Source organism: Ochotona princeps, chromosome 16 (genome assembly GCF_030435755.1).
Source record: "Ochotona princeps isolate mOchPri1 chromosome 16, mOchPri1.hap1, whole genome shotgun sequence".
Taxonomy (NCBI): Eukaryota; Metazoa; Chordata; class Mammalia; order Lagomorpha; family Ochotonidae; genus Ochotona; species Ochotona princeps.
In genome coordinates, this window is record NC_080847.1 from 23,443,391 (window position 1) to 23,515,479 (window position 72,089).

General features: G+C 43.3%; 1 long non-coding RNA gene across 1 annotated transcript; it reads left to right on the plus strand.

Moving 5' to 3' along the window:
- Positions 1-3,929: 3,929 nt before the first annotated feature.
- Positions 3,930-38,062, plus strand: LOC131482279 (uncharacterized). Its single transcript, XR_009246847.1, has 3 exons — positions 3,930-4,079; positions 27,404-27,492; positions 37,886-38,062. It is a non-coding gene; the product is annotated as an uncharacterized LOC131482279 (long non-coding RNA).
- Positions 38,063-72,089: the final 34,027 nt, after the last annotated feature.

Genomic DNA, 72,089 nt, shown 5'->3' on the forward strand with positions numbered 1-72,089 from the left:
TCACAACTTTTCTCATGTGGTTGTTAATTCGACTTGCAGTCATCTGATTCACCCTTCCTGGGTGTGGATGGGGAAGCCCTTCTCCCTGACCTCATTGTCGCTCTCCACTCATGCTGCTCTACTCTCATCAACTTTATCAGCTTTATTGATCTTCTAATGTGAGCTTGTTGCAACCCCAGGCCCTTTGCACTGCTGTTCTGGCTGCCTGGAATGATTGTTCCCTGGGTCTTTGCATTGTTTTCTCGCTTACTGTATTCAGGTGACAGCTCCAACGTCCTCCCTCTGAAAAGTCTTATCCACTGGAAGTGCTCTCTATCTCCTCATCCGGATTTAAAATTTTTACTGGGGCTTTTATAAAGGTTTGTTGCATGTTTGTGTGGTGTCTGATGCTTCGCTGGAACACACATTCCGTAAGACGGAGCTGCCTGTCCCTGGCACAAAACCTGGGACCCAGGGACTTAGCACCAATTGCTGATCCAAAAGTTGGCTAGTTTTGTCCTGATAGAAATGCAAGATTGAGCTCGATTGATAGTTTAGTTGTACTGTGATAAATGTATCCCCTCATTTCCGTAAAAATGGGGGAATTGTCTTCCAAAATTCAATGTATTCTCCTTCCATCTTTTTCTTTCTGTCTCTACCAGAGACGATCAGACACTGGTATGTACACACAACCCTCACTCATGGCATCTTTATTAGATCATTAGCTGAGGTGATGGAAAGTTGACATTCTTTGATTCTGTCCTTCATGTGTTGCAGATTTCAAATAAATTAGGTAAGTCCCAAGAAAACAAAGTATGAATTTCACAATTTTCTGACAATTATTAAAACCAGGTCTTCAGCATGAGATATGAGTCTACAAATATTTTCAATGCTTAGTGCAATAATTACATTTTGGTGCTGATTCACACATGAATGTTTTCACATTTCCACCACATGCATGTTGAAGTGTAGGTATTTTTTCCTTTTTTTTTCAGCAAAGCACATAAAATACAAATCTTCCTACTTCAAAGTGGCAGCAGAGGAGTTAGAGTTCTAAATATTCTCTGATTTGGAATGGTGTTCCACTAGCATGAAACCAACATTGCATCAAAGTGCTTTGCTTCAATCAGGGTTGTACCAGTGAGATATAAATTATAAATCACATCTTCTGTTTTACATGGGAAATGGGAGCTCTGAGTGGATTGCTCTTGAACAGATGGACTCGAGGTAGCTTTATGTCTTCTGCTGTTTGTGTTTTGCTTCTAATGTCATTTTCAAAGATTCTTTCGTTAGCTTCAGAGGCACCTAGGCAAGGAAATTTCAACAACTAAATATGGATTTTGGCAGAGGTTACAGTAGTCAGACAAGGCAGGGTGATTTGAGGTGTTTGGGGAAGTGTGAGCAGACTAGAGTGATAGGCAGGAGAGAAGGGAGCTAGGAGGGGGACATAGGACAGGCAAAGGACATTCTCCACCTGCCTGTGTATTCTCTGCTTCTTTGAGAAAGGGCTTGAAGGGGAAAGAATGTAGAACTCAGTAGCAGGAACATTGGTATTGAGAAATGACTTTGTCTGGAACCCATAGGGCCTTCAGTTTCTCATCTGGAACCCACAAATTGGCACTGGGTGATGCTGAGATTTTGCTGTATGAGCTGTTCAATGGTACAGTCCTGGCTATTGTTGTATAGATTTTCTAGAGATGCCATAACAAATCACCATGGACAGAGTCACTGAATATCAACAGTGATGTCTTCTCCTCCTGATCTGGAGGCTAGAAGCCCCAAATCATGGCGTCAGCAGAGCCATGCCCTCTCCCAGTGCTGCAGGGGGACACAGCCTTCTGTATTTCTTCCAGCTTCTAGGGACTGGGAGGTGAGGAAACAGATGTCCTTGGGCTTGTAGCATCATCATTCCAGTCTCTGTCTCCATCTGTGCATGGCCTGAGTGTCTGTGTGCCTCTCCTTATCTTTTCCCTTTCCCCGAAGGATACCAGTCTCGGTCTAGGCTGATTTCATCTTAAGATTCTTCTTGATTTACATCTGCAAGACCCCATTGCCAAATCAGGCCCCTTTGTTGAGGTTGTGGATGGACATGAACCCATTAGTTCCCCTGAGTGTCTCTGTTGCCCTGGCTTTCTTAGCCCTTCTTTGGGACTCTTTGAACCACCTCTAGATTTAGTGATAAAATTGCTCTCGGCACAGCAGGCTGCATCAGGACCCCACACTAAGCCTCTAGAGAGATAGAAAAGCCATTTGCTCCCACATCAAAGAGCATTCATGGATTTTGAGGAACAAATAAATTATAGATCCCCAGCAGTGGTCAGACAGGGATTGAGGGCATGCTCCAGGAAGACTGTGGATTTGTGTGTATGCATAGCTGGGAGTGGATGTACTCACCAAGGTTAGGTGCTGCTTGGCCAAACTGGATGCCTTCATCATGTGACCAGGCTAGGCATGCTTTCTCTATATAAACCTTGGATCATGTTGTATCTTGGCCTGAGACGCCTTTCTTGCTCTTGGCTTTGGGCTATCCTTTCATCTTTTCAGGTTTCCTGGGACCTTTTTTTCATCTTGATTCTCTTGAAGACCTGTTTTCTGCCCTTCTGCTCCGATCTGCAGGAGAGGGAGGAAGCTGGAATGGTACAGTTCACATTTCCCAGGGTCTGGGTCAAATGACCTCTAGCTGGATTCAACCCCTGGTGGGAGGGAGGGAGAAACCAGATATCTTCCCTTTTTCTCTCTGCCCCAGAAGCAGCCACATTACCCCCATAGCTTCAGTTTCTATGGGTCAGCCTTGAGGTTTTTCTGGGTCACCCTGAACCCCCAGTTCCCATGCCCTGCCTCTTCCTTCCTCTTTCCAGTGAATGGGTGTTGCCTTCATCCTGCTATTGTTTATTCTCTAAGCTGCTTCAGCTTCTTATTGCCTCTATCAGTTGTTACCAGGTCCCTATATTAAATTATTACTGTTATAAATATGCAGGGTATTTGACTGAATTGCTTTTGCTGAAGCATTAATCTCACTGTGTCACTATTCATCTAGTTATGGCTCTGCTTTCCCAAAGAAACTGTGAGCTTGCAGAGGGCAGGACTGTTTCACTGGTTTTTATTTCCTCTGCTGAAACTTCTTCTTCCCCCCTCCCATCGTATCTGGAGCCTTGTGTGTGGAAATCCACCTGCATGAAGCATCTGTGCATCTCCCTCTTTGGCCTTCTACTCTTTCACCTCACAGTCATCCAATGCCCTTTAAGTTGCTTTATCATCTTTGATTCATTTCACCAGCACAACAGGTCTTTCAGAGAGTGGGGGGTATTTCCCCCATTAGCAAGATAAGAAACTGAGTCATTGGGAAGAAGACAGTAAGAGTCAGTGTCAAACTAGGATGGAAATGTTGTGATCAGAGAGCTTTACAAGCAGAGGAGCCCAACCTTCTTGTTTCTAGGCAAGGAATCTTGTCCGGAGGAGTCCAGTGTGATAATTGTTGGGAGAAGATCATGTAATAAATTAGTCTCCAAATCAAGACTAGAGCTATAACAGAAAAATCTAGAAAGTCACACCTGCTGGTGAGAATGTGAATGAATTGCATCCTTTGCTACTGCCAGTGGGAGTATGAAATGAAGAAGCCAATGTGTAAAATGGTATGGCATTTCCTGAAAAATTTAAACAGAGTTATCACATGAGCCAGCAATCTACGTCTAGGTATATACCAGCAAGAGATGAAAGCCGAGGCTTGCAGGGTTGTCTGTGCATCCAGGAGCGTGGGAGCATCATTCACACAGCTGAAAGGAACAAGCGAAATGTCTTCCAGTGGATGATTGAGGACCAACATGCAGTAAACATCTACTGTGGAATATTATACATCCTTTAAGAGGAAGGAAATTACAAAATGTGACAACATGGATGAATCTTGAGGAGACTGTGGTAAAGGAAAAAAAGCCAGATATGGAAGGACAAATATTGAATAGTTTCATGTATATGAGCTACACAGGGTCATTAACCTCATAAGACAAAGTGATGATTCCAGGGGCTGAGGACAAGGAATGCAAATTTTTGAGATTCAGAGTTTCAGATTGGGAAAAAGGAAGAAGTTGCAGAGACCGATGGTGGTGAAGGCTGTGCATCCTTATGAAAGGTTTTAATGCTGCTACGTTAGACATATAAAAGTGGGTGGTGTGGTCAGGATAATGTTATATACATTTTATTGTTAAGTTAAAAGGCTAGAATCTATAATTCTCTATGAAACCTTCTATGTATGTGTCCTTCGAGCCACATGAGCTTTTAAGAAAATCAGGTTCTGATTGATTTACTAAAAAAAATCTTCCTGTTGATTGGGTTTTTTGCTTCAAATCAAAATCAATCAAATTCAAGAGTCAAGAACACCAGGCAGACAAATGTCTCCTCAAGCACCCTGTAGACTCTCTCTGTTTTAACGCATGCAGATGAAACAGCCCTGGTTTCAGGCCCACACACCACGTGGACACAATCGATATTGTCAGTGCCTATGCAAGGAGGCAGGTGGATCACTTTGCAGTGCGGGGAGGAGGGAAGCAGGCCTACCAGGTATCTGTTACTCGGAGAGAGATGAAAGAGCAGTCAGCAGGCCCTTTCAAAGCTGGAATCAGCCAGCAAGGCTTGCTCACGCGGTTGGCCAGCCAGCTGGGCAACAGGAATGTCTTCCATTGCTGTTAATCAGACCAGGAAAACTTCTCTGGGCCGCTTGTGTTCACAAATAGGTTGTTAATGATTGATGGGGGGAGGAGGCCTTTTATGTCACCAAATGAAAGGCCAGACCATGGCCCTGACTTTGGCAGTGATGAATACACCAGCACTTGTTCCTTGGCAGAGTTAAAATTTTAAAACATTTATGTTAGCCGAGCTGGAGCTGGGCTTCACAGCAGCTCGTGGAGGAATGAAATGATCTTGTCTGGGGCTCACCTTCCTTTGTTCTTTCAGTCACACATTAAAAATACAGCAGGCTAAAAGGAGAAAATAAATTTCAAAGGTCCTTCTAGACGGTAGGTGCAAAGAGAGGGTGAGGCATGGGCTAAGCTTGCTAAACAGACAAAGCAACTGGGCAGAAGCTGCGCTGTGGAGTCTTTGGAGATGGGGACTTAGCTCTGTCTTGAATCCTGTGGCCTCCTTGGGATATTTCTCATCCATGCACGGGGTGCACCTGCTCCCAGCTTACCGGGTTGGAGGTTGCAGCAGAGCACTTCACAGAGATGCTGAGATGTTGTGAGGAAGCAGTTTTCATCTGTGTTTTTGGCCCGGCTAAGCTGTTGTATTCTGGAAGTGATGTGTCTTGACTGCTTGGAAACAATCAACAACACAGTTATTGATGTATAATACAAATACAGAAAAGTAAGCACGTGATGAAGCTGTACTTTTCTGAATGTGCACTGCCTGACTGGGTACGCCTCCAACTTTTGTATCAATGAAGGGAACAGTCCTTCGATTCTGTCTGTCCTAAGGACCACAACTCTTTCTCTAGAAATCTCTTCCTGTGACAGAGCAGATTCTCTCATGCTTTGATCAAGACTAATAACTAGGATGACCATATAATGTATCTTCCAAATAGGATTGGATTTGAGGGTGTTTGTGCAAGCATCTTTGTGAGATGCGGAGTGCCACTGAGAGTGAAAAGACAATACAGCAAGTCTAAACTGGTCATTGCAGGAAGCTAAGACCTATGCAGATACTTCAACAAATTGTGGGCAAATGGAGGTAAATATGTTTATTTGGATGCAAAATTCCTTTGAGAACAGTGTGTCTTTTCTCACAGTATGCATTTTTCATCAACCCTTTGAAGCTCCTTTGTAGGCATGGATTTTCTTTTTTCCCCCATTGGAAGCTCAGACATACAGAAAGGAGGAGACATAGAGAAAGATCTTCTGTCTGATAATTTACTCTGCAAGTGACCGAAACAGTTGGAGCTGAGGTGACCTGAAGCCAGGAGCCGGGAACCTCTTTCAGGTCTCCCATGCAGGTGCAGGTTCCCAAGGCTTTGGGGCCATCCCCCACTGCTTTCCCAGGCCAGAAACAGAAAGCTGGATGGGAAGTGGGGTTGCTGGGACTAGAACCAGCACCCATATGGGATCCCGGTGGTATGGGTTTTGAAATCTTTGTGTGTGTGTGTGTGTGTGTGTGTGTGTGTGTGTGTGCCGAAGAGAACTCTCTGAATTCAATTTTCCATGTTCTTTGGGAAACGCCCTGGTTAGTTCACTCCATTAGGGACAGTCAACCATGCCTGGCCTGTGACCTGTGCTCACGACTCCTTCCCAGGTCACTGAGCTTTCCCTTCTGCGCTGGCCTGGCTCTGTGCTCCTGGCGGCGGACACCTGGACACTACGTTTCTGCTGCTCCTGCGCTCCAGTTTCAGCTCATGGCAGGTGATCATAGGGCACAAGGAACGAGAAGCAGGATGTTGCTCCCCTCCCCTTCCTGTGCTGTTGCAGCAGTGCTAGCAGTGGCAGTGGCTCGTGCCCGGGTGGCACTCCTCCCACACACACCAGCACTCCAGCCTCCAGCATCACTCTGGCCCCTCCTTTTTCCATTACACCTAGTCTTCAGTGCCTGCCCAACCTCTATAACAAGCTCCTGCACTGCAGCCTCCCCAACACTGGCCCTGGGGAGAATTCTACTTTCTGCTGTGACAGCTGCTGACTTTGAACCACACTGGCTGTGGCTAGGCTATAACCTCCTACAAGTGAGGAGTCAGAAAATTTTGTGCAATGACACCTGTGGAGTGTGTGGTTACGTGACCTCGGCCACATGCAGTTGGTCCATTCCTTTCTGGTGAGGTTGTGTATTAGGCTTTGTTTTCTGTATCCCTCGACATTTTATGGACCAGGATGAAGAAGGTCAGGGAACTGTCAAGGCTAATGCTGCTGGTGGCAGATAGTGAACTGGAGGTTGGATAACAATCGAAGGGGTAAAGATTTTGCTGTGACTTTACAAGCAATTGGGTGAATTTTGCATAGGAATTAGTGAACTGTATAAACTAAAAAAAAATTGAGTTTGCTAAATATAGTCATGAAGTTTAAATTTCAGGCCTTATTTAAAGGGATATTCCAGTCTCTTTCTATCCTTCTGTCTTTTCTTCTTTTCCCCAACTACTTCCCTAGGAAAGAATTTTTGTTCATTTCTGATTTTGAATGAAAATCATTCCTGGGCTTTTGTGTTAAAAAAAAATAGCAGATACTACATGTCCTTATTTTCTCTATTTTTCTTATTTTTAAAAAAGATTTATTTGTTTTTATTGCAAAATCAGATATACAGAGAGGAGGAGAGACAGAGAGGAAGATCTTCTGTCCGATGATTCACTCCCCAAGTGAGCCGCAACAGACGGTGGTGAGCTGATCCAAAGCCAGGAGCCAGGAACTTCCTCCAGGTCTCCCACGCGGGTGCAGGGTCCTAAGGCCCTGGGCCATCCTCGACTGCTTTCCCAGGCCACAAGCAGGGAGCTGGATGGGAAGCAGGGCTGCCAGGACCAGAACTGGCGTCCACATGGGATCCCACTGCACTCAAGTCGATGACTCCAGCTGCTAGGCCCATTTTATTTCTTATTTTAAAGGCAATCTATTATACATATTTCCCAAAATTTTCAACTGTGGTTAAAAAGTATGTAAGGGAAAAACTTAGCACCTCAAGCGTTTTGAAGTGTGAGATACAATAAGTATATTTCTGTTGTTGTTCAACAAGCTGAAAACCCATTGTCTTATAGAACAGAAACTCAATACCCAGTTTAAAAAAAAAAAAATTCCTCCATTTTCCTGGAAACCAGTTTTGTCGTGGCTATTTTGATGACCTTAACCATGTTAACCATTCCTCATGTAAATGGAATCATATGGGGTTTCTCTTTTGATGACCTGCTTATTTATATTGCAAGGTTCTCTGGGCCTTTGTACTTGGCTTTGTTATCTACCAGTATTTGTTGACATTTTTTTCATTCTGTTTTTGTTTTTTTGTTCCTATAGAGTACTCCCTTGCATGGATATACCACACTTTCTTCAATCTGGATTGTAAAGCTGTATTTTCTGGGTGGGATGGCTGTATCCCAGGGTAGAAGCATACGTGGTTTTGTTCGTTATGGTCAGTTTCATCTCCAGGAGGTGTACTCTCTTTCGCATTCCCTCTGACTAACTGTGAGGGCTCCTGGTACCCTGTGGCACCTCCCACAAGAATATCAATAAGGTTTTAGGTTTTCTGAAAGCAATAGGTGAGATAATGGTGTCTAGGTGTCATTAATATTTCAATTGAGTATCTTTTCAAGTTTTTAGGGGTGAATTGTGTATCTTTTGGTGTGTACAGTAAAATTACTGTTATAGGGGTGAATTTTCATCTTTTAAAAATGATTTATCTGTTTTTTATTTCAAAGGCAGATTTTACAGAGAGAGACAGAAAGAGGTCTTCCATAGATTGGTTCACCACCCGTCCTCCACCCCCCACAAATGGCCATGACATCTAGAGTTGAGCTGATTTGAAGCTGAGAACCAGGAGCATCTTCCAGGTGTTCCATGTGGGTGCAGAGACCTAGGCCATAAGCAGGAAGCTGGGTTGGAATTGGAACAGCAAGGACATGAATCTGCTCCCATATGGGATGCTGGCATCACAGGGGGGAGTATTAGCTTGCTGTGCCATCACTCTGACCCTGGATTTCCATCTTTTTCTCCCTCAATTTTTTGAGCAAACACAACTTCTTGACAAGTGTGTTTGCTATAACAGATGAAACTACGAAGGACAGAAGCATTTATTGTTTTGTTGTTGTCCAGAATCTAATTTCTCCCATCCAAAAAGCGTCTTGATGTTTCCTTTGGGGAATGCCTCATTTTATGAAAACTCAATGTGCCAAAACCACCTTCTCCTTATTCTGGTCTTGATAGAGCTAAACCCATTTAGGTCCAGGCTATCGACACAACTCTCTGACTTGGGCTGTGGCAGGTGGCCCTAACACACAGGGAGGTCATTTGCCACAAGTAGCCCTGCAGCCAGCTGCTGTACCTGCTCTACTGTGGTTTTGCAATCTCTAGCTCCTGAGATTGCTGGCATCCTACTGACTCCAAGCCTGCTCTTCTTGGCTTTGTTTGGGACTCCGAGTCCGACCTGCCCACAAAGAGCTTCTGTTTTCTTCCTGCAGAATTAGTTTCTGTTGCTTGCTCTCTGTGCTAGTTAGGTTTGGGTGTCAACTTTACTGGGCTAAGGGATACCCAGATAGTAAGATACTCTTTTTTCTGGATATGACTATGTTTCTGGATGAAGTTAGCATCTGAATCATTTGATTGAGCAAAATCACCTCATCTACATTATGGGCATCATCCAATTGTTGACCACCCATGCAGAAGAGTTTCAGAGGGAAGGGAAATTTGCCCTCTGCTTTTGTCTTCTTCTGTCCTTGTACACTGGTGCTCTTGTTTCTTGGACTTTAGGCTTGGATTTAGTCATGGGTTCCCCTCTATTGAGATCAAAGGAGAGGAGTTGCCTGAGGATGAGTTGGATTTGAGCTTCTCAACAGGCAGAATGGAAATACCATTACCATGGTGCAGATATGCAAATGGAGACTTTGGGCTGGAGTAGAAGAATCAGACAAAAATATGTAAGTGAATGAAAAAAAAAAAAGCCAGCTGTCACAACAGCTATGAGGAAGGATAACACAAGGCTGAGGTAGGAACTGGAAGAATGGGGGAAAAAATCTAAGGTCTCCATTCCCAAGGAGAGAGTTAGCGAGAGAAGAATGAAACCAGGGGAGGATCATCTCAGATGGGGGAAGAGCACTTCCAAAGGCCCTGAGGCTGGGAAGTGTGAGCTGTGCTGCCCGAGTGGAGGGAAAGGCCTTAGACTGTGCTCTATTCATCTCCTGCCTCACCTGCAGGTGCATGTGCTGCGCTAGCTCTGGTCCTGCCACTTTGTTCTTTAGAGTTGAATATGGAGCGATTTCTTAATTGCTCTACATTTAGCTTTGTTTAAAAATCTATAATTTAAATTAAAAAAATTATAAAAAAAATCTAGAATTTAAAAACCACGAAGGCCTGGGCTGCTAATTCAGCTTCTACGGTCTATTTAATCCTTGGCTTTCACCACTGAGCCAGTCCACCAAGGTGACAGCATGTGCCAGTCACAACCTAAGTGTTGGTGATCAGAACAACTGCTCTCTTAAAGCTGGATGGCTCCAGCTGCTGAACTTCACAGCCCACGCCAGGGCTTCTTGATTTAGTTCCCTAAAGACAGCAGAAATACTAAGGTACAGTGGAACAACTGCTGAGCAGCACTGCCAGCCCTGAATCAGTTCAAGTCTGCATACAGCTGGCTCTAAGACATGTTGCATACTCACCCTGAACCTCAGTCTCCTCATCTGTCAAATGGGTTGGATTACATAGAAAGCCTGAATCTAAGCAGCGTTTCTCTTCAGTGCTAGAGAGCCTGTTAATTGGTACACGTACTTATACACGATCATTTAGTGATATCTGTCGTATTCCAAAGGATACATCCTCTTGGATCCATTATCTCCATCTCTAAGAATTTTTCTCCTAGATGCGTTTGCACACATGCACAAATAAGTAGGCACAATAGCCCCATGTTAACACTGTTTCTGATAGCAAAAGATGAGAAATAACCCACATGTCCATCAGTTGGAATTTGATTATGTCTTTTCTGATACACCCATGCAAAGGAATACTGTGCAGCTTTGGAGAGAATGAGAGATCAATGTGTGTGGTTAAGACATGATTCCGGGCCCGGTGGTGTGGCCTAGCGGCTAAAAGTCCTCGCCTTGAAAGTCCCGGGATCCCATATGGGCGCCGGTTCTAGTCCCGGCAGCTCCACTTCCCATCCAGCTCCCTGCTTGTGGCCTGGGAAAGCAGTCGAGGACGGCCCAAGGCTTTGGGACCCTGTACCCGCGTGGGTTCCCGGCATTGGATCGGCGTACTGGCCTGTTGCGGCTCACTTGGGGAGTGCATCATTGGATGGAAGATCTTACTCTCTGTCTCTCCTCCTTTCTGTATATCCGGCTTTCCAATAATAATAATAAAAAAATCTAAAAAAAAAAAAAAAGAGACATGATGCCTAAAACACATTGTCATGCAAAACAACAAACTATTGTACCACTCTGTCTTATTAAAAAGGTGATCAAGCTTTCACATGTGTATCGGGTCTCTAGAAAGACACGGGAAACTGGCCGAATGATGGTTCTGGGAGACAGCAGTCAGCATGTGGACAGCATCCTTATCACCATGCGGCTACTTCAAAAATCTCATGGAAAAGGAATTCAAAGACAAATCTATCTTGGTAGAAAATCCACTTTGAAGTCCATGTATGGTCTGCTCATAATACCCACCTTTTTCTCCATAAACTCGTTGAAGATCCCATGGATGCTTGGATTCCAGTGTTTTTCTTTTGCACCAAATTAAATCTTCTTTTACCCATTTTCTACTAATTTTTTTAGGTAATCGCATCATATTGTTAACCCAGGCATCATTAACAGTACCAACAGTTCTGTAAACTTTCACAGTATCCCAAATGGCAACAGAACCACCTTGGGAATCCGGCTGTCTCTAAACTCTGCTGAACTAAGGTTATGGAGCAAGGGTCAGTATAGCCAGACCGGACTTTTCCAGGGATGCAGAAATTCACATTTTAATGGGAAGTTTTCCAAGTTACTTGTCAATCATGATTGAACATGCTATAAAATTCACCTAGGGTCAGGGATTGTCCCTAGTACCCAGTGTGTGACCTCTGTGGTAGATGATTTTTAAGTTTTCTGCCAGGCTAAAAGATTTTCCACATGGGATACATACAGATACTGTATATAAGGATTCAGCCAAACAAATCTTGAAAAAAAATGGGAATAAAATAATTGTATTTTCATACGAAAAATTTTGAAATCCATATACATCTTCATTGGGTGCATTTTTCTTGAATTTTCTGACTTTGGTGCATGCACATGGAGTGGTATTTGTTTGTTTTTGTCCTTTGTGTGGTTTTTGTCTGTTTGAGGTTTGGGAACTGGTAGCTTTGCTTGTGGGGACCACAGCGAGTGGAGCACAGTGGCGACTCCCCATCAGTCACCGCACAGAGGGAAAGAGAGTGTCCTTCCAGTGACACCGGATGCTTGACCTGAGAGCAGTGTCCAGCACTTTGAAAATGGTAGGAGGCATGTGGCATCCCAAATCCTAGGGAGCCCCCACCCACCTCTGCCAGACCTCTGAGAATCGCCAGTCCCGGAAGGGGAACTCAGCAAAGTCAATGTCACCAACATTTAGGACCCAATCCTACCTCAGCAGATTTACCTTCCTCCTATGGATGGCTAAGTACAAACACCTGTGCTCTCTGAAGATCCAAGAACGCTGCTTACTAAGAACCACATTCGAGTCCAGAAACAGGTTATTGGCTACCACTGAAATATCTTGATCCAGAGGGAAAAAAATTGTGTAAAGCCAGCTAGGAAACTCACAACAGAACAGCAGCTTCTTAGGTTGTTCGTGCGCTGGCCACCAGCATCAGCACACTGCCATAGGGTGCATGGAACCACCAGTGGGCAGACAAGGGATGTTGAAGGAAGATGTTAGACTTGAACAGGCAATAAATAATGCATTAAAAAGCAATGATTTATTTCCTTCTGTCTAATGGTGAGTAGCGGCCTGTTTCCCTTTGAATGAATCTGTTTCTTAGACTACAGATCTCCAAAATCATCATCATCATCATCATCTCAGCCAAGTCAGTGTTTCTACCTTTACCAGGCAGCTTGGCCAGGCTGGCAGCAGCCAAAAGCTACAGAGCCTGGTGAGGAGGCGCGCAGGGAGGCGATTATCTATTCACACAACACTCGCCCCAACAATCCAGGTAGAGCAGCCTCAAAGCCACACTTGAAAGGTGATGCTACGGGTGGGAGGCATGGGCGGTGGGAGGGAGACTCTCGCCACATCTCCCCAATTATCGGCTGGCGCGAGTGTGAAGAGCTGGAAAGCTCTTTGTATAAAACCCTCAAACGCAAATCAACGCGGAGCCTCAAAGCCCCGTGCACTGGCTGATGGAGACGTTCCTGGCTTTCAGGGGAAAGCCGTACTCCCTGTTGCATAGCACTAACGAATTCCGACTCGCAGGAGGGCCCCTCCCAGGCTCTCCTCTCCGCCAGCCTCATCTTTCCCCTGTCTGCTGCCCAGCCCCAGGAAGATCAGCTCTGGGACTGTACTCTGGGCAGTGCCAGCTTCCATAGGCCAGGCTAGCTTCCTGGGTCGGGCATCTTCTCTTTCCAAACCAGTGAGCATTAGAGATTTGAAAACAGACTGTTCTTTGGGATTGAAAGCTAGTACTTTTTGCCTTCTAAGCCCATGTTCTTTCCTCCAGGAAGGAAGTCCTCTTGGGGCAGGCACTGGCAGCAGTGTTTGCATTGCCTCCCATACCAGACGGCTTGGGTTTGACACTCATGGTGGGGTTCTGGGTTCCTGGCCCAGGCCTAGCTGTTGTGAGCATTTGAAAAGTGACAGGAGATATTTGATACTGAAATGGGCAGGAGATATTTCTCTCTCTCTCTCTCTTACACACACACACACACACACACACACACAAATAGATAATTTAGGGGAACATTGCCTCTTAGACTTTCAATTGTTTAGGAAAAGAAGCTGAAGTTCTTAAGGCATTAAGGCAACATTCCCACTCCCCCTAGTCCCCCAATCTCCCAGTCCCCTATCCTGGTCAGCATCTCCACTCTCACAAGCACAGCCCTGTCAATCATTCCTGGAACACCCTCCAACCATCTTGCACATACTGTCTCACTGCGACCCTCTCCCCTGCCCTCTCCTCTCCAGTCCTACTCATGGTTTGCCACAAGCCCTGGGCACCCACCCTTCTGTATTCATAGGAAAGCATCGCTCCAGTACTGTGATTTACTACATGCACATCTGTGCCACTTTCCACCCACAGCTCCCTCTCCCCTGAGTATGTCTGAAGCCATCCCACTTTTTCCCTTTAGTTCTTGTTAAACCATTATTCTTGGCCTAGAAGAGGCGAGTTGCTTGTAGGCCCAGCCTAGCCACCAAGAGGCTGGTGATCGCATTCCTCCCGGCCTCCCATTCCTCCTTTTGGTTTTGCAAACAACCTTTGTCCTAATGGTTTTCCTCGTGGGAACAGAAGGTCCATCAGAAATGACGTTTCCAGCTTGTAAAATACAGTTTGTTATTATAAATATTTACGTGTTTTGAATTTTCCTCCAGTACATTTTGCCCTTCAAATGTCCTCATGGAAAGGATGTAGGAAAAATCGTTTCCCTAATTTTTATAGATGGGGAAACAGGAACCTATAAAAGCAGAGTGACTGACATAAGGAAGAAGCAGAAATGGAACCCTGAGAGGGTTTCTAACTTTATAACTCCTTGCTTTTTCATTAGATTACAGGGTCTCTTTAACAGCCCTCCTGTTTTTATTCTCAGAGAAATAAAAACGTTAATAACAAATTCAACAAGCTCTTGGTGAGTACTTTGTACCAGAAAGAGATTCAAAGACCCAGACTGGCTCCAGGAGCCGTGAGTTTATTAATTCCAGCTCAAGAAATGCAGTCACAGTAGGAGCATGGAGAAGAGGCAGCAAAGGGTAGGGTCGGGCATATGGCATGCCTGCCCCTCCCTCCCACTGTGCTGTGAGCAGACTGGTCACATTAGGCTCATTGGTTTCCTGTCTTCTGTCTCCCTGCCCTTATTGTTAAAGACTCCCTCAGAAGGGTGCCTTGCTCGGGTTCTTAATACTTGTGTTGAGAATAATGCTTGGCATAAGTAAAGACTCAATGAATTGCTTACTCACTCAACAAATATTTATCAAGTACCTACAATGTTTTAGGCACTGGGCATACAGGAGTGATTAGAAATGTCCCTTCCCTCTTGGGCTTTATAGTCACAAAGAGAAGCTAGAATTAAATGCATGTATGAATACAGGCATTCGCATATCATTTGGTTAGCCTTGTTGACAACTGTAATTTTATAGATGATTACGTTTCTCGTTTGATTTTATTGATAGAGAATATGGACATGTATTGGGTCATCATTTTCAGACTTCTGCATGACTTGTCTTTTGAAGAGTCCCATTTCACGTTCATGTGTCATTGCTGCTTCTTCAGTGCTTGCTGTGGCAAGGTAGTAACTAGGGAGACAGCCCCTGCTAGGATAGGAACTGGGAAATGCTGTCACAAAGGTAAGTGGTTCCTGTGAGGCCAGATTTTCTAGTATTTTTTGAGACAGGGAGCTAGCTAGAATTTATGTATGAATCTCTTTATTTTTGTTTAGTGGCCTAAAAACTAATCTTTAAAAGTGAAGCTATGGGGCAAAATTTTAAGTTTATGGTTTAGACACCAGTTAAGAAACCCATGTCACAAACAGGAGTGCTGGCTTTGGTTCCTGACTCCAGTTGCCTGCTGATGTGCACTCTGGGAATTTTGTCTCAAGCAACTGGGGTCTTGTTGGAAGACCTGGATTGAGTTCCTGGCTCCTGGCTCCAGCCAGCACAATTCCAGCTGGAGCGGACCAATGAATGAGAACACACTTTTCTCTGTGCCTTTTTGCTTCCTAAATAAAAAAAAAATTAAACTCTTTATTAAAAAAAAAAGAATCTAATGAAGTGGGCCAGGTGTGGATTAAACAAAATTCTCCTGTAGGCCAAAGTCAACTTGCAAAGTCCATTTGCAAAGATCCTCAGTTTCTTTCACTGCATCTAATACGCAACTTTGTCCTAAGTTGCCCTGCCTTTGGAACACCCTGTGATTTTTTCTGCTTTGTCTGTGTCTGCCCAGCATCGTCTGTGGCAGGAGGCCTTGTAAACAAAGATTTTCTGTGCTGAACCATTGCATCATGGGAGCATCCTCTCACCAGGGCAGCCCTCCCATGATTTCTGGTGAGCCTCCCAGTTCATCCAGGAGTGGGAAAAATAATTCGTTCTTGTGCTCCCAGTATTAATAATCACTGACTCTTTGTACTTTCCATCCTTCTGCTGATGTTTGTTTTCTCTGCATATTAATATCTCCCTGAGCAGAACATTAAAATCCAAGAGGGAGCAAGTGTGGGTAGGGTAAAGAATATACAGCCACATTCATAGTCTGGCTGGCATAATACAGATGAAACCAGAACCACATGGACCGCTTCTGCTTATCCCAACATCCAGAAAACTTTAGCTCTTTGTTTTCCAAAGATTACAGGGTTAGAGGAACTGGTCAACCTGTCCCTGAACAGAACCAGCCGCGTGGTTTAGCTGGGCTCAATTCTTCATTAGCGATGAGTGATTGACAGAGAATTTGGGGCCCGGCCCATGTGTGAGTGTGAGCAGGTCTTTATTCCAGAGTTCTCAGAGCCAACCAAGACAGCTTTGAATCACAACCAACTTTTCAGGGTTGTGGACTCTGGCCTTCACTAAATGGGATTCAGAGGTGAGGAGTTTGAATTTTCAATTGTCACACTTTTGAGTGAGTCTGCATGAGAACTCACCCAACAGCACCATGTGCATTTTTAGAACGTTCCCAAGTAGTGCTGATGTTTTGAGAACCACTATTCTAAGGAAGTGAGGAACAAATGACAAAATGGTCTTTTCAAATCTCCATGGTTCTTCATGGGATTTAGAGGCTGTTGGGGGGAACACTGACTTATGGCCACCCTAACCCAACCCTAACCCTATTTCATAAATTCTGTGGCCTTGGACAAGACATTTGCCTTCTCTGAACCACAGATTTCCTGCTTGCAAATTGAAAATAGGAATCCTCTTCCAAGTGTGAGGACACTCCCTGGTCACTGGGTGTGTGGGGGCTTTGCCAGCCTTGAGACGAAATGATTGTTTTTCATGAAGAGTTTATATTTTTTGAGAGGAAACACGCGACTTCCTCTGTCTCCAAAATTTTCTCCATCTCGAAAAACAGGTTTACTTAGAGCAGTGAACTAAACTCTTGATATGGTATCAACATATGGATGATCACTGTGGACTCCTGTTTATGGTGATGATGTTTCAAGGATCACATTTTAAAAATAGTCATTGATTAAAAAAATTAATGTGATATCAAGGGAGAATCTAATTAGATCAAAGTAATTGGTGGATGCTAAAATCGTTGACAGCAGTAAGCAGTCTCTTGGCCAGATCTCACTTGTTGAACACAGTTTCAATGCTCCCTTCCCTGCATGGTGGATGGAAATGCTCCCACAATTGCCTCTTGATTTCTTTCCTGATTACAATCAAATCTCTTTCCTGTGTTGGCCCCACCCATAGCCAAGCCAGGGCAAATCTAGAAGAATGTTTTTCCTCTTCCATGGCTCAACTTCTCTGCCTTATGAAAGCTAAACACTGGGCTGTGTTAGCACAAGTGTCTTGGCCATCTGACAAGGTACTGCCAATGGTTACGCCTGCCATGAAAATGGTAGACTGGGACCATGAGCTCAATGGAATGACCCACTTCTTCTGGTCTTCATCACAAAGTCACAGATTTTCTCAAGGGTTTATGATGCAATTTCAATCTTCCATTCAATTTGTGCCTTGACTAGCCACTTTGATGTCAAATAGTGTATGTCCAAAATGAAGTATCTATTAAAAAATCTATAGCTAGATTGATTATAATATAGATTTAATATCATCCCTCAACTCTCACCTTTGGGATCAGTAATTGAATTAAAGCAAAAGGAAAAAATGAATATGCAAGTTGACTCCTGCCTTAAGACTCCCTGACACCAAAAATCCCACATCTACTCTGTTAGCCATTCCTTGAAGCAATGGTCATGGAGCAATGCTGTGTGCTGCAGGTGAGCACTGGACTTTCCAGTGGTCTGTATGGCAGCGGAGATGGAATATCACATGATCCAGTGAACAGAAAGGTTAAAGATGACCAGGTTCGAGGTTCCTTATTTCACAGATGAGGAAATAAGTTTGCTACTCAGAAAGGACTTGTGCAAATCCACTTGCATTTTAGGAAAAGAATTAGGGAGCTTGAAAATCTCAACAGGAGAGGAATCCAGGGTCAACCAGTCCAGCTACCCCCTAGATGGGCACCTATCAGGTGACAGAATTCCCTTGGCCGCAGGAACACCTGTGGTGCTGGGGGCACCCATTCCTTCCAGGAGCTGCTCTTTCTGTCTTCTGTGCCCTAAGAACACACTAGATAATGACTCTGCTTTAGATCTGTCTCCCATGGTTTCTTACTTGTATTCTTGAGGGTCGCGCGAACGAATCCCAATTCTTCCTTAGCTTGTGGGTTTTTTAGGCTATCTTTTTTTCTTGACACTGTATCTCCTTCTCTAGGATGATCATCTCGCATGTGTCCTGTGATCTAGCATCTAGGTTCTCACAACCTCACATCCGTCCGTGTCCCTCTTAAATGTGCGTTGCCTCAAACTGAGAGCAGTCTTCCTGTAGTCTGAAGGATAAGATCATGTTCTTTGTTCCAAAGACTTTATGCTGATCCATTTATCCTACAATCGCAGTGACTTCTTTCAGCATATGCAATTTAGGATTGTTTTGGCTGTGAGAGACAAAAATTCCATTCTAACCAGTTTAAGTCAAAGTGGGAATTTCATAGAACCCTTAGCCACCGAATCAGAGGTGGAACTTCAGGAATGTCTGGATCTGGGTACCCAGCTGGCATATGTCTGAGGTAAGCATCTCTATGCATATTTGTTCAGCTTTCCAATGGATCAGTACCATTTCCAGGCAAGGTAAAACTCAGCCATGTCCAACTTACACCTTCAAATCTCTAAGTACATGGGAAGGAAGGAGAAAAGGCCTCTGATAGCTATCAAGATGTACTGTCATGAAGTTGCTTCCTTTCCCGGCTAACAGTAAGAGTCTGTTACATCTTCTTCCCCTGGCTTCTGACAGTTAGCTGGAAATCATTGGTGCTCCTAAGCTGGTGGAAACAGGACTCTGCCTACATCTCCACATGGCGTACTCCCTTTGTGTACACCTGCCAAGCATACCTGCTGATGGCAACATTTCCCATTTAATAGGAACCCTAGTGCTGTTGGATTGGGCGTCCTCACTGTGTCAATAGATACTCTTGGTCATCAGCAACAGCCCTCTGTCCAAATAAATGCCTATTCAGTAGTAACAGGAGTTAGAATATCAACATATCCATCTGGAGGGGGGATAGACAGCTTAGTCTTCAGAACCAATAAAAACTGCCAAGGCTTCATTTTATGGGCTTTGAGGAATCACATACACACCCTGGAACTAAACACTACCATGCCAATTTTTCCAAAGCACCAGTAGTAAAATCAACACAACTTAAAACACGGGGTTGGTTAGGGGGAATGGGGAGAACCACTGAAGGGAAATGAAGGTATCATTAAGAGATGAAACATGCAGGGATACCAGGTGCACAAAACACCCACAAAACTACCAAAGACAGTGGAACAAACCAGAACTCATGACCTAAGACAAGGCTGACACTCTTTGAAGAGGAACCATCCTCCCAGGATGGGCTTGACGTTATGCTTTTCAAACAAAACTGTTTGCTTGTTTGTCATCCTGAATCAAAAAAGGAAGTTGAGCTGCCAAACAGTGTTTTTTTTTTTTTTTTTTTTTTGGCTTACAAGGCATCGTGAAATCTTTTCGGATCCCAGCAGCCTTGTGTTTTGCATGCATTTCTTTTCATATTGGAAGATTAAAACAATAGCTTCTGGTTATCATTGCACGTATTATTGATTAAAATCCTTGCCCCAAGACCTTCCATCTCACTTTGCAACATGGCGTGATTTACTTTTCTTTTTACTCCCTGTAACGCATGATTAATGCTGATCTCCGGAGTCCCAGTGAGATGAAGCTAGGTGTCAGGTATGATTTGTCAGCTTGGAAGTATAGATTATTTTATGTTTCTCGAACTTTGTGGCCAAGGGAACACAGCTCTTGATTGTTAAATCCATCCACACTTTCCCCTGGGCTATGAAATGCCAGAAACATTAAATAGCCCACTTAATACATAACCTCATTCTGTATGCTTGACTATTTTGTTTTTAATTTTTCTTCCCTTTCCTGGCTGCTCACATGAAATGGGATCAAAGAAAAAAATTATCCTCACTGGATTTTGTTAAAATATTAATAGGTTAGGGTTGACTGGCTAAATTGAATATCTTTGCTGATCTCACTTGCATGTTTAACTTGTGCTTAGGAAAATATGTTTCCTAGGTGATAACCTTTTATGTACCAGTCTGACTTCATTGAAATGCATAGAGATAAAAATATGTCACGCTCAGCGGTTATGCTATTCTTGTGTGGCACCATGATTATTCAGATGGTAATTGACCCCCACCTGTAGACAGCTCCGATTCTGTAGTCAATCATTTCATTTGATGTTAAAATATGTGAAAGTACAATTATATAATTTACATTACAAATCATGCTGAATGCCAGGGGTCTCTGAACCGAAGACAAATGCAAAGGAATCAAGGGTGGCGGGAGAAAACTCTGGTCAATAAATGAAGTGAATTACACTGGGCAAGGGTTTCAACTTTTCCTATTTATGTCCACACAAGAGCTTTTGTGTGTGTGTAATTGAGAGAGCGTCTCTGGCCTTCTCTCTGTGCCATCAATGGCAGTGCCTTAGATGCTTTGCCAAGGACAGCTCCTCCCTTCAGGGCAAAACATTGCTTTCCTTGGCGTCCCTTTAGGTAAAGAAATGGGGGCTTGTCCAAGAGACAGAGGGAAAGCTCAACCTCTTAAAGGGACAAGGACAGCATCAGCTCTAGAGAGATATGGGGGCTACTTGAATCCTAGCCTAATGCAGGCATGAACTGTATGTAGTAGCCTCATTGATTAGGAATGTGGCTCCCCATACTCCACATCTCAGCATCCTAGTTTGAAACTCATGCCAATATTATTAGGAGTTGTGATTATTAGTCATCTAACTTTGAATATATGCCAAGTATCGAGTTCAGCATTTGTTGAACATTATCCAGTTAGCCCTTCTAATATCTCTGTGAGGTGAGTCTGCTATCATTTATTCCACACAGGGTGGTTACACAGCCTGCCAAAGGCCATTCAGTGAGAAGGTAGAACAATGGGGACTGGAACTGAAGTCTTTTGGTTGGCAGACTCCAGGCCAGAGGCCTTGCTGCTCTTCCAGGTCTGGCGTCAGATACTTGCAGCGGTCACACACAACTGAGAAAATGTGTAAGGCATCATCCCTGCTTTGATGGGGATTCTATAAGGTCAGGTAGGTTGAGGGCGTGGGGATCTTTAGGAGGGTGGCCCAAGAAGGGATACAGTACGCACAGAGTTCTGGTGGAGACAGCAATACTTTCCAATGTTACTTGGAGAGTCTACTTTAGTCCAGGTCCAGGGGTTACTGATGAGTGGGCTATCCAGACACTTGCAGGCCAAGAGGAGGAGGCACAGTTATTTCTCTTGTGGGTGCATAGTACTTTGTGCATTGGAACTTCCAAACCCATCCTCTTACACTCTTCTGGCGCATTCTGCAGTAGCTAGGCTGGGCAGTCCACATGGCCTCTGATTTCCAGGGCGGGTGACCTCTTGGTCCAGGCACATGAAAGAAAAAATGGCATTCCTCTCAAAGCGATTTGGGTGCCAACACCAGAATTTGTTTCTGTGAACACCTGATCCTCTAAATGTGCTGGGAACCCTGCCCCCTTGGCTAAGAAGGGCTACTTGGCTGCCAGTTCCCCTCACAGGGATGCAAGCTGGCCTTGGGCAGCATCCCCCAGGCCATCCTTGTGAAGAGTGTGTTGTGGACTACCCCACCTGTGGGAGGTACTGGAGTCAGTCATGCTCATGATTTTTGCGATAACCCATCCTGTCTTCCCATCCCATTCCATCTTCCTATGTTCGTAACCTTTCAACAGAATTATTAAGAGCACAGAGTCTGTAGACAAACACCTGTGATCAAATTCCTACCATGGAATCTGCTGACTCTGAAATCTCACCCAGGTTACCCCCGTTTGTCTCAGTTTCCTTCGCTTATTAGCAAAGTGAGCCATAACGCATGCCTTCTAGAGTTTTCTAAATATCTATATTTTTAGGTTTATTTATTTTTATTGGAAAGCAAGACATACAGAGAGAAGGTGAGGAAGAGAGGAAGATCTTCTGCTGGCTCACTCCCCAGCTGGCCACAACAGCCAGAACTGAACCGATCTGAAGCCAGGAGCTTCTTTCCAAGTCTCCCCCATGGGTGCAGAGTCCCAAGGCTTTAAGCCATCCTCTACTGCTTTCCCAGGCCACAAGCAGGGAGTTGGATGGAAAGCGGGGCTGTTAGGACACCAGCCGGTATCCATATGGGATCCTGGTTCAAGCAAGGTGAGGAATTCAGCCACTAGGCTACAGTGCTGGATCCTAGAGTTTTTCAAGTATTAAAAGAACTAGCCTGCAGAGTCAAAACAGTACCTAGTAAGGTTATGTGGCAGCCTTGAAAATTATTTTACTTTTTCTTAATTAAAGATGTCTTTTTTTTTCCCAATTGTTTGCTCAAGTTCAATTCCTGTATAGGGAACCCAGCACGATGGCTCAGTTTACTAATCCACTGCCTGCAATTGCAGGCATCTCGTATGACCACTGGTTCATGTCCTGGCTGCTCCACTTTCCATCCAGCTCCCTGTTTGTGGCCTGGGAATGAAGCAGAGGGTGGCCCAAAGCCATGGGACCCTGTATCCATGTGGGAGATCTGGAAGACTCCTGGCTCCTGGCTTAGAATTGGCTCAACTCTGGCTGTTGTGGTCATTTAGGGAACAAGCCAGTGGAAGAAAGATATTTCCCCCTGTCATTCCTCTCTGTAAACCTACCTTTCCAATAAAAATAGATTAAAAAAAAAAAAGAAAAAGAAAAAATTCCTGTGCAAATAACCATCTAATAAATGCATGACTACTAAACTCTGTTTTTAATATTCTATTCACAGGTCCTAAGCAGATCCTAAGCAATTGATCCATGCACTCCAGGAACTCTCAGAAAAGTCAAGTTCAAACCTCTCTGCCTGCATTCAGAGCTCCCCACAATGTATCCTCCATTCACCTTTGCAGAATTGTCCCCCTAACCACTTGACAGAAACTCTGCTGATCATCTACCTCCCCATCTGAAGCAAAATATGTTGTTTCATTACTTGATGAAGAATCAGCACGGTGGTGGTGCTCTTGGGCCTGTAGTCAAGGAGGTGCATCGGGACCCCAGCTCTGTGCCATCTCAGCTGTGTAACATCAGTTGCTTACCTTTTCCTTGTGTCACAGCATTCCCCTCTCTAAAATGGGATTGATTGATTGATCATGGACTTTACTTCATTAGAGAGGAGAGAAGAATTATACAAGTTAGTTCATGAAAGTCTTTGGTCTAGGACTTAGCCTAAAGGACTGCTCCTTAAACAGGAACTAAAAGAGGCATTGCTATGATGGTTCCATTCAAAAGGTTAAATATCAGTTTGTAAATTCCATGCCAAGGTTGAACCACAACCATTTTGGGAGGTTTGCAGGCACTCTTCCCCTCCCTGCAGAGTGTTTAGCAGAGAGCTGGGGTTGTGGCAAGGCTGAGCTGATGGGAAGGGACCCTGCTGGTCCTCCACTCAGTCAGAAATCCCAGTGCCCACTTGGTGAATGAGCCAGACACTGTGCCCTGGGAACATTTCCCAGGAATTTTCTGGAGAGTCATTTTGAAAGTGAATTGAGACATTATCTTTAATTAAGGTGGCAATCTGCCCTCCTGAATTTCCCATCCCTAGGTGCATCAAGGATGGCCTCTGTTTTGTTCCCTCCCCACCTTCTCTTCTTCCTCTTAATTTCAAGCCTATCAGAGGGCCAGTTTACTAAATTGGTTTTAATGGAAATTTAGCCAACATGAATAATAATGAAATGTAAAATTATTCCTTAGCTAATGAGCAGCCAGCGGCTTTGGGGTTAATAGCTTGTTTCTGGTGTCAGCTTATTTATATTGAAATAGAACTGTAACAGGACTCTAAACAGTCTCCTCTCCCTGATCATCACTTACCTTAGGGTCTACTCTTTATCATCAGTCATTGTTTAGTCATCGCTCCCACTTTGGATCTTTTGTGAATTACTTAATTACCTAGTTAAATCTGAGTGGGGTTTTTTCCCCTAAAAAATAAAAATTACAACTCTCATCACCTTCTTATCTACAAAATGTGCTGTGAAGCAAATGTTAACACCAAAGTAGTGATGTCGTTATTTTATGCGAACATTGTACTGCTACAAAGACAGCCACATGCACCACTTCAGTCACTTCCTAAATGCTGTCACAAATTCCCTAGGTGGGTGACTTAAACCACACTTGTTGATTTCTCACATTCCTGGAGGCTGGAACTCAAGATGCTAATAGACCTAGTGACTGGTGGGAGCTTGCTTCCTGGTGTGCAGGGAGCCACCCTATCCTTTCCTCCTCATCCCACGGGGAGAACGAGAGAGTGTGTGAACTTGCTCTTCTCTTTGCTTGCAAGGACTTGGAGCCCACTCATGAAGCTCCACTCTCAGCACCTCCTGATCTCTCTCAAAGTCCCCAGCTCTGAATACCATCACGCTGCAGGGTTGGGATTTCATCATGTGATATTGGGTGGGGCACGCCTTCATTCCATAGCACTCAGGAATCTCTTCTTTGCTGATCCATATGCCAAACGACTATCTTGACCAGCCATGAATCAAAGGGGCTGTCACATGAACTCTGGCTGATAATGTGCTCTGGATAACTCCCCAGATGCCCTCAGCTGCCTGCGAACAGAAGAAGCAGCAGCAGGCAACAGAGGGTCACCCAACTTCCTTCCCTTGAACTCGTGTCTGTGCTTGAAAATGTGGGGAATTTGGTGATCAAAACTGCAACTTTGAAAAGTGTGCAAGTTCCTTTGGAGTTGCTTCGGGGATGTTGGCAGATTACTGGGAACTGGAGCAAAGGAACCGTCCATCCACGAGCAGTTCCTCTGTCTTTTACAAACAGGTTTCCTGCTGAATTTTTGTTTGAGGAAATAAAAGTAGGGAGAGTTGCTACTTTTTTTTTTTTTTTGAAGTTTAAAACAGGGACCAGTTTCAAGGCTACCAAACTGGAGTGCATCAAATTCTTAGTCAATGGCATCTTGTAAGAAACAAAAGAAAAAATAAGTAAATGGAAATTGATGATCATTTTAAACTTCTGAACATCAAGGGATGCAATCAACACAGTGAAGAGGCAACCCATGGAATGGAGGAAAATACTTACAAATCACATATGTGTTAAGGAATTCATATCCAAAGTGTGTGAAAGGACTTCAGAAGTTCATACAAAATGAAAGTATGAGTTTGTTTTGGTACAATGATTATGATATTCACACAAAGCTTTTTAAATAACATGCATTTCCAAGAACGTTTTGAAGAGCCCTCTCACATGAAGACGTCCTGCAATTCAATAACAAGTCGCAACCTGATTTGAACATGGCCAAGGAGCCTGAATAGATGGTTTTCAGAAAGATCTGTCAATGGCCAATAGATATGTGAAAAGATGCTCAACAGTTCCAAGCGTTAGAGAAATGCAAATCAAAACCACCCAAGATTCTATGTCAACAACGGCAAGTAACATGTGTTGGCAAAAATGTTGAGGAATTGGAGGACATAAGCACTGTTGATGAGAATGTATAATGGGAAAACAGGATAGTATTTCCTTTAAAATTAAAAATTAAATTATCATGTGATCCAACAATTCCACTTCTGAGTTTATACCCCAAAGAATTGGAAACAGGACTCAAAGAGGCTGTTGTACATACAGATAAACATGGACACAACCTAAGGGTCAACCACAATGGACACAACCACAATGGACACAACCTAAGGGTCAATCAGCAAATGCTGAAATCAGAATGTGGAATACATATGATGAAATGGTTCTACGTCTTAAGATGGAAATAAATGCTAATAGATCCTGCTCCAAAGGAGGGACCTTGTGGATACGGTGCTTAGTGAAATAAGGCAGTTACGAAAGGCCATAGAGAGTGTGATTCCACTTATTTGAGATATATGAAATCCCTAGAGTAGTCAGACTCATGAAGACAGACATGATGATTGCTCGATGAATGTGAGGAAATGGAAATTAAAGATGAATAGATCCCGTGTTTCTATTTGATGAGAGTTCTGTGGATGGAGAGAGTGGTGGTAACTACACAGCCACATGAATGTGTGATTGTGCATCTGTGCACTTAGAAATGGTTAGTACAGTGAGTTTGGTGGTTACAGACTCCAGGAGGGTTTGTAAGGAGGGATGAGGTGAGCCCGAAGAGGAGTTTTGGAAGATCCAAGGTGATTTTGATGATCCTCACTCATTTGTTTGCACTACCATTCTCTCTGATTGTAGAACTGTGTGTGCTACCCATATCTTCTGTCTACAGAGAATAAATGTTACTTTTACCTCTGGCCACAGGGTGGCTGGAGCAAAGCTTGCTTCCTGGGGTTCCCGAGTGCTCCTCATCTCAGTTGCTGTTTTTCTGCAGTTTCTGGCATCCATCTGGAAAGGTTATACCCAGCTGTACTCCCCCGAGCTGAAAGTTTTCCCCAATTAATATGCGTCTTCTCTCAATACAGCTTTGAGCGAGTGGGATCAGTTGTGGTATTTGAAAGACCAGGGAGAGGAGATCAAATCAACGAAGTAGTAATTAAGGTTTCAAAAGCTATGGCATCCCGGTGGCCAGCGGGGCCAGCACCAGCACGACCTCCCCAGTCTTGTAAGGCCAAGTTCCTGAACCTCAGGGTGCTTTGCCCAGGCCCTTCCTTTCAAGCAAAACAGGCCAGATTTCCCAAGCAGAAGCCACAGCCAGTCAGTCCTCAGTCCCCTGCAAGAACAGCCCTGGGGCCCTCAGCATCTGCTCCTATCAACCACTTTCCTCTCCCTGGGGCGGTTCAGACCCCAAGGCGATAGGGCCCTCACTTAGGAACTGAGGGCGCAGAAATGAGATCAGCCGTGGCCTTCTGGCTGTCCCTCAGGCTTTATCCCCTGTCCTCACCTTACTCTACCTTCAGCACCTGTTAACATTTTTTTCAGCCCCCTGATGACAAGCCTGGCTCATTCTGACTCCACGGAAGGGGAAACTGTCCCTTAATGGGGAACTTGGGCAGGGCTGTGGTTGACAGAGATTTCTTATGTTGGGTCTGGGGATTTGCTCAAGTTACCCTAGCCAGGCAGCACCTGCTTTCTCCCACAGTGCTCTGCTTCAGAGTATGGCTGGCCTTGAGATGCCCTGTGTGAGTGTTCACGAAATGGTTTACCAAAGCCCAAAGGACTCTTAAGTCCTTTCCCTGGAAATTTCTATTCAGAACATTCCACTGAATCCTCTTTACAGGTTGCCCAAGTGATGTTTGGTCTAACTAAGTCACTATTTCCTCCCTCTCCTTCCTCGATGTAATGTGCAAATGAGAGCATTGAATCCCAAAGATGAGAAATAATAATTTCAAGTGTGTAAAACTAGTTCTAGAACCCATCTATGTTTTAAAAAATAATGTATCCTTCCTTCTCTTTCAAAGCTCCCAGGCCGACCATAAAAGGATAAGCACTCCTTTGTCACTCACGACCTTGACAGTGGAGCAGTTCTTTCTCTGGTCTCACCTTCAGGGTAAGCACTGTCATCTTCCTTTGGCAACAGCTTCACAGTCACCCCACCCAGGAGACCTCTATCAAAACATCCCCGTGCCAGTTCACAGAGCCGAGTCACAATGCGCCCGGGAGCAAATCTCTCCTAAAGTTATAAAACAAAAACATCAGCATCTAAAAATATCAGCCGTGATGAGTCTTCTATTTTTGATCCATTGTTGTAGAGTTTGAGCTCTCTGGCTCTCAGGGTGCTTACGTTTGGATGCAATTAGACCCTGGATGTTAAAAGCAATTAATGTCCCCCCTCTTTATTTGTATGTATGTATTTAAGTTTTGCAATGCAATTACTTCAGAAGCATGCCTGAGCATCATTCTCAATCAGTAGAATGAAAATGTTGCCTTTTGTGATGTGGCAAATAAATGATGTAAAGAAAGGAGTCCCTTCTATGTCTGTGTGTGCTATTCACTCAGGGCTAACTGCTGTGGTCTCTAAATGAAATACAATAATGCATCCCACCTCTGTGCCAGTTTGTTTAAAATCTGCAAAGCTTTATTATTAATGCTATTTAATTACGAGAATGTCTGCCATGCAGAATTCTAAACCCACACTTTCCCTTCATCATTAGTAACAGGGCAAAAATGAAACACTTTGGACAATGAAGGGTTCATATTTCAAGCTTATACAGTAGCTGCTAAAAGGGTATACTCAGAAAATCAATTTTATTAAAGTCCTTGGAGCACTAAAGGGACTTGCATGCAACTAAGCAATTTTAAAAACATGTCCACAAGCCGTGACTTTTTGATTCATGTTTTTTAGTGGGGTTATTTTTGAGTATTTTCAATATTGTCTCCTTACAGTGGGGTCAAAAGTGATTTGGGGAGGGGGCAAGCCTGGCAAAAGGAACATATCCTCACAATTTTTTTTTCCTGCCTCTTTTTCCATCTGACACAGGGATTTCTGAAACAGGCAATCCAGAAAAAGGCCAATGGCCAAAGGCAATCTGATAATTCCTGCAAGAGGGACTGTGGGTGGAGGAGGCAATAGTATGAGCAGGATACAGTCTTTCTTCCTTTCTTTTACTGTATTTGTAAAAACTGTTTTTCTCAACCTCCATTGGAAAAGAATGGTTGGAACATCATAGTGAAGTGTGGCTCTAAGCCACAGATTTACCAGCTTAGGCTCAGATGCCTGCCATGAAGCTTCCCCAGATCCCACCAACCCTTCCAAAATGGTGTTGCATCCAAATCCCTCACTTGGCAATTCATGGGCGGCCTTACTACGATTAGTTGCACTACTTACTTCTGCCTTTGAACTTGTCTATTGGTGATTCATGCCTCTGGCCTCCTTCAAAAGATCTAGGATGATTTGAAGGCAGAGACCTGGGATCCATCTCTTGAAAGCATGAACCCAAACCAGCTTGATCTGAACTCTCACTTTCATCTTCACGGACTACTCAGTTTGTTGTGTAACTCTCTCTCCTTTCCCCAACCTTTTTGCAAACTTTTTGGTAGGATGTGGCTTATGTCTCTGGAGTGTCTGCAATGATCCTTGGCACACACCAGGTGCTCAACACATGTGGGCGGAATCTATGCATGTATTAATAAAAGGAATGGATCCATCTGTGGTTCCCCCATAGCCTGCTTCAGTGTTTTTGCTTCAGTATTTAAATATTAGAATAACTATATTTGATATACATTGTATTATTATATTTAATTTATTTTTGGCATTTTAATATCCTTTAGCATTTTAGTCTTACTTTTTTGGGACTAATTGGAAGACAGCACGGAACCCATATTAGCCAGCCTGAGTCTAAATTCTAGTGCTGCCTGTTTGAGTTGTGCATATTCCTAAGGTGTAGATTAACTATTTGAAGACAAGAAGAACCAAGACTTGTGCTTTTCAACTCTATACCTGGGTTAGAGTAACGGCAAAGAATCTGGGCTTTCTTCCACAGTCCCATCCCCCAGCACACAGGCCTTGTTTGAACAGGGATTTTGTCTTACCCTGATGTGACTTTAGGATCCTTATCTAACCTTTCCAGGCCTGGATTTCTTCACGGATGTCTAACCCACAGGATTGTTCCACAGGTTAAATGAGATAAGGAAAGTGAACCATAAGCTGCCTAAATGGATGCTATTGATGAAAGAGCAAAGTGCTTGTTTATTTGGTGGAAAGCAGGATGAAGGTTTTTCATGTAGTGCAGGACTCTGTGTCAAAGGGTGCTGGAGAAGCCAGGGTATTTGAATCTGGTCCCACTTCTCTGTAGCTGAAATCAAGACCTTACACATCTCACTTTCATTATCTTTGAGATGGATACAATTACACTTCCTATTTGCATCCCGGTGTTGTTGTAGGACTCACATAAAACAACAGTTCTAAGAGGAATGTCTAGGGAACCGTAGACGATTATTCAGCTCCTGTTGAAAATAAGTGTTTGTTGAGGCTTGTCTTCCATGATAGGGGAGTGCTGATCAACACAGTTGATAACATCTGGATGTTTCCAGAAGGGCTTACTGCAGAACTGACACTGTTCCTTGCACTATGCAGGTTAGCTCCTTTAGTCCCCACGATCTGACAGCAGGCCAGCTGTGATTTCCCTCCTCACTTACACATAAAGAAAGTGATGTTCAGAGAGGGAAGATGACTTGCTCAAAGTCACACCATAAATGACAGAGCTGGGATTTAGACCCTACAAGTCTTGCTCTTTCCTGTTGTTGCTTGTTCTTATAGGATCAGCTGTTTTCTGTTTCTGGGTCTCTGGTTTCCCTTTCTCAACAAGAGTATGGAGTTTTCTCCTCATCCTCCTTGAATCTCAGAAAGTCTTAGGAATAGAGGGGAAGAGAGGGAAATGGAACTTAGCAATGAGGGTGGGGAAGACAATGGGGTAAGGTTCTATTTGAATAAAAACACAAGCACATTTAGAGTTCACATTCATTAATGTATTCACACACAGCTCCCCTCTGTGTGGAGGGTGGCAGATGCTTCCTAGTTCAAGTTCAAATTAAAGAATAAAACTTCCTGTTATCTGGTTTCTTTCTTTTTCATTTTCACATTTATATCTTTAATTGGACTGAGATTTTCTTGGGCATGGAGAGTAAAGTGACACTCTACCCTGGTATTTCCTAATGAGTAATTCCAATTCCTCTCCACAATTTCATTACATCATTGTTAATTTTCTGACTTATTGGAAGTTCCCCTCTTATCAAACAAACGAGTGTGGAAATTTGACTTGCTTTCTGGATTTTGGTTTCGGCTGTGGATCTCTGCCTATGTGGTGGGTTTCAATACCACAATTGCTGTTGCTGGTTAGTTAAAATAAATCAATACACAATGACTGCCCATTAATAACATTGCAAACTGAGCACTTTGGACATGAGGTCAAAGCCAGTGCAGACTTATTATAGTTAGGACTTTACATGTCTGGGCATCCTTCCATCACAGTGCAGTCCATGGTGCAGCAAGGCTCTGATTAAAAACACAGTGTTTGCCAGTGATCTGATTCATTCTCCAAATGGTTGGTGAGAGATCTTGACAATCATCACTGGAACATTTGTAAAAGAGGAGGAAAAGCAAGCTTTTCATGTAATGGCTCCATTTTTCTTCAAGTTTTTTCAGAGACACTTAGAGATGGTCCTCCATTCTCACCCAATGTGAACCCACAGAGCTTATTTGGGAACAGGCATCCTGTCCAGCATGTTGAAACAACCAGGTGGGTCCAGATCACTTGCAGAAAGCAAATTCCTGGCTCTTTGCTTCACTCTCTGTGTTATGCACATCCATACCACAGGAGACAGGTATGGAAAGCACTGGAATCCCTATGGAGTTTGCAGTCAGAAGCCACAGTGCTGTGTGACAGCTGATATTTTATTTTCTTTAATTTTTTCCCCTTTATTTGAAAGGCAAAGAAACAGAGACAGAGATAGATAGATGGAGAGTTCTTCCATCTTATGGCTCACTCTCCAAATGTTCACAACAGTCAGAGTTGGGTCAGATGAAAGCTAGGAAGCTGGAAGCTACATCAAGATCTCCCATATGGATGACAGAGACCCAAGCACTTGAGCCACCAGCAGCTGCCTCCAAGGTTGAACATAAGCAAGAAATTAGATTTAGAAGCTGAGCTGATACTCAAGCCCAGGTCTAGCATTGTGGTATGTGGGTACCTGAGCTGTGTCTTAAAAACACTGTGATGAATGTCTTTTTTTTCTGAGTAGATTTGGACAAGGCATTGACCTCTCTGAATCTCTGTTTTCTTTCTGGGTGTGTAAAGTAGAAATAGTAACTGCTGTGACACCTTACGTGACTATGAAGACCAGGTAAGATGATACCCATGGAAGCACACTGTTTTGAAGACTTTCAATAGTTTAATAGTTCTGTATATTATACTTGAACCATAAGTCTTTTTATAGATGAATTATGAAGACTCAGATATCTCTTTTCTTTTTTATCTGGGAAAAAATAAGATTCCTCAATTTTCTGTAAAAGTTTCAGAGTTTGAAATCCTCCAACACTAATACCAAGGAATATTCTGGATAGAGGCCACTCATTAGACAGCTATCTGGTTGATTTCAACTGTGTAATGAGGTCTTTTCCACTGCTAATAAAAGAAAGAAGGCAGAGATACTCTCTTTTATAGAAACATCCTTTCTATATAAAAAAAAATTAATTATCCACGGCAAATTCTCAGTGTAGGCAGATGGGAATGCAATGTCTGGTGAGCTGTTGGTTTTTGCACTGGCATGGGTGTTCTTGCAAGCTTAGGGCGCCTTTTGCCATATCAAAACGTAAGGTGTTGCAATTCCACAGTAAATTCCTCAAAATAATCACTCTGTGGGGCATTGGGTGTATCAAGTCACCTCTGGTGTCAGAGTGCTTGGGTTTGAGTCCCAGCTCTGCTCTTGACTCTACTTCTTGCTAATGAGCACCCTGGGAGGCCACAGTGATTGCCCAAGTATTTGGGTCCCTGCCACCCACAAGGGAGACCTGGGTGGTGCTCCTGCCTGGCAGTTTCTCCCAGCTTTTGTGTAGGCCCAGTAGTTGCAGGCATTTAGGGAGTGGACTAGCAGAGAGAATGTTTCTGTCTGTCTGATTCTCCCTACCTTTCAAATAAATAAAAAAACCCAAACATTCAATGTTTGTGTGTGTGTGTGTAATCATTTATTCTCATTTTTCCTCCTCATTTTTCTCATTTCCTCCTCTTTCGAACCCACATTAAATCAGTTTTCTCTCCACTGGGAAAACTCTTATCAAGGGCTCTGGTGATCTGCAGGCTTTTAAATCTCATGGTCAAAGCTTAGACTCCAGCCTACTGAGTTTCACTATAGTATTTGACATCACTGTATTCACCCATCAGGACCTTTTTTCTTGGCTTCAAGGACATCACATCTTCCTGGATTTTACCCCATCTCTGTGATAATTCTTTCTCAACTGGAGGCCTTCTCTAGGTTCTTAATCTCCAACTGTTGACACTTGGGTTTGGTTCTCACATCTTTTCTTTTCCCCCTCTTTCTTCTTCCTGTCTCTTTCTTGGGTTACACTCGTGCCTTTGATGATTTTCTTCTCTGTCCTGTTACTCTGAATATCATCTTTAAACATATCTACAGATGAAACTTCTTAGATGTAAGACTTGTAGATCTGATTGTTCACTCAACATCTTCACTCAGACTCAGCATATCCACAACTGGATTCCAACCAAACTGATCCAACCCATCATATCTTTATCATTTAGCAAAATCTCAATGTCATAGTTGGATCATTGAAAGAGTTCCCTGCCTGGTCTCTTTCCATTCATTTCTAGAGAAGTTTTTCTAGAACTAGGAGTCCGAATAATGCTGTTAAAATCTAAACCCGATTGCTTTATTCCTCTGGTCACAACCTCCCAATGACTACTCTCCATACTTGGAGGAAAAGTCAACTCTTTACCATGACCTGGAAGGTTGAAAATTATTTGCCCAACCTTTTGCCATGTAGCCTCCTTTGTCTTCTGGCTCCTTTGTCTCAGGACCTTTGCACTTGCTAATCCACCTGCCTAGACTGTTCTTTCATCAGATGTTCACATAGTGTGCTCTCTGACCTGCATCAGGTCTTCGTCCACAGATCATCATAACAAAAAAATCGCCCCTGACCACCACCATCTCTGTGCTCATCCTCTGTGTTCTGTTTCACTGATCACCACCTGACATATATGGGTCTGATCCAGGCACATACTTAGTCATCATAAGTCTTCATTGAGTGATGAAGTGAATAAAGGGAGGAGAAGCATAAATTCCTGTGAGAACACCTGTCCAGTGAACTGATGCTTTCTAGGGTGAAGGAAATCTACTGGCGTCCTGTCTTGATGCTTTCTACTGGGGTGGGGGCAGATGCTCTGTTTCCCAAGTCTTGAAGGGATGTGGGGAAGAACAGTGTGCTTCATGTAAGCTTCAATGGTCTGAATCCTGGGGATGAGCTTGGGAACTGGGTCAGTTTTGTGAGCAGTCAGCTACTACAGTATCCAACCTGTTTGGGGCAAGCAGAAAAAGGGACAGAAGGACTGGGGATACTATTGGCATGACAATTGTTTGGGCCCAATGCTACTACCACCAGTGAGACCCTGAATCATGCAGGTTCCCATCATAAGCTGCCAAATGTGCTGTCCTAGGTTTGTAGAGGATTGTCCGGGCTGATTTCCTCCCAGAAAACAGTAATGCACATCAGAAATTATTTTTTCAAGTCAAAACACTATCTTTATCAAGGGATGCTCAAGCGCTGACTCTCAGGGCTGTATGGCAGGGAGAGGGGTGATAACTGAACCAAATGACTCAAGAGGCATCCTTGGGCCTGGGGCAGGGCTGAGGCTGGGAGTAGGGATGAGGATCTACTCCAGCCTGGGAAGCTTGCTGGGGCCTCCGCAGCAGTCCTGAGCTGGAGCTCGGGCGGGCAATCCAAGCCACACAGGGCTGATTTTACGCTTTTAGTTCTGAGATAGCGATCATGGGGGAAAATTCCCTGTGTTTGTGGAATCATAAATTTTTTAAGGTCTCTTGGCTCTACTTTTAAATTTAGTGCCTGAATAAAATGTTGGCTTGAGCTCCATATTCGATTATTAAAAATCATACCCAGGCCTGGGAGACAAGTATTTACACATCTGCCTGCTCATCAGAAGACTCACATATCAAAATGTGGCTCTCATCACACCACGGCTGTGTGCGAAGGGGGGAGCTGCTGACCCCCAGTGCCGCATTTGCTAAATAAGCAAGTCAGACTGGAAAGTCTTTAAAACTCTTTCTTGTCAAACAGAGTCCATTTGTAAATTCTATAGACTACATTTCGACCAAATTTGCCCTTTGTTTCTTCTCCTGATTTTTAAGAAAGTCATGAATGAATATGGATGAGAAGTCTTCAAAATATTCATAAAAATGCATATTATGAAAAAACTACTTATGGATATCAAATTATTTTGCACTAAAACACACATTTTAATTTTATTTCCTCATGAATCTTTGAAAAAACCTTATACATGCATGTATGTGTATAAATGAATGAAAGAAAGTTCTAGAAGATTACAAAACAGAGTTGATAATACTGTTTATCCCTGGAAAAAGACTCAGCATGGGATAGGACAGGGTCAAAGATTTTAATCTTGTAATTTTTTTAAGGAATATGTAGTTACCTATTTATTGTTTGATTAAAATTACTTTCAAGCCAACATATGCTCAGTGTAAATAAATCAGAAATGATAAAAATATAAAAATATTAATTGTAGCTTTTCTATCCCTGCAGTGAAATTGTTGATACACTGACTTTATATTATAGGGAAAAATTCCCCAATTTCCAGGGTCCACTCACACAAGATGTTCTTGTGAGAGTTACCAACACATTGCTTTCACAGACAAAGCATTAACCTTATTGCCAAAACTTCTGATAGATCCTTTCCCCTAAATAAAATATCAGCAATACTATACCCTGGGGAGCAAGATGTTTAAAAGTGTCTGCTTTTACCACTTTGAAAATACTTTACAAAACATCTGCACATTTTATTTTTGGAGGGCTGTGGGCCATAAGAGTCCCAGGCATGAGAAACATTTATCCAAAGCGGGGAAGAGAGGGAAATCACTAACAGAAGAGGGAGAGGTGGAAGATGCCAAGCTAAGAGGAAAATCTCTAATTTTTGTTTTTAAAGGGAATTTGGTAAAACTAGAGTTTCCTCCCCATGGTTCTATTAGACCTACAAAAATGCCATGAAACACCTGCAGTTCAGATATTGCTGACACAGCACAACTGACAGATTCTTTAAAATAAAATGCCCATATACAGTTCATCTATATTTTGGAGATTGTTTTTCCATGAACTTTAACTGGACTTTCATAATAGCAACAGAGCACACACATACAAACACATATATGCACATCAGCATACATATATACACCTACACATACAAACTTTAGAAACATCAAAATGTAAAAGCAAACAGCATCAGCTGGGAAAAGAAATTTCAAAGTGAAATTATTCTCAAAATCACATTCCAGGTAGAAATCATCAACACAATAGTATTGTTTCATATTTCAAAAAAATGCCCAACACAGAAACCTATATAGAAATATAACAAGGGTATTTCTGTTTCGGTTATGAGGGAATGAATGACTCGGTTTCCACTTTAGACATGAGCAGGTGGTTCTGGAGCTCGGAATATGGGAAAGAAAGAAAAGAGCAGCAGAATTAAGGACTCCATGTTTGGAAGGAATGAACCAGCAGAAGAACCCTTAACTGGAACCCCGGCTGGTCCTCCTGGGACCTGCTTAGATATACCTTGGGCAATGTCCAGATTTCAGCACTGCCCCCTGCCCACCAAGCCTGCAACTATCTCTGGCATCCATGTTGACCACCTTATAGGACCTGTCCCCTTCTTCACCCTCCATCCTCCCACGCCCCTGCTCATATGGAAGTCCTAGGTAACAAAAGAAGGAGTAGATGAAGTTTCCAGTGGGAATACGAGATACATGCTCTAAATGTGATTTCTCTGTTTCTTTGCTCTATGCATTGAGTCAGTTATTTGTAATCAGCTCCATAGCAACTTGACCATCATAAACAGAATTTCTTTGCTTGAATATCTGGGTCACAAATGAGAAAGACTCGGTCCAAACATTAATGTATTCATACTGAAAATGGATTCAACATAACCCAAGGTTAGCAGCAATATAGAAGGCATTTTGGTCCCAATTGCACTTGAGGCTTCAATGTCCTGAATGACATTTTGTTAGTCATTTTCTTCATCAGCATGTCCATGGGAAGGGAGCTCATTACTTCCTCAGATCTCAGAGTCAGTAACTTTTCTTAACAGCATGTTAAAATCTAGCTCTAATATTCCTTCAGGTCTATGCTGTGGGGTCTCCAAGATGACAGAATGTCACATCTCCCAAGAGTCACTCTCTTTATTTCATGTACCTTTCCAGGTCACTCGATGAGCCTCCTTGGCTACCAGTGATGCCTAGAATATTGTCTGCATCTGAGTGAATGATTAATGTACAACTCAGTTGTTCAAGGCAGAGATCCATAGAACTGCGTCTATGGTCAATGGAAGAAACTCAGCTCAAAGGAGACCTTATAAAAATAGGGATCTGTGACCGTGAAAAGCCCCGCAGAGGGCCTCATGGCTTGATTTCTGGCCTCAGTAATTTCTTCAAGATCCGATCCTGTGATCTCCATCTCTCTACTCCTCATCTCTCTGCTGTTTCTCAAGGTGGCAAAATGGCAGCCAGCAGCTCCAAACTTCCACTTTCATGGTTCTGGTGAAGCGGAAAAGAGGACTCTTGTCCATTCTGGTCTGGGTTAAAGTTCTGACTCTCACTGGCCCAAACTGGATCAGAGTCCCATCTTTGCATGAAAAGCTAAGGCTCCAATACTGTGGGCAGGGGTGATTTAGAGTCCCATCCTTAGAGCTGGCATTGGCGTTGTCTTCTCCCAAACACATGTGAACCCTGAATGGGAATGTGGCAGAAAAACCTAGGAATGTTGTTACTGGAAGGAGAGGAAGTGGGTGCTAAGATCCATGACTCTTGTGCAGGGGGCTGCTTATGAGACAATCAGAATATTCTCAAACAAGATTAAGGAAGATCTTGGTGAGTTATCTGTCCAGTTCAGGAGTGCCCTTTGTAAGCATAGAGACAATCAGCTTTCCCTAGGGCTTTGGATAAAAGCCTTTCCTCACAGCTCTCCTACCTTTCACACCATCAGTCATGGCTTTCAGGTTGTCGCCACGTTGTTCAGAGCAAAGTTGATTTTCACACTCAAATTAGGTTACTTAAAAAAAAAGAAGAAGGTGTGGGGGGGGGCGGGGCGGCACAGTGCAGGGGCCTAGTGGCTGAAGTCCTTGCCTTGCACACACCAGGATCCCATACGGATGCTAGTTTGTATCCTAGCTGCTCAACTTCTCTTCCAGCTCCTGCTGTGGCCTGTGAAAGCAATGGAGGACGGCCTTGAGACCCTGCACCCGTGTGGGAAACCTGGAAGAAGCTCATGGCTCCTGGATTTGGATTGGCTCAGCTCCAGACATTGCTGCTACTTGGAGAGTGAACCAGCAGATGGAAGAGCTTTCTGTCTTTCCTTCACTCTGTAAATCTGATTTTCCAATAAAAATAAATAAATATTTTTTAAGAGTAAAAAAATAAATAAGTGCATGGAAAATACATATTGTGACATGCACAATACACATAGGGGTGTTTATCTATATGGCATCAGCAGTAGGGACTCAAGGTAGCACATTCCATCCTTACCATTAAATTAGTAAGTCTTGATCTTTGTGCACCAATGTATCTCTTAATTGCACTTTCCCATGAACCCTTTCGAAGTACTTACATGCATGCATATAAATATGGTGGCTACTATTTATTGAGGACTTGCCATATGCCAGATACTGTGATAAACTCCTCACAAAGGTTAATTCACCTTTGTGAAATAGGAGTAACCATATACATTTGTCAGAGGAGGAAAAGTAGGGGATGTTCCAGCTCAGAACCCACACATATTTTAGACCCAGTGTGGGTATCCTGAGTCTCCTGATGGCAGGATTTTCTTAGAGGTAGAGCAGGTCTGATATGGTTTCACCTGTTCAGCAGTCATCCTCAGTTAGTGTTCATCTGGTGCATACTTTGAATCAATCTCCCCTCCCCTTCTTAATCCTAAAAGCAGTAGGCAGTGAACAGAGGAATTCAAGCCCTGACTGGCCTGTGTGACACTGGAACCATTGGGCATGCTCTCTGGGCCTCAGTCTCCTGCTGAAGTAAAACTTGACACTCCATAGTCCTCTCACAGAGGGAGATCTTTGTGGAACTCAAGGGTATAACTCAGAGCTGGCTCCAAAGCTAGAGATCTATGTCTGCTTCAAAGGCCTTAGAACTCTCTGAAGCAGTTCATCCACCCACCCTAGCCCCTGTGTACCACTTTAATCCATGTGTTCTTATCCAGCTCCCAGATGAGTGCTTTTGGGGGTAGGTAGAAAATGACCTTTGGATTCCTGAAAAGAAATCCATTTTGAAGTAGTTTCACTAGCCATGAGAATAGAAAAATCCAAGACAACCAGCATTTCGCTGGCATTATTCAGTTTGAATCCTCCCAGAGTTTAGGCTCCAAGCAGCTCCTGTTTTAGCTGCCATTGTCCACAACCTTTTAGACGAACACCTGAGCACTAAGCAGGTTCTCTGGTGGCGACAGAACAACTTGGTCTTCCCAGTCCATGTGTTCAAGCCAATGCTGGCCAGGTAGTGGTTCCCATGCCCGCTGCTCAGCTGGCTGCCACCAGGGGAGCTCCCAAACCCCACCTGGTAAAACCCACCTCTCATTTCTCTGCTCTCTTTTCCTCCCTGACTCTACAGTGTTCTTAGCTCCAGTACCTTCTTCAGACCTCATGGATTCTAAGTTTGTTCCTGTTCCAGGTCTTGGCTCTTGTTGTTTCTAATGGCAGAAAGGATTTTCTCCAGCATGTTCACTTACCTGGTTCCTCCTGGAGTCAGCTCAAAGGTAGAAATCCTCCAGAGTAGGTCCTCAGGGAATATTTGATAATTGAATCATGATTCCAGGAGGTATCTCTGATGTCTCCCTGGAGGAGGCCGGCTTGTGGTCTGGGCTCTAAATGCTGAGCTTCTGGATTGGGGCTCCCATCCTCTGACCTGCTTCAGATCTTCTCCCAGTCTTTTGTCGGATGATCTCATCCATGTGTGTGCTTGAGATCAGCTACTATCCTTGCTGGGATCTCTCGCTGCGACACTGTCTCATAGTGCCCCTGCCTTCCCCTCTCTTTGTCCATTTTTCAGCTGCCCTATTTTTGGTGCTTAATTACAGTGTCGCTGTGCAGACAATGACAAGTCCATGGGTCTCAAAAGATGATTGTGTCTGCTCACTCTTTTGTCCTGAGCAGAGAGAGGCTAAGACCATACAGATAATAAAAAGAAATGATGTGCTAGTTGGAGACCATTGCTGTCTGTCACCATGCTTGCTGTCTGGGCCACACAGCTCATCCTGCCTCTAGGCTGCTCTGGGCATGATGTCTTATCAAATTAATTGCAAGTTTTAGACTTTTTTTTTTTAAAAGAAAGGTCTTTTAGAACAGCTTTTGTTTTGGGGAGTGTGTGTGTGTGTGTGCGTGTGTGTGTGTGTGTGTATTCGCACGTCTTGAAGACAGGAAGTAGAGTTCTTTCAGCCAGGAACAAATTTGACACAAGACAGTTTGGATGGGAGACTGAGTCTTGAGTCCAGCCCCAATGTAGACTTTGGCGAGCGGGGTTGCTGTTGTCATTGGGCACAACTGGCCAGAGATGAAAACTAGAAGTGCCTGAAGCCTTGGGTGGGAGATAAAGTCATTGGCTCCTGCAAGAGAATGAGAATTCTAACAACTGAAAATAACAAGGGCACAGGTAAGCCTAGGACGAGCACATCCCAAACTTACGTTTGCCAAGTAGGCTATACCTTCTATTAACATGGAGAGGAGTATCAAAAATATTGCTGGCTACATGTAACAAAAAGAGGTTTCTTTCAGTGTAAAACATTTTTGAAATTCATGCATGTGCACTTGTACTTGACACAGCCCAGGAAGTGGGCAATACAGGGGAGACCTCTGCCAGCCAGGGAGAGCTGTAGAAGGCCTTGCTAGACAATCATTTTGCCTTTCATATATCGTCTTGACCTCACTGCAAGCTACTTAGGTCTCTTGTGGTGGCTCGGGAGAAGCTGTTACTCCCTCACAATAAATTGGAGAGTTTAAACTTCTCTTCTTCAAGTGGGAGATTTAAGAATTGGAATGATGGAAACTTGTAAAATCTTTCCAGTAGGATGGTAATTGCAGTAATAATCCCCTTTGTCATAGAAGCCACTGTATTATGGGTGACCTTGACTTCCATTATGTACTGTTACCTTTAGCTGGGAATCTATAACTCAAGGGACTATTAATTATCTTGCCATAACTGCTGGCCTGAGTGGAGGGCTCTCTGCACTAGCAAATGCCACATGGATATGAAGTGGGGCTCTTGGGCCTCCAGGCGGCTGTTATCAGCGATTAGGGCTCACACAGCCCCTAGTCAAAGCAGGTGGTTGGTTCCCCTGCAGGCATGCGCACTGCCTCCACTTTCCCTGATCATTATGACTTCTACCTGTGACTTATCCCAGATAGGAAACAGAAGATCCCATGCACAATTCACACAGTCCCTCCTCCCTAATCACATCCCTGGTCCCTTCCTAAAAGGGCCGCATAGAAACGAAACTCTGTGTTCTCAGATATTTTTGCCTCTTGGAATATTTTTGTTTCCAGTTCATGCTTTGTCCCATGGCATTAATCAGTATCACCATCCACTGTAGATCATCCCAGGTTTGGAGAGCATTCGTGATCCTGTAGCCACCTCATCAGAAGTGGGATAGATCACATTGGGGAGGACACAAAAGGAGTTAAGGACTCCCCCAACCCCAACACGTGAAAGAGGGACGTGCCATTTGTAATCTTTTTCTCTAACCAGCGTTCTGACTAGGCAGCATCCGTTGGAAATTCCATCCTTCGATTTCAATCTTCAGTTACAGCCGAGGAACTCTTCCCAGAAGCTCTCAGCGCAATTTCCATGTTCCCCCCTGCTAATGCCCTAATTGAATTTGGGGGTCGGTTATGTTTTGCATAGGCATCCACCCCACATCAATAGCCTGTATTCAAAGACAGTCCATCAGATAAACACGGGCTGCACTGCACTGATTCGCCCCAGCCTGTCAAACAAAACAATTTACGTACACAATTTAAACATTCTTTCTAGTTTTTCACAAACCACATCCCTTGGGTGTATAATTGAGATTTCCTTGCCACCCAGAAGACAGTGAGGTCGTCCCCGCGCTTTGTTCCTCTTGTGCGGGAGCGAGGCCGCCGGGGCTGCGGGGCTGGCGGCTGCTGCAGCGGGCGGGCGACGCTAGGGAGCAGCCTGACACCAGGATTCCCGGGCCCTGCAGGGAGAAGCCTCGTCCGCCCGGCTCCTCGTCCAGGCTAGGCGGTGGAGAGGGGGAAGGAGGGCAGCTTTGTGATCAGCCCGCCTGGCTCGTAGGGCAAGCAAATGCGTCCTCGAGTGAAACGTGAGCGCCCCGATCGCAGGCGGGGACCGTGGGTTTTCCTACCGCTGTGCTCCTGGGGCTGAGCAGGGAGGCTGAAGATCTCCCTGCAGGTTAGGCCCTGACATACACTCCTGGAATCCGAGGAGCTGTGACCCTTCTTTCCAGAGGTGGCAAGGGGGCTCAGCCTCACAGGGAGAGAGAGGGGAGAAGAAAGAAAAAGAAAAAAGAGATAAAGGAGGAAAGAAGGCAAAAGAAAGAAAAAGGAAAGAAAGAAAAGAAAAGGAAAGAAGGAAAAGAAAGAGAAGGAAAAGAAAAAAGAAGGAAAATAAAAACAAAGGAAAGAAAGAAAAAGAAAAAAGGAAAAGAAACAAAAATAAAAGGAAAGAAGGAAGGAAAAGAAAGGAGGAAGGAAGGCAGACAGGAAGAAGGGGGAGAAGGATTCTCAGATCTGACAAAATAATATGATGAGAAACTACACCACAATCAAAGCAGGTGAACTAGATGGTCAAGTGGAAAAGCCAAGTTACAGATTTTGGCAGAGACTCAGAGTGACGCCATCCGTGGCTCGCACATCCCTGTGCACGTAGAAGTGCCGAAACCCAGGTGTGAGGAACACACAGGGCATCCCCAGCTGGCTGTTACAGAGCAGGGCGGCGAGGAGGGGACTGGGATGGGGACACAGGGGCTGCTCTTCCATGTACATTGCTTGTTTTTATTAAAATCATGGCAAATATGACTTTTCAACCATATTTTTCTTTGTGATTTGAGCAGATGTATTTGCTACTCACTACTCCATTTTTGACATATATAGCAATGGTTTTCTAAAGCACAAATAATTTCAAAAAGTGTGTAGCACAGATAAAATTCCATAGCTCAGGCCTTGGGTCCAAAAGTCCTCAAACCAGAACCCAGCTCAGAAGTTGTACAAAGTCAGTCACCTTTAGAGGTTTAAATTGCACCATTTGGGTGTAATTGAGTCACTTTCTCCTCCACCCCTCTCCTTTTAGTCAAATTAAACTTATTGATTAGGGCCCATTAGTATGTAATGGATTGTTAATTTGACTCTTTTTACAAATCATATTTATCTACATCAATAAAATATTTGGATTTAATATTCATCTGTCACATTTATGATGATGTTGATGGAAAGCCCAGTAATTTGAAGGGAAAGCAGACGGCTCGTCCTCCGTCCTTGATTCACCAAGGGAAACACAGTTAGCTCCCAATGGTGGGAAACCTACACAGACAGAAAACGCATGAAAAGAAAAGTGTCACCTGTCTGCTCTTTGCAAACTTCCAGTGTTCGCAGACTTTTCGGTAGAACTCAGGGACCTGAGGGCAGCTCTCGAGTTACTCATCACACAGGTGCCCACAACCCTGTGAGAAGCCATAAATCTAATTTGTGATCACTGTGGATCGAGCCGTGGCCTCTGGATGCCTTCCTCCTGTGGAGGAAAGCTGAGCCCAAAGAAAGATCAAGTCCTTGCCTTCTTCCACTGATAGAGGGCTCCTGGCAGGCAGTCACTTAAAGGGAAAACACGCATATGTTTCCTGTGTGTTTCAAATAGATATTATCAACTGCATGCTGCAGGTGAGGCGGCTGCTAGGATGGCCAGACGAGAAATACTTAACACGGCTCCTATGTGTCGAGTGCCTTTTCTCTGCCTGGTTCCTGGAGAGACGGTAATATTTAACAACTAGTACAGACAGCATAAGCATCAGCCCACAGAAATGGAGACCAGCTGCAAACAGAATCGCTGGTAAGCATTACTGATGCCCAGATTCTGTACTGTTTGTTTCTTGAACAGGAAATGCCACATTCAAGTTCATTTCATGCTCAGTTATAGGGGCTGCATTTGCCTAACCTAATGATGTATTTGATTCTGCTCTCTTTCCTTTAATTTTCTTTGGATAATTTCTCCAGTCTTCACGGGCATGTTGTGTTTTTCTTTTTCCCAAGCCTCTTCAATGCTTCGGGAGAGGGACGCAAGGCTCTACGTTTTAAATAAATAAAAAATAAATACATACTTTTTTCCTGATCCTGGCCAAATCCTATTACAAAGAGAACCAAGGCACCATCAGAATTCCTTTGTTGCCCAAGGGGATCTTCTATCAATATTGCATAAGCAAGCAGGTCACTGGCCAGGCCTCACAGTTCTTTTCCGTTATTTCAAGGGTTTGGAGGGGCTGTATCACTCATCATAAGAGTCAATCTGTAAAAGTAAAAAAAATTCGTTTCTGCAACATGGGAACAAAGTGTCTTGCCTAGCCACGGACAGGCTGTGACAATGTTTGGTCCACGATCATTGCAGACAAGAGCTTGGCGGGGCATCCTTAATGATGGAGTGTGATTGCTACAACTTTTTTGACAGCCCCTTTCGATAAAAACTCTACACATGAGAGCCCTATTATCAAGTCATTTTATCCAGCTCAGGAAATTTCCATTTGTCATTTTAATAGCCAGGTGTCAGAAGCAAGGTGCTTTGAACACGAATTGTGATTTTTGTTTTCAGCCATCTTTTGAGAGTGCATGTTTTAATCTCCTTCTCGCCCCCCGCGCCTCCCCTCAGTATGAAATGATCTAATTTTTGAAGCGATAGCCTTTATTTCTGAAAAGCTAAGCCATTATCAGGCAAATTTTTATATTGAATGCCATCATCAATTTTTTTTTCTGTCTCTGACACCCAGCCCCTCCTCATAAGCAGTCATTATCCTAGATAAGTGCGGACAAGTCAGGAGAGAGGGAGGAAGTGACAAGTTTCCCTGGCTCAGCAGAAATTTGGTGTCAGAAGCAGAAATAGCCCCCGTAAGTGCACAGCTCATGGTAACGGAGCTCTGCCCCTTCCAGCCAGTTCCGTCAGGCCATATGTGAATGCAAACATGCCATAGCTCCGGACTGAACTGGAAAATTCTGAAGAACAGCAAGAAGATTCCATTTGTTTTTATCTTTCTGTGGGACCTAACAGAAAAGCGGTTTGTTGACGACAGGGTCCTGTTTGGGGGGGGTCTACGGGAAAGTTAGGAATGCCCTTAAAAATCTCAACCAAGTGACTTCCAACTCTGGCACTCCTGTTTCATCCTATCTGGACTGAATATCTTAACGTTTTTAGGATTTGGAAATGTTGAGCAATTCTTGTGCTATTTGGCTGTGCAGGATCTGAGCAATAAAGCAAAAACACTTGCAAAGTACATACCAACTATCCAGTGAGCTGTAATCCCTCTGGCAATGCTGTTAGAGAAACCACAAGGCATTTGGTCACTGCAACATTTAAGGCATCTTAAGATGCTTAAATACCATAAGAATGATAAATATTTTTCATTATTACAAGACTTGAACTTTGAAAATAGCCTAATTTTCAATGTGGTTTGAAGTTGCAACTTTTTTTTGTATTTGAGTGTGTCCCCTTGCACTTGAGGCAAACAAGTTAGTGTGGGTGCTTAATGGTGTATCAGAAAGGACTTAACTTAATTCCACCATAATGAATTAATTCTCTCAGTGACACTGTTTTCATTAGAGAGTGGATGACATCACCGTGGTGTCTAAGATTCAGGCTCTTAGAACTCAGCGTCAACGTGGACTTTCTGAAAGCAAAAACGGAAGAATGACTGCTTCATGTGTTCTCCGACAGTTATGAAGGGGGCAGGCATAGGCACCCGATATTGTGAGTGGCAGAGTTAAAAATAAAACTCCCAACACAGTCAGGAAATTAGATTCCACGTTCTTTTAAACTGTCCTCGGAGACCTTCATTTGACAAAACATGCAACCGAGAAGAAGAAAGCTCAAGTGTTTTCTTTTCATTTGCTATGTCACAATTATGTGTGGCAAACATAAAAGAATTGCTATGAGATCGCAAAACCTAATTCAGGAACAAGTTGTCACCAGCTGAGGAAAGAGGGCATGGATGTAGGGAGACAGTCTTCGCAAGGACTGGGTTTGATTTCCTTTCGGGTTTGTTTATTCTGCGGAATTAGCGGGATGATGCATCCTATTTTTATAGGCTTGTATTGTTACCCCAGGAATGTTTTGGCAGACGCAAAATTAGAAACAAATTTCGTGTGTTCCCTAGTGCCCTTCGGGGCCTGGAAGGACAGGAACAGAGTGCAGTGGTTTGTCATGAGACCTCCGGGGAAGCCACAAGGAAATGGAGCTTTGCCACGAAATTGCTCAAAACGAAAAAGAAATGGAAAAATGTGCAGCAGATGCTCGAGGGGGAAGTGGAACCCTCTGGAAGAAGGTACCCCCACGAAGGCTCCTTGGGCCTCAGCAATGGTTCTTAGCACTGAGAAACACTGTCGTCCATGCGGTACTCTCAGCATCTTTTGGGAAGCGGGATGGGTGACTGTAGACACAGAGGTGCCCTTGGTCTGATTAGCTGGCCCTTCTGGAGTACTGAGTGCCACCCACCTGTCCAGCTTGTGTGCAGATGATTCCTGCTGCATTCAATAAACTGGGAAAACAAACTCCAAACTATTGAAAGGAGCGGGTTCTCAGGGCCCTGGGTGTTGAAATGGGAAATGTCATGTTGATTTTTTTTTTTTTTTAAGAAGGGTTCCTTATGCTGATAGACCAGTCACACCAGAGAATGCTGAGCTGAGAGCCGGCAGCCAATCAATACCATTCAGTCTGCAGCGTTGAATGCTCAGGCGAAGGAGACAGCCTTTCTGATTTCCTTTTGTAAGCCGACTCCTGCTTTAATCAGTTAAGTACTCCAGTTAAGATGACTAGGTCAGCTCCCAGCATCATTTCTCAGATGACTCTTTGCCGTAGCTAAGCACCACTTGAACTCTCCACAACCTGTTGTCTTCTTTTCCAACAGTCACTTTTTAAAAATCAAGTCAATTTAGAGACACGTTTTATCAGCCTCAGAAACAGGAAATCAAGGAATGAGCAGCTGTTACCACCAATACCAAGTAACAGTCAAAATAACTGGTGCTTGTCAGTCTCTCTTGTCGAAGACCTTCTAGAAAGGGAGACCATTGTGTGTCAGAACAGGGGTCATGATGCAACAGTGCAGAGGGGGAGAACAGTTCTTACTAAGTGGGAGAATGTAAAAAGCAGGAAGGAAGAAAGACAAAATGATTCAGCTTTCCTAAGTGCTCTCAGTGGCTCCATCTCCAGCCAGAACCCCCAAAATGAATCTTGTGCTTCAGGTCTTGTGTCTGCTGAGTGAGAAAAGGCTTGTCCATCAGAATTGATGATTTATAGCCATATTGTTTTTCAAGATAATGGGTTCTATTTTGTAATATAAATACTGAATTCCATAGTTACATAGAGAAAACAGGAAGCTAATTAAAACATACTACTTTTGAATGTGAGTCTTTAAATGCTCTTCTATTTAAAAAAAAATATTTGCAAGAGAGTGAAAAAGAGAGTTCATGTCTGCCAGTTCACTCAAGTGCCCCATAAAAGTCAGGGGTGACCTGCTCTGGGTTTGAGCACTCAACCCGGGAATCCTACATGGGTAATAGGAACCTAACGACTTGACTCATCATCTGCTGTTTTCAGCAGTAAGTAGGAATCAGAACTATATCTAGGCCTCAAACCCAAGTCCTTCCAATCAGCTGAACTACTAAGCCAAACACCTGCCCAATTTTTAAATTTTGTTTATTCAAGAGACAGATGAGCAAACAGAACAAAGAAGAGAGAGAAACAAATTGAGAATGCCCACTTGCTGGTTCACTCACCAGTTGCCCACAAAGGCTGTGGTTGGCCCAAGACCAGAGCCAAGACCTAGGAACTCAGGCCAAGTCTTTCACACAGGAGGCAGAAGCTCAAAGTCCCTAAGCCATCATCTCCGCCTTCCAGAGTTCTCATAGCAGGAAGCTGTCACTGGGAGCAAGAGTGGAGAACCAAATCCAGATGCTCTGATATGGGACAGGGCATCTTAATACTTGGCAGAACACCTGTCCTTGCTCTCAGATTTAATCCTCATGGTAAATCTAATCACACACCTTTACAAACCTAAAAACTGAGCCTAAGAGCAGTTAATGCATCCAAAGTCACGCAGGTAATAACCCAACTGAGTCTGAGTACAGTGCAGGAACTCTTAATGTTTGTATACTACAGCAAATTAAGCCTCTTTGTGCTCAGTGTTTTGTCTTTAGACAAATAGAGGCCCCCTTTTAGAAAAGTACCTGTTTCTCTACTCTTCAGCTTTTGCCACTTGCTGATCAAAAATTCCTTGGCTTACAGCAATAACCCTTGGGCCCAGTGCAGTAGCCTAGTGGCCAAAGTCCTTGCCTTACATGTGCCAGGATCCCATATGGGTGCTAGTTCTAATTCCAGCAACTCTGCTTTCCATCCAGCTCCCTGCCTGTGGCCTAGGAAAGCAGTCAAGAATGGCCCAAAGCCTTGGGATCCTACACCCATGTACGAGACCTGGAAGAAGCTCCAGGCTCCTAGCTTCGGATCGGCATAGCTCTGACCATTGCGGTTACTTGGGGAGTGAATCAATGGATGGAAGATCTTCCTTTCTGTCTCTCCTCCTCTCTGTATACCTGACTTTCCAATAAAAGTAAAGTCTTTTTAAAAAAGTAACCCTTTATCATTGTTCTCACATATGTGCGTCAGCAGGAGAGTCTGAGCTCCAGGCTGAAGCCACTGAGATGTCTTTGTTCCTCGTTTCTCATCCTCCTCTTGGGCTCAGCCAACTAGCCAGGATATCACGTTCCAAAGACAAGGACTGGAAGACCACAGGGCTGCCGAGCACAGCCACAGATACACACTTCGCCTTGCTGGCAGCAAACACCCCGTTGGTCAATGCAACTCACAGGGCTGACTGAGCCCAAAGTCGAAGGGCAGTGCATATGTTCACGTATCACTTAAAGAAGGCTGTGTGTTCAGTATGTTATTAGGGAATTCCACTACAGCAGGAACATCACGGATCTGAGATAGCTGTGATGCCACTAAGTGATCCAGCCTCATGGGAACACTGTTATACAGGTGGCCCATCACTGACGTAAGAACGTAGCGCATGACTGTGCTTCACTTCTGGCAGAAGACACAATGGATGTAACACGGAGGGCTAGAACAGACCAGGGTGATGCATCAGGATCAGTGAGTTTCCTGTCCCCTCTTTGGAGGCACAGGACTGTGGTCTTCTCTGCCACCTAATTGGTCAGTTTGGTTATCTTCTCGGACACAAGGGAGGTCTCAGTACAACCCATTCAAAGCAGGCACATTGTACTGTAGACACTAGACTTGGGATGATGGCATTGCACCTGGTGACTAAGTGCTAGAGCCACTAAGTTTGCAGTGTGGCGCAGTCTTTTTTTCCTGCATGAAGAACTGAAGGGCAAGGGTGGAAAATACCTTTCCCAGGCCAAAGAGTGAATAAATGTGTGATAGGCCGTAGTGTAGAGCCAGGTCTCCTGGCCTCCAGCTAGTGGCGGGGAGGGGCTCACTCTGAAGCCACAAGGACTGAATCACTAAGGATGTCTTGTCAGTTTTCTTTAAAATAAAGGGAACTGTGAACCTTGGGGAACAAGATTCTTAGCAGAGTCAAAAGAGCAGCTCAATTAAAATGTTTACAGAAGCTATTGCTGGAGATATTTTGGATTCAGCTCTTGACTGTGAGAAACTAAAATTAGATGTTATACATGAACATAAGCTTACATTTAAGCTAGTATTTTCACAGATTAATTTGCACTGCTTTGAAGTATTTTATGAATTAATAAAATTTTATTTACTTCAGAGACAGAGTTTCCGTTCACCAACCTACTCTTCAAGTACCCGCTGAATACCTTGGACAGAGCCAGGGCTAAAGCTGGAAGCCAGGAACCCAGGTCTCCCATGTGGGTGGCATGGGAACCTAACTATTTGAGGCATCATCTGCTCCCTTCCCTTTCCTTAACAGAAAAACGGAATCAGGAGCCACCCCTGAAACTGAAACCAGGCACTTCAACTTGGGCCACAGGTATCTCAAGTACTAGGCCACTCACTAACTTCCCTAGTATATGAATAATTAAAAATACCAGTGAAGTCAATTGTATCATGCCATTTCTAGGATCCATTATATTTTAGTCACTAAAATGAGACATTCTAGTTTACACAGCATGAGAACATTCCATTCTAGGCCTTGATGATGTTTTCTGTTTCTTTCATTGAGGAAATAATGTCCATTTTTCTTTATTTAGATGAATTGCTTAGGATTCTTCTCTTCCAAAGCTAGAGGCAGTGTGACCTCAGGTAAGACACTTGTTCCCCCAGGTGCTGAGCTTCAGCAGAGAAAGACCTTGGACCAAGCCCACATGCTGTGCATCTGCTTAGCCCCAACCCAGAGGATACTGCCAAGGACTGTGGCCCACCCTGCACCTTGCCTGATCCAGACCATCCTACACCGTGAGCCATTATCCCAGACGTCAACAACTGTCTAGAAACCCTACTAGAAGGCAGGAACATGAGTTGGGACAGAATCTGAAGCTTTCAGAATCTGAGCTTTCAGAATCTGAAGGGCCTATTGTTTTCAGATGGAGATAGGGACCCGGACAGGGAGTGTCTTGCCCCAGGGAGCACAGCTTGTCCATAATTGGACAGAGGCCTCCTCTGGCCGTGATGGATGGAGTTGTTCTCTCTCCCTTTAGGAATGCACCTGGAAGGTTACATTTCTGTTGATGCCAACCTTGTTAGCTTCTCTTTAGGACTGATTCCTGGCTCCTCTGGAGTCATTTTTTAAAAAAGGATTTATTATTTTTTTAATTTTATTTGAAAGAGTTACAGAGAAAGAGAAAATCACCTATCCACCAGTTCACTCCTAAAGTGGATGTAATTGCTGAGAGAGAGCCAGGCCAAAGCCAGGGGCCAGGAGATTCAAGCAGTTCCCATGTGGATACAGGGACCAATCACCTGGCCATCTTCTGCTGCTTTCCCAGGTACATTAGCAGGGAACTGGAGCAGATGTATAGCAGCTGGGTCTTGAACCACCATTCATATGGAATGCCAGAATCATAGACAGTGGCTTAAACCTCTATGCTACGACCCCGGCTCCCCCTCCACTATTTTATAGCTTAAAAAAATATATTTTTCTGGAGTAGGCATTGTGGTTAAGCAACTGCTTTGAATGCCTGCATCCCATATCAGAGTGGTTGGTTTAAACTCTGGCTACTTTGCTGCTGATTAGTTTCCTGCTAATCTCCCTGGTAAGGTGGCAAATAATAACCCAAGTGCTTGGGGCCCTGCCACCCACATGACAGACCTAAATGGACTTACAGGCTCCTGACTTGTGTCTGGGCCAGCCCTGACTGTTACAGGTGTTTGGAAGATCTCTGTCTCTCTCTCTCTCATCTCTCCTCTCTGTTACTCTGCCTTTCAAATAAACAAGTTAACAAATAAATAAATGTTTTTGTAAACTGTTTTCCGGAGCATGTAACTCAGTAATTTCATATTCCCTAAGAATGACCTCAAAGGAAAACACAGTCAAGATAAATGTTAAGACAATTAAATGCAAAGTTTAACATGATCGATTTTTGTAATAACATAAGTTTTTTTGTTTTAAATATTTATTGTTATTGGAAAGGAAGATCAAATTTATAGAGAGGAGAGACTGAAAAACATCTTTCGTCTGCTGGTTTACTCCCTACATGGCTGCAATGGCCAGAATTGAGCTGATTTGAAATTAGGAGACAGGAGCTTCTTCCAGATCTTCCAAAGCTTTGGACCATCCTCCTCTGCTTTCCCAGGCCACAAGCAGGGAGCTGAAAAAGAAGGGGAGCAGATGGGACACAAACTGGCACCCACATGGGATCCTGGCGAATGCAAGGTGAGGATTTAGCCACTAAGCTATTGTTCCGGGTCCATGCTAGCACAAACAAGGTCTATAACAAAGTGAAAGTCAAAGGCTGTTTAAATGATGGTCTTAGGTTGGTGTTGTGGCCTGTGCATTAAGCCTCTTTCTGCAGTGCTGTATCCCATATAGGCACTGGTTCGAGTCCTGCCTGCTCCACTTGTAATCCAGCTTTTTATTAATGTACCTGGAAAACAATGGAAGATGATCCAGATGATTGGATCCCTGAAAGGATCCAATGAAAGACCTGGATGAATCTCCTGCTCCTTGCTTCTGCATGGCTCAGTCCCAGTTATTGTTTCCATTTGAGGCAAGAACCAGCAGATGGAAGATCTCTTTCTTCCGTGTGTGTGTGTGTGTGTGTGTCTCCCTCTCTGTCTCATTCTGCCATGCAAATAAATAAATGAAATCTTTTAGTGGTATAAAAATAATTACATGATAAAATCAAGTAAAGAATAAGATTACAACTATCATATATTCTTTTTATATTTCTTTTTTTTATTAATTATTTTGCATTATGTGACAGTTTCATAGGCTCTGGGAATCCCCCCACCCCTCCCCACGCCCTTCCCCCCAGTGGGTTCCTCCACCTTGTTGAAGCATTACATTTCAAATTCAATCAAGATTCTTTCTTTGCAAACATATACCAAGCATAGAGTCCAGCTACTTATTGTCCAGATGGATTGAACAGTTTCTTGGGGAGACTATTTCTGGTCTGAAATTAGAGCTGGTAGAATATCATTCCAATCAATTAAGAGTCCCAATATAACATCAACAGCAATTTACAACATTATGGAATTATCATGGTTTTGAGTAACCAGTATGTTAAAAAAAATGCAAGTTCTTAACCACATCCTATGATTAGCTCATTGACATTTCAATTTTAGTTTATATACAGGACCGGCTGCTATATACCTTAAAATGGCTATAGGGTACTATTCAGCCATCTTGTGTGTATTTCATTTTAGTATTTAGCCGTTTGTTGTCTTGAAGTATAATTTTGCTGATCTTGGCAGATTTTAGGATAATCTAGACTGGCTTGTAACTCTAACAAGACATTTGTCGACAATTAAGGTGCAGAACATTTTTGGGGGGGGGGTGTGCAGGAAAATCCTCAACACCATGGTGAGGAGTATAATCTTTGTGTCCCACCCAGCGAGGTATGAGCAAATCCACGCCAGATCTTTCCTGTCAGATTCCAAGCTCTACTTTTTGTTGTTTGTTTATTTACTTTAGGGTTTTTTTTAGTTTGTATGATTGTTTGTTTGCTATGAGGGGTTTCCGGAGCGATCCTGATGGTCTATTGCGAGGAAGGGTGGGGGTCCAGAGCCAGAGCCAGGCTAGGATGAGAGAAAGCTCCCTTCCATGGTCCCAGGGTACGTTTATTGTTCTTCTGTTTCTGTGGACCACTCAGGGCTTCTGGTTGTTGTTCCGATGACATTGGTTTCTGCACGGTAGTGTTTGGACTTCTTTCATCCCCTGCGGAAGCTCTGGTTGGGGATGGGTGACCTCAGAGTTCTCGGCCTCCGAGAACATCCAATTCCCTGTGGCCTCCTTGGCAGTTGGGATATAGTCCTTGTTGCTCGAATTAATAGTCTGTGGTGAAGATCTGGGAGTCTTCATGGTTGGGATCCAAGCTTGCTCCTTTCCACCTGCTCCACTCTGGGGTGCCCCCCCTGCTCCACGCACATGACCTCTTGTTAAGAGGTTGTCAGGATCGCTCCCGATACCCCCCCTCATGCATTGGTATTGTAGTTTTACTATTGTCTAGTGCCGCTTTGAGTCTGTTGTCTTTATCATGTATTCTTGATCACAAAAGGGAAATTCACGTTTCCCTAAAAATCTAACCCCAGATCACAGAAGTTAAAGAACTAAGAAAAATTTCACAACTTTTTGGCTTAGGTAAATATGACTGTTTTTTGAAAATATGCTTTAGAGGTTCTTTTCTTGGTTTAGTGAGCATTTACTATGGAAACAGTTGCTTATTTTAAAATCAAAACCATGCCAATGGGCACCACATGATGGTCTAGTGGATAAATTCTCACCTTGTACTCATAAAGATCCCGTATGGGCACCAGTTTGTGTCCCAGCTGCTCTGTTTCCCTCCAACCTCCCTGCTTGTAGCCTGGGAAAGCAGTAGAGGATGGTCCAAAGCCTTGGGACCCTGCATCCATGTGGGAGATCTGGAAGAAGCCTCTGGCTCCTGGCTTCTGGATCAGATCAGATCAGCTCCGGCCATTGCAGCCACTTGGGGAGTGAGCCAGCAGACAGAAAATCTTTCTCTCCGTTTCTCCTTCTCAATGTAAGTTTGCGTTTCCAATAAAAATGAATAAATCTTAAAAAAACTGAAATACACCATCTAATTGTTTTCACATATATGTGCCACCATCTCCTGTTCATATAATTTTATTACCTTGGAAAGAAAATTCATACTGTTTAGCTAATCTTTTTGCCAAATTGAGTAAATTCAGTTCCCCCAAATATAAGTAATGGCAAATCTGCATTATTCTATACATGTCTCCTTCTCTCTGCAAATCTGTGTTTCCAATAAAAATAGATAAATCATTAAAAAAATCATGCACACACTGATGGTGGCATGTGAACACTCTGGGACCCCTAGCATCCCAGATACAGCAGACTTTATCAACCTTTGCTATACAAAGAACGCAGTGAGGCTCAGGGATGCTGGAAATACTCAACCCATCTACCCAGTGCTGGCCCTGGAAGACATGTCAAGGTCTTTGGACCCCTTCATCACGGATTTTCTTTGGTCCCTTGGCCTGGCTGGCCATGTCTGGTTCCTGTGTTGGTAGCCATGACCAAGTCTCATTGGCCCTGACCTGCTCTTGGGTTTTCTCCAACAATAGATGCTGGTTCAGAGCAACCGTGAGCAGCCACCAATGGAATCCTCAGTCTGCTTGGTCTGGCTGTGCAATATGACCCACTCCTGTTTCTCCGTTGCTTTGTACTATGCAATCATGTACTGGTTTTTGGAGCAACACCTTTACTTGTCTGGGCTAGAGAACTCACTCAAAATCTATTTTTAGGCACTTTTTTTTTTTTTTAAATCCATGAAGCACCCACAGAGTCCTGGTAACCCTGTGAGGTACTTGGAATTGTTTCTACTGTACAGATGAGGACGTCAAGGCTCCGAGAGGTTGACTAACTCTCCCAGGGTGGTACTGTGAAATACAACCTAGCAGCAGCAACTCCCAAGTTCATTTCCTTGGCGTCTATCTTACGTAAAAATGGTGGAGACTGTGGTCCCCCTTACCCACAGTTTTATTTTTCATCATTTCAGTTGCCTATGGTCAATCAGGCTCTGAAGATATTGACATTTATCTTAATTCTTTCAAGAGAGACTATATTCACTTAGATTTATTATTATAATTGCTCTATCTTCTTAATCATTGGCGTGGATTTATTACTTGTGCCTAATGTGTCAATTAAATTGTATCATAGTTGTATTCATCTAGGAAAAAATAGGGTAGGTTTAAAGTTTGCAGAAATGTAAATGAAATCAGTTTGGAGATGTAATAAGAAAAATACAGTGATCTTTTGGGTATGCAGCACCAGTGTGAACCCACGTGGAATCCAGCTTTATGTTGAGCTGCACAGCACATCATGTCAAACACAGCCACCTACTTACCTACCTTGTACAGTCCTGACCTCTCTCAGGTCACCCTATGAATAAGAGCTGCTTGCCAGAGAAATTCTTTGTGATATCTGGTCTTAAGAATAACCACACTGTGCTCTGGGCTGCTTACTTAAGAATAGTTTAAGGAGAAAAAAAGAAAGAAGGAAAGAAATGCTAACACTTTGATCTCATGCTTTAAACCTGGCTATTATAAATTGATAAGCCTTCAGCTTAAATATACTACTGGTTTCTTGACTATGCAAATTGTACTGGTTTCTTAGCAACAGGACAAATAAGTGTTTCCCCTCTAATTCTGTGTGTGTTAGTTTAGAGAAGGCACACAATAAGTTAATTAGAGAGTGGTTGGGGTGATTTGTAAATGTCATATTAACATACTGCTTGTTTTTGTGGCAACCAAAGACTTTAGAGTAAATGGAAGCCATTTCCCATATGGCTAACTGATTCTTTCTTTCTTTCTTCCCTTCTTTCTTTCTTTCTTCCTTCCTTCCTTCCTTCCTTCCTTCCTTCCTTCCTTCCTTCCTTCCTTCCTTCCTTCCTTTCTTTCTTTCTTTCTTTCTTTCTTTCTTTCTTTCTTTCTTTCTTTCTTTCTCTCTCTCTCTCTCTCTCTCTCTCTCTCTCTCTCTCTCTCTCTCTCTCTCTCTCTCTCTCTCCTCTCTCTCTCTCTTCCTACCTTCATTTTTTGGTCTCTAGAATCTTTTCTAGATTTGGAGTCCAGTGATGTGGGATGTCCTTCAGTTGTAACTTGTATTAAATATTTTATTTATTTTCATTACAAAGTCAGATATACAGAGAAGAGGAGAGACAGAGAGGAAGATCTTCAGTCTGATGATTCATTCTCTAAGAGAGCGCAATGGCGGGTGCTGTGCTAATTCAAAGCCAGGAACCAGGAACCTCTTCTGGGTCTCCCACACGGGTGCGGGGGTCCCAAAGCTTTGGGCTGTCCTCGACTGCCTTCCCAGGCCACAAGCAGGGAGCTGGATGGGAAGTGGAGCTGCTGGGATTATAACCGGTGCCCATATGGGATCCCAGCGCGTTCAAGGCGAGGACTTTAGCCGCTAGGCCACGCTGCCGAGCCTATGTAACTTGTAATGATGTCAGTTTTTCTCAGTTTTGCGAAAAGCAGTTATAGAAAAAGAAACCCTGGAAATGGAGAATAGTCAGGGTATGAGGATCGCAGTGCATCAAAGGTAATGCTTGACAACCTATTTGTTTCGCTGGAGAGAGGACTTGAGTGTCACGTGAGTCTTGTCCAAGAGCTGAACTTCTACTCAAATTCAAAACTTTCATTTTAATCTGTTTGGATCGTCATAAAAATTCATTACAGTGTGAGGCTTACACATTACACACTAACTCGTCCACAGTCCTGGAGTAGTGCCTGTTCAAGGTGCCACTGTGATTGGTTTCTGGTGAGGGCTCTTCCTGGCTTATAAAACAACCTTCTTCTAGCTGTGTCCTCACCAAGGTGAGAGAGAGAGAGAGAGTCAGTCTACAAACTCTCTGATATTTTTTTTTGAGAAATATTAATTCCATCAAGAGGGTCCCATTCTAACTCAAATTACTTTTCAAAATCCAAGTATTATCACATTGAGTGAATTTAGGCTCTGGCATATGAACTACAGGGACACAATCTGATAACACCTTCCCATGCTATCAGCCGCCATCACTCACAAGCCAAGGTTGCCCTTGTATTCTTGAGACAACTGACTCTGTTTATACCTTGGTCTTCATTTTGGCCTTGGTTCCTGTCCAAGCTACCCTTCTGAACTTTTTCCCATCATGGTCTGACTGGCTTATATTACAATTGATTCTTGAACTCTGTTCAGGGAGAGGGGTGGTAGAAGAGGGAGTGTGTGGGGTGGGGAGGAGTTCTGTAACTCTAGGATAGATTCTGAGATTCAGAAAAGCTAAGGAGAGCTTTGAGGGAAAAGACAACATCAATTAATTTGTTAAACTAATAATTGAGACCAGGTCTGGTCTGGCATACTGGCTGCTGCAGAATAGCAATGAGAAGTTACTTCTGCCTTCCATAAAGTGGCGACCAGCAATGTATTGCTCCCCTACTACAAAGGGGGTTGCATCCAAATAACCCTGTTGTACAATGAAATGGAAAATGCATTGGATATACATAATCGCCTGGACATTAGTCTTAGTCACGAAGCACGTTGTGGCATTTCAATGGTTTCTTCCTTGTAACCATGGGACTGACCAGGAGCTGTAGTCCACTGCCTGGTATCCAAGAGGTTGTCACCTTGCATATCACTAGCTTTGGAAAATACAGTCCTTACTGAACTGTATCACTTTTGCGTCATAGTAAAAAAGTTGAAAATTGTGACACACAGCAATCACAATGGTCTGTTGCATATCATCAACATGCATAAGTGTATTCGTATTCCCTTGGACATCTAAGGAGATTTGGAAATTCGTCATAGTGGCGATAGTGCAAATGTGTGCTTAATAAAGCAGTCTGAGCCAAGGGGACTAGAAATGTCATGTATGGTGTTCACCTGTAGAATGTTGCCCAGAAAATTTAAGAATATAGTCACCAAGCAAGCTCTGAATGTTGGTAACCAATCTTTACCTGTCACACCTTGAAAAATCCAGTCAATCTCAATGACAACTAACCACTGATTATCCAGCAAAGATATAAAACTGTGTAAGAAGAAGAAAATGTCTTATTTTAATCATCTCATTATTTCATTGCATACTTTGGGTTTCAGCATACACCTGCTAAAATTCCCACCTTATTTTGTTTAATGAAAACATTAAGCCAAAGCTAGCCTTGCTGTTTACTATAGCTAGTAGAATGTGGAAGAGCAGTCTTTGCATGCACAGATAAAACCAAATTTTCCATAAGGAATGCACTAGCTCCATCTGCAAGCAACAGAGGAGACAGCGAATACTGACTTCAACCACCCTACTCATCTAGTTTCACCTTAGAGTAAATCTGCTGGGCCCGGCGTGGTAGCCTAGCAGCTAACGTGTTTCCCTTGAACATGCCAGAATCCCATATGGCGGCAATTCTAATCTCAGTAGCCCCGCTTCCCATCCAGCTCCCTGCTTGTGCCTGGAAAAGCAGTCGAGGATCGCTCAAAGTCTTGGGACCCTGCACGTGTGTGGGAGACCCAGAAGAGGCTCCTGGTTTCAGATTGGCACAGCTCTGATTGTTGCGGCCATTTGGGAAGTGAATCAATGGATGGAAGATCTTCCTATCTTTCTCTCCTCCTCTCTGTATATCTGACTTTGAAATAAATATCTATAGTAAAAATCTATAGTAAGTCTGTTGTATGCAGTCTCACTATTGCTTCTGAGAATAGATGATGTCACAGTGACCCATGTGTCCCCTCTTAGTCTCCGCCCCAGTGCCTTGACTTTATAACAGTCTGTGCAGCAACTTAGAATACAGGAAGCCAGAGGCCACAGTCTCCTTACGTGTCTGTACTCCCTATTGGAAAAGACAAGTCTTTCCCAGAACCCCTGGGTCTGTTTTATTGCATTTTGCTAATTACAGCAAAGCTACCTTAACTACAGAGGAGGCCAGAAAAGCCTGTGTGTTTGGAGGCCAGTAGAGATCAAGAAGGTCTGACCATTACAGACTGGCAGCTAGTGGTGGCCACACATTCTGGTAACGCAAAATGAGTGTTCCTTGTACCTGCATCAGTCATCCCTGCACAACATGCACATTTGTGTTCATGGTTTGGAGCTGAGGGCTTTCTCTTATCACAAGGAGGCAGGCCCTTAGTGCTAGAAAGTTCCGTTCTTAAGAGCCCCTAGTCAGTGGAAAAGTGGAGGTGGAGGATGAATAACCCAGCTTCTTCACTCTTGAGTGGGACAGATGCAAGGCACAATTCACACTCCTTCCCAGTAGCTTTCTGTGGCATTGGGATTCAGTTGCCCACAGAGGTTACCTGTTCATCTACACTGACCCTCTTACCTTGGATATCTCGTTTCATCACTTTACACTGATTTTTCCTAGGATCACCTTTGGAATGGACCTGTTATCTTGTCTTGTCATGGGATTGGGGTTAACGTCTAGGATATTTAACCTGTATAGCTAGGTGAACTCCAGTTCTTCTAGCCATGGAAAGGACAGAACTTTCTCCATTAGGCTGGTTGTGAGGGTCAGTGACAAAACACACCTGGAAACAGGTTATAATCTGCAAAGCACAGAGCTAGGTGGGCTGGGAAACACAATTCGCCTTTCACCGAGTCCCTAGGCTCAGAGTCAATTGATGTCACTTCGTCCACACTTGCCAAGGACGGAGCCTTTGGCCACAGACTTGTTCCTTTGTCAGGCAAAGGAAGTGTAATTGCTAAAGTGCTACTTTTTCTCAATCTCAGCAGACAGCCTTGCTTTTATGACTATTACTGCACTAGGATTCCAATTAGCCATTATTCTCCAGAGATGGGGGTGGTGATGCAAGGGTCCGCACAGTTGCATTATAGTTTCAATATTCAGAACAGTGACAATGACAAACAGTTCACCTTCTGGCAAAGGTACTCAATGGGACATCTCCTGGGACTGACTCAAACTTTACCCCCTGTTTTATTTTTCCCACAGGGGAAACAAGCACCTGGACATATGTAGTGCACTCACCTTAATGAAATCAGGCTTTTAGGAGCAAGAAGCAAAACCATCTGTTTCCATGTAGTTGAAACTCATCAAATATGGCTGAGGTTTTTCTTCTTTGTGTTTTTTCTTTTCCTGACCTCCATGCTGGGAAACAATGAACTCTCCTCTAAACTCCTCTCTGTCCTCCTTGGGGTCCTTCTTCTGGTCTTCTGAAGTGGACCCGTCCTGTTTGCAGACTGGCTGGCATCCATCCTCATCACCTTCTCTGGAGCCACATGGTCCTCCACATCACCCTTTTCTTGACTGAAGAAAGGCAGGGTTGCTTGATTTAAATGCTCATTAACTTTTCTGTGGAAACAGAAGGCACCTCCAAAGGAACACGGTCTGCAGATATGCAAGTGCCCATGTGGAATATTTTCCATCTGCACCTCCAGGTGCATTTTCTACCATTCTTTCGACTGTCCTATGTCCTTGGAGGATGAACTCTGTAGACGGCATCACCAGGAGCCCTTACTCTCGATGCCTGTACTGGAAAGTATTAGCAGAAACTTGGAGGATACAGACAGAAGGTGGGGATTTAGGCCATTTGTATGATTCATGCCAAGTTGCTGTGTGGCACTGACCTCTTCACTTTTCACTCCAGCTCCTGCTGGGGCTGCCTCTCCTCCACTTCTCTTAGGCTCTGCTAACTTCTCCCTCTCCAAGCTTCATGAAGCTTAGGGGTAATACCAGCTCCCTGGGTGCTTCATCCACTCTGTGCTGGCTTCCTTAGTCTACATCTGTTGTAGACTGTGCACATTGATTCCTGCTGGAGGAGAGAATATTTGTTTCCTTTGGAGAAGTGAACTTTCTGTCATTAGATAAAACTAGTGGACATAAAGTCAAGGGACCCTGCCTTTCTTCAGCCAAGATAAAGACAATGTGAAGAAGTACGTGATTCAAGAAAGTGCTGTGAGTTGCTCTATTTCTAAAATTCTAACCCAAATACAGCTAACCTCAAGATCAGTCACAGCTGATGGGCATCCCTCTGCAGTATAAGCAGGGAGCCTGAAGCTGCTGCTCTGCTGCTCAGGTGTCCAGAGTTACTCTGGCTTTTCCAGGCCTGGTTCTATGGCTTGGCCTTCTTCCTATGAATACCCCCAGAACCTTCCAACCAATTCCCCTTTCACTCACATGAGCAATGTAAGTCTCTGTCTCTTACCCTCAGAGAATCTTCACTGAGGCATTCCCCAGGCAGCTGTTCCAGAAATTGCCTTCCCCGAGCATCTATAAAGCATCTGCATGATGCAACTTTTCATTACTGCAACAAAATATCCAGGAGAAGCCACTAATGAAGGAAATAGGTTTGTGTTGGAATACACCATCAAGCAGCACCATGGATATGTGTAAAGTGTACGCAAAGAGTGATCATGTGTGAACCAGGAACTAGGGACAGACAGAGAGAGTGAGTGCATGAGTGTATGTGTGTGTGTGTGTGTGTGTGTGTGTGTGTGAGAGAGAGAGAGAGAGAGAGTAAGAGAGAGAGAGAGCCCAACTTGGCTTTTATAAACTACCTTCTCACAGGAATTATCAACAAGAGGTGAGGCCCAATGACCTCAAGGTCTTGACTAAACCCACATCCTAAACTCCATAACTGGATTGAATTTGTACCCTCTTAGTACTGTCAACTTGTGACTTGGGGCTTCACTGTCCACATGTGCAGGAGAAGCCACACCCTATTAAAATCATAGCTGCCTCTCCAAGAGGCTTGAGCCCTATTGGAGAAGTTGATTATTTTGCCCACCTGAAGTTTTTGGCCTTGCTGGTTACTAAATTGTGGTAGCTCATTCCCTTCTGTTCCTGTGCGTATCCTTGTTCTGTGATGCTGGCATTTCCTGATATTTTCCCTCTTTCTGTGATTGCTCCTCTTTGCCTGTGGTTCCTATCTGTGTTTGTTCAGGACCCCAGATCTGAGCCCTATCAAAAACTGCCAACATGATCATTCCTTTGGCATAGTGATTAAGACACGTTTGGGATGCCTACATCCATATACAAGTGACTGAATTCCTGTCAGTTCCTGCTTCTCTCTTATGTATACTTTGGGAAGCAGCTTTCATGCCTTAGGAATTTGGGAAATCTGGGTTGAGTCTGCGCTGCTGGCATCCACCTGACCCAGCCCTGGCTAATGCAGGCTTTTGGAGATTGGGCCAACAGATTGAAGATCTCTCTCTTTTTCTCTTTCAGTCTCTATCTTTCTCTCTCCCTTTTTCTTCCAAGTAAAATGGAAGCAAATGATATCTTTAAATGCCAAATACTAAATGGGAGGAGGGGGAACTCATCTTAAACTAGTTTAAACCTACAGTTGTGAAATACAAAAGAAAGGAGACACAAATGTTATGCTTGAAATGTGAGGGCATGATTGGCTTTTAGAAAGATGGTTTTTGAACATTTAGAGGAGGCAAATTAATGGTGACAGTTCTTTGGCAAGCGTCCTTGATGATACCTAGATGATCCTGTCAACAGAAAGGACCAGGAACCTGCACCCACAGCAGCCAGAGATAACCTAGGACAAATAGGTTTCAGCTGTCTCATTTGTTGCAGCTTCTCCCACGAGCAGTTGAGAAGGGTCACATTTTCCTTGGGGGATCCCCATGTTGTCAGAACAACAAACACGCATCCCACAGCTCTGAAAGCTGACTCCAAGAGGCTCTAATTCTTTACTTCTCCTTGTTCTGTGCTGGATGGTGGAGAAGTGATTTGTGTTATACTCAGATGAATGACTTCAAAAAGTTAACAGAAAATGGGATTAAGATATAGTTTATTTTGGATGCAAAATTTTTGAAATGCATTCTGTTTTTTATAATACCAATTTCTCATAAATCTGCTGGAGATCCCTTGTACACATGAGTTTCAAATTTCTTTGCACCAAGTTAAGTTCATCTTTTAATTTCGTTTTTTTATGAACATTTTGAAATGCCATGGTACTGCTTCGCATTTGTGTTCTTTGTGCAAAATACATGTGAGGACGAGGGATCTGCTTCTACTGCTGCCTGTGCAAGTGGGAGATACATAGTTAATTAACCCATTCCTTTATCTCTTTAAATCTTTATTTTTCTTCCAACTTCCTCAAAGAATTCCCTCCTTGGAAGACCAAGGTCATAGTTTGAAGGATATTAGGCTTGAAATCAAGTTTAAAGATCATTGCATCTAATTCCTTTGTTGGGGATTGAGTCCCCCAAACATGTCTCCCCAAAACATGTATCAAAATGCTAATCCACACAGTATCTGTGAACATGACTCTATTTGGAAACAAAGGGCATGAAATGAAACCGTTCTGGGTTTAAAGTAATACTTAAATCCCGTAATTAAGGTCCTTATTAGAGGTTTGTTGCATGTTATAAGGCAGGAGGAGGAGAAGACCACCTGGAGACCAAAGCAGACATCGGAACGATTCAGCCAGAATCTAAGAAACACCAGGAGATATCAGTAACTGGGAAGGCAAGAGAAAATTCTCTACCAGAGCCTTCAGGCCAGGGACCCACCAGCCCCCTAATTCCACATTCCTGGTTTCTGTGATTGTGAGGGAGTGTTATTTAGCCAGCAAACTCTTGGTCATTTGTTATAGCAACCCTGGGAAATGAATACACTCCTATTTACTAAAGGTCAAAGAAGGAAGCACTTGGTCGGATTCTCTTGAGGACCAGAGGTGATGGATCAGGGATTAGAATCCAATTCTCTTGACTCATTTATTTTTCCACGTTGCCCTTTCCCCATAGAGCCTTTCTTTATCATCAGTCAGAGATATTGGTGGACTTGTGCCAACCTCCAGTGTTGTAGCTTGTCTCCCGCCCTTGAGCTCAGAATAGAAGCTGACCTGTGGGTGGCTGGCTGTGCACTTAGCCCACTGAACAGTCATTGTGCCAGGCACTATAGGGGATATGGAGACAAATCCTCCATGTTTCCCACAGTTGAGAAGTTTCAGGTCAACTGTAGTTGCAGCAGAGTGGGGCACAGAGTGTGGAACTGTAATTCAGGTAAAATACTATATGTCTAATATATGCAAATGCACCAGTTAACATTTACATGCTGTGAGGAAAGGGAAATACAGAAGAGTACCTAAGCCTGATGTGACTGTCTGCTGTGGCATTCAGTCCAAAGGTTCTGTGGAATAAGTGCTGAAGAAGATAGAAATACAACATCCCCTCAGTTAACCTGAATTCTGTGTGCCTCTGTTGGTTTCATCAATCTTCCTGAGTAGGGTTGCGGTGTTTGAAAATATGGATGTATGTTACAACCTGGCCCTTTAAATGTAAGCTGCCGTGTGTGTGTGTGTCTGCATATTTATATTATCTATATACCTATATATATTCAAATATATTATGTAATATTCAAAGATGTGATGATTTGCTCTTTATTTTAAAAAATCCCAGTTTTCTTGCAGTTTATTAGTAACTGTTATTCCAAGGAGATGGCTGGTTTCATGAGGGATTTGTAAGCAGAAGTTGATTTAAATGCCGTTTGCACGCTCCTATGCCCTCATTGAGAGATGTGAAGATAATTCAGAAAGTTTGAGGAGGGGAGGCCAGTTTTGGGCACAACTGTTATGATGACATGTCAGACGCTCAGATACCATTTTGGAGAAACCGGATTTGAATCTGGCCTCTGCTTCTGATTCCAGTGTCTGGCTACTGGGCACTTGGGGTGCAGGATGTGATTACTCAACTACTTGGGTCCCTGTCAGCCATGTGAGAGACTTAGACTGAATTCCAGACTCTTGGCTTTGACCAGGCCCAGCTCTAGCTATTACATAAGTTTGAGGAATAAACCAACAATTGCAAAATCTCTTTGTCTCCTTTCTCTGCCTTTCAAATAAAGAAAAGTAATGAATTAGAAACACTTAAAAGTTAATGAAAAATAGAGTTAAAAGATGAATTTATTTTGGTACAAACAATTTTGCACCATATGCCTATGGGGAGGGCTCTTTAAAAAGTTTGTGGAAATAGGTTACGAGAAAATTAAATATTTTTACATCAAATGAAACTTAGCTGTCAATTCCTTTTTCCATGACCTGTTTGAAGTATACTCTTATGTCGTTTCATGACTTTGTCACAGTATGGAGTTAAGTTATCTGTGTTGAGTTGCCCATGTACGCATCCTCCATCTTCTGAATGTTGTCCTACTCTGCTTCCTGCCACCATCATTGACAACAGACTTATTTTCCTCCTGGTTGGAGAGGTTGGGAAGTGCCAGGGCATGGTGCTGGTATCTGTTGTGGGTCTTCTTGCATAGTACAGTGGAGATCATGGTGGTCATTGTGTGCAAGCATAGAGCAGGCGTGACAGAGAAAACTTCTATAGACATTAACCCATCGATCCAGGGGCACAGATATCCTGATCTTCAAATCGCCAGTGTCTATAAAAGTTAAATTTGGGGGAGGGGAATTGGAAAACAAGTACATAAATGCCCGTAAATATGTAATGTACCATAAGAAACTCACTATGGGTCACTAGGCAGCAGTAAAGAGGTGTCACTCCACTAGCTGAATTCTCCCAGGAGGGAGAATGTTGATGAGAAACACACGCACAGAGTAATGCTGTTTCTGCATATTTGTGTGGAGGTCTATATGCTTATGTGGCACAAGAAAAAGGTTAGAAGAGAAATGCTAAAATGACCAAAGTGCTTACTTTGAGGGAAGAAGCATCTTTTCTAAACAGTGCAGGGGAGCTAATCAAAGGGTACTGTAACAGACACTGGCTGGCTTCTTCCATACCCATTTGCTATTCTTTCTGACTCAGAAATCTTCCCCAGCATCCCTTGCAGTCACTGGAGCTATGAGACTAAATTCAGCTGATGGATAAAGGATATGTGCCAATTCTGAGCCTGGCTCATTGTAAATCTTACACATGAAACTCTGATGTTTCCTTCCTCTTGAATCTTAGACACTGTATGCTATAGATGGTGGAGCCACACACAATGGAAGGAATCAAGTTCTTGGACCTCGGCCTGGGAGAGAGCTGCCAGCGGGGTAGGAACCATGACCTGAACTTCATGAAATACAGAAATAGACTTCTCTTAGATCACTGAGATTTTGTGTTATCTGAACTGACCTAAGGATCTTAGTGTTCATGGAAGTGCTTTGATTTTATTTATTTATTTTTTGATAAGAGAAAGGTATCACATATCAAGTATGCAATCCAATATAAGTTACATAACTTTTCAAACATGGAGTATGTCCTGACCCATCTTAGAAGGAAAGTCATATGTTCAGAATGCCCAGGGAATGACAGTGGGTGCTTTCCTGGGTATCTGAGGCTCCATGTGGAGCTCTATTATACACACTCAGAAAAGCTTTTCTCTCTGTTCGTGCAGAGGTCATGGGAGCTCGCAGGGTCGAGAGATCTGCTTTGGGGTCCTGACTCCTGATTCGCACAGCTGTGGAATCCTGGCCTATTGCTTGACTTCCGTGGGCCTGTTTCCTCACCTGTGAAGAAGATGACCTGTTTCAGGTAGGTCCGCCGGGAGCAGAAGCTAAGACTCAAGTTTGTAGAGGGTTGTTCTTGACCTGTGAGAGATGGAGGAAGCCAAACTGGCAGAGGGAGAAGTTGAATTGTCATGTACATGAAGCAAAAATATCAAATGATTCCACACTGAGTTTAAAAGAGCGTTCAGAGTTCTTCTAAATTGAGGCAAGGTGATTTGAGCTTTGTCATTGCTTCCTAGAAGAACAGCTTTTGGACCAAAGCTTACCTGGAGCAGGATGTGACCTGGACATCCAAGAATTGGGGCTGCACCAGCACAGCCAGCAGCTGGAGGCAGGAGTGTCCCAGTCTTGTGAAGGAGATCTGGGCAGTACACCCCATACCCACCACACACCAATGCCTACATCCTGTGGCTTATGACTTTGGATTTGAAAGAGTTGTGTCAGCTATAAAGAGCTTCCTCATGTAAGATGACTAAAATGAATATTTATTAAAAGCAAACAGAAATAATGTGCACCTTAAATATACATACTTGCTATTTGTCAATTTTGATACAATGAATTTTTAAGTCTTTATAAAAATTAGATGAATTTTCTAAAGTTTAAAAAAGTCATTTTAAAATTAAAAATTCATATAAATTCATAATCTGCAATTAATATTCTTCTATGTGATTTTTTTCTCCTTCCCCTTCTCCCTCCCCCCTTCTCTGTGCATATTTCCACTTTTGGCTCATGTTTAGCACTGGATTCAATATCTTAATATTTATGAAATACTTTGGCATCATGTTTCAAGGAAAGATTGTCTCACAATTTTCTTTTCTTATAAGGTCAGTGTAACACCTATATATCAAGGATAGAAAGAACAATAAGAACAAAGATGGGCACAAACAAATGGGAGTCAACTGGAGTTCTGTTTTGCTCCCTTGATCCCTAAAAGTGATATGAACACCAGATTCATAGGGGAAAATGAGACCTCAAACCTCTAAGTTCAGAAAAATCCCCAACAAGAGGCAGATCAAGACAACACATCCTGACAATTTCTCCAAGCATTTCTGCTGATTAAAGATGAATGTGCGGATGACACAGAAGTGTTAGTGTCCCTCTGTTGCACGAAAAGAGACCCTGGCATCTGCCAGAAAGGTGAGAGCCATGGCTATTTCAGGGTGGGCTTGAGGAAAAAAGACCATGGATGATCATGTGTACTGGAATCCTCATCTGTGACTATATTAAAAATCATATGTCATGTCATAGCATATCATAACCTAGCACATCATATCCCAAAAGTAAAGCCACTGCTGTTGGTATTGAAAGCTGAGATTAGGATGCAACTTTGAAACCATGAAGAGTTTAGCCAACAAGACACAGGTACTAGAAATCTGTGCCAGAATGAGGTCTGTTTATGGCTTCCGGGTGCTGTGAAATGCTAGAAGCCTTTCCAGGTTTTAGGGATGTCAAACTGGACTCAGGAACTCTTACTTCCTGCTGATGGAACTTGGCTGTTCTGGCTGATGAGCTCTTGTCCTCAGTGAGGGATTATTCTAGCATGTCCTTAGGGTACTGCCAGCTCCTGAGAGCCAGCAGAGACATTGGTTATGGAGTCTGACCATGCTGTAAGATGTCATAGGCTTCTTGAAGCCAGAGACTTCCTGAGACAAAAGTAACCAACCCTGAGTAATGGCAACATCCTATCACTTACTCCATGGGCTGAGCACAGTGAGCACATCAGCTTTACCCTCCACTCCCTGTTGTACACACACACACAAAACTTTTTGTAAGTTCTTCATTGTAAAGCACAGTCTGATAAAAAAAATTTGGAAAGACAGAAATGCAGAAATAAGAATAAATAAAATGCTTAGTATCTCTTCTCTTTGTCCAGAGATAGTCATTGTTCTCATTCTGGCCTGTGACATGGAAATCTACCTTTCTAGGTATATATGTATTATAAAAGATGTTTTACTGTTGATTAACGTGATGTAAATCATCTGAGCTTACCCAGAAATACTCACATTTGAATTAAAAAAAAAAAAACAATTTCAGGGGCTGTTATTGTAGCACAACAAATGGTTAAGCTGCTACCTCAAGGCCAGCACCCCCTGTGGGCACTATTCGAGTTCCAGCTGTTCTGCTTTTAATCCAGCTCCCTATTAATGTGCCTTGGAAAGCAGCAGAGAATGGCTGAAGGACTCAGTGGATGGTATATCTTTCTCTCTCTCTCACTCCTGTAACTCTGCCTTTCAACTAAATAAAATAAATTTAAAAAGTTAATTCCAATCCTTTATACTGATTCTTTTTTTTTTTTTTTAAGTTTTTCTGGGATAGTTGTAAGAGAAACAACTGGACTTGAGTATATCCAGCCAAAAATAAACAAAAGCATCAGTGCCGAGATTCCTAGGCTCCTGAGCTCAGGACAGAAATTGGGACTGTTTCTTATTCCCATGCTTTTGATGTATCTTCCTTCCCTTGTTCCAATTTCTTTTTCTTTTTCCTTTCCTGACCTCCTCTCACCTCCCCTTTCGTGTTGTTTCTAGGGCTTTCTCTGAATCTCAGTTTTTCCAGAAAGTGTCAGAGTCCCAGAAGAGGTCTTTCTTGGCTAAATTTATGGATCAGCAAAGCCATTTCATAAAAAGTGATTAATGATAATTAACATTTTAACTTAAGGCCATTTAATGGCACCTGACAAAGGGTTCAAGTGAAACTCATGGGTGTCATATGTCAAATGTCACCATTGTGTGATGGAGCTGAAGAGCAACTGAGGATTAGAGGAGAAGATCGGCAAGGAGCTGCAGACATGACTTCTCCAACCCTTTCCCCAGGCCTGCTTCCTCTTTTTTAAATGTTACTTCGTTTTATTATTATCATTTTATGATACAGTTCCATAGGACCCAGGATTTCCCTTATCTGCTCCCCAAACCCCACCCCCTCACTGAGTTCCCCTTTATCATTACTATAGTATAATTCTTCATACACAGTCATATGTCCATCATTGCGGGCATGGACAATGGCAGAGAGTCCAGCATCCTATTTTCAAGATATAGTAAACAGTTTCATTGGGAGTCCATCTTTGTCTGGAAGTAGAGATGCATACTACACTACATCCTCACATCTGAATGTTAGTCTCCATTACACAGTTACTATACATCCCCTTAAACGAAAAGTCACAATACAAAATCAACAACAGGAAGGAAAATAGAAATTTACAATGCCATGAAGTTGAATTACATGTTGCTAGATATGATAGTCTCCATTACACAGTTACTATACATCCCCTTAAATGAAAAGTCACAGTACAAAATCAACAACAGGAAGAAAAATAGAAACTAATAACACCATGAAGTTAAATAATGTGCTACTGAATGACTAATATGTCGCTGAAGAAATGAAAATCAAGAATCTTTTTGAAGCAAATGATGTTACTGTATGATCTATGAGTCATTGCAGAATTTAATGAGAAGAAAATGTTTTGAAGAGGTGAAACTAACAAAAAAAATAAAAATCCATGAGATATAGCTTCCCATGATTCTTGCTGGTGATTTGTGTCTCCTGTAGGCAACAAATAGATGGATTTTGTTTTTAATTCAGTCTAATTATTTATGATGTTTCATTGATGAGTTTAAGCTGTTTACATTCAGGGTTAATACAAATAGGTAGTAATTTGGTCCTGTTATTTTAGCAATGGGTTGTTCATTGATTTAGTCTTCTGTTGTTATTTTACTGGGGTGTTCATAGCATTTGCCTTTGGTTTTGTTGGGTTCTATTCCTTTTCTCTGCCAAGAGAATGTCTTCAATATTACTTGTAACGCAGGTTTGGAAGAGACAAAATTCTTTTAACTTTTCTTGACTGTGGAAGAATTTTATTTCATTCTCAAAGACAAAGCAAAGCTTTGCTGGGTACGTTATCCTGGGTCGATAATCTTTTGCTGTTAGAATCTGGAATATGTCGCTCTATTCTCTTCTTGCCTGTACAGTTTCCTGTGAGAGGTCTCCTGTGAGTTTATTTGGCATTCCTATATATGTCAGTTGATTTTTTTTCATGTGCACATTTAAGGATCTTTTCCTTATGTTCAATTGAAAAGAGCTTGATTATCATGTGTCGTGGTGAAGATCACTTTTGGTCAAGCCTGTTGGGATTTCTGTGCCCCTCCTGGATGTTGTTTCCCAATTCTTTCTGTAGATTAGGGAAATGTTCCCTATTATTTCATTAAATACATTTTTAAACTCAGCTTCTCTTTTTGCACCTCTGGGAGTCCCATAACTCTTATATTTGGCCTTTTAATAGTGTCTTTCAATTCTTGAATATCTTTTTCAGCCTGATCCAGCTCTGCTTCCAGCTTTTTGTTTGTTTTGCCCTGGTCACAGGAAATATTTTCTAATTTTGAGATTCTTTCTTTTGCCTCCTTCATTCTATTTTGAAGACTCTCCACTGTACTTTTGATTTGCTCCACTGTATTCTTCTTTTCTCATATATCAGCTTTCATTTGATTTATTTCTGGTGTGACATATTCCTTTATTTCCTTGAATGCCAGCTTGATTTGCTTCTTGTTGTTGATAAGAAGTTTTATAACAAGTGTTTTGAATTCTGTATCCCCCATTTTCTCGCTGTCTTCCTCAGTGAACTCTGAAGTTGGCAAAGAGTTTTGCTCCTCTGCAGGGGAGATTTCAGTAATATTCATTGTGCCTTTGTCTCTTCTTTTGCTCTTGGTCATTGTACTTCTGGTTATCAGATTCTTCTCCTTGGGGCAGGTTTTTAAGCTCTGTCACCCATAGGTCTTCGGTTAGATTTTACTTATTGCAGTGGGTACGCTGCTCTTTGTTTGCAGTCATTTGTGCCACTCCCTCCAGTGAGTTCCAAGTCTGGGTTCTTATGTTAGATTTCCACCATGGTCTCCACAGCCCCAGCTCCTGGGTCACCATTCTTCACCTCCTATGATACTGTGCTGAGGCTGCACCGTTATCTGTACAACCTTTCTCCCCCTTCTAGTTGGAGTAGGTCCCAGGATTAGGGAGACTCCAGGTGTTCTATATAGATCTAGGTTGTTGTTGGTGGTGATCTTGTCGGAACCTGTTGGCCATTAGGTCTGAGAGCCACACGGGCCTATTTTGACCTGTATGATGCTGCAGTCAGTATTATTTTCCTGTGGGACCAGTGTAATGCAGTGAACTCAGCGAGTTCTCACTGAAACTACAAGGAATTACAAATTACAAGGAAGTGGGCATTCTCAGTGTCTGAGGATTCAGTTTTGTAAAAAAAAAAAAAAAAAAGTGATAGGTCCCTACACCCTTACCCCATGAGTTCCAAACTCAGGGTGTTGTATGTGAAGGAAAGCCCACTGAATGTCCAGCATTCAGGAACTTCCCAACCTTACTTGGCAACTTGTTTCTCAACCTTTGTGGTTCTGAGTTGCTGTCTTCCCACAAACACCTGTCTCCATGGCCTCATTCACTTCCTTGTTCCAATCCATGCTCCACCTCTGCTCTGCCACCTCTGCTCCAACCCTTCTCTCCTTGTTCTTTTGAAGTTTGAGGGTGAACTTTCTGCAATCCCCCTCTGGGTTCATCCAACTCTCAGCAACCTCGTTCCTGAAGGCAGCTTCTCCTGGACT